At 34.7% G+C, this 72089-nt stretch overlaps 3 protein-coding genes and 1 pseudogene across 12 annotated transcripts; 1 reads left to right on the top strand and 3 right to left on the bottom strand.

Moving 5' to 3' along the window:
- Nucleotides 1–36434: 36434 nt before the first annotated feature.
- Nucleotides 36435–39703, top strand: LOC120071139 (annotated as a pseudogene).
- A 206-nt stretch (nt 39704–39909) lies between these two features.
- LOC120071138 (beta-glucosidase BoGH3B-like) lies at nt 39910–45208 on the bottom strand. Of its 2 annotated transcripts, XM_039023221.1 has the most exons (10): nt 45086–45208; nt 44678–44931; nt 44303–44507; nt 43949–44039; nt 43690–43835; nt 41582–41825; nt 41366–41470; nt 41002–41184; nt 40703–40907; nt 40014–40495 (listed from the first exon to the last, which is right to left on the bottom strand). In XM_039023221.1, exons 2-10 carry the CDS (start codon nt 44898–44900, stop codon nt 40014–40016), a joined length of 1884 nt encoding a protein of 627 aa, XP_038879149.1. In that variant the 5' UTR covers nt 44901–44931; nt 45086–45208. The 2 variants fall into 2 exon arrangements, with proteins under 2 accessions (XP_038879150.1, XP_038879149.1); XM_039023222.1 differs by lacking the exon at nt 45086–45208 and having other exon boundaries at nt 39910–40495; nt 44678–44900.
- A 4034-nt stretch (nt 45209–49242) lies between these two features.
- On the bottom strand, nt 49243–59586 carry LOC120071231 (serine/threonine-protein kinase TOUSLED). 5 transcript variants are annotated; one of them, XM_039023364.1, is made up of 16 exons: nt 58621–59581; nt 57860–57949; nt 57298–57513; nt 55116–55166; nt 54647–54754; nt 54377–54421; nt 53688–53800; nt 53302–53368; nt 52659–52725; nt 52428–52525; nt 52014–52193; nt 51644–51857; nt 51141–51405; nt 50722–50776; nt 50068–50229; nt 49243–49870 (listed from the first exon to the last, which is right to left on the bottom strand). In XM_039023364.1, exons 1-16 carry the CDS (start codon nt 58846–58848, stop codon nt 49775–49777), a joined length of 2055 nt encoding a protein of 684 aa, XP_038879292.1. In that variant the 5' UTR covers nt 58849–59581; the 3' UTR covers nt 49243–49774. The 5 variants fall into 5 exon arrangements, with proteins under 5 accessions (XP_038879292.1, XP_038879294.1, XP_038879293.1 ...); XM_039023366.1 differs by having other exon boundaries at nt 57298–57504; nt 58621–59580; XM_039023365.1 differs by having other exon boundaries at nt 51644–51854; nt 58621–59579.
- A 3338-nt stretch (nt 59587–62924) lies between these two features.
- On the bottom strand, nt 62925–67367 carry LOC120072267 (zinc finger CCHC domain-containing protein 7-like). Of its 5 annotated transcripts, XM_039024704.1 has the most exons (11): nt 66797–67367; nt 66283–66396; nt 66029–66184; nt 65328–65489; nt 65103–65216; nt 64493–64600; nt 64278–64394; nt 64026–64142; nt 63786–63893; nt 63484–63658; nt 62925–63309 (listed from the first exon to the last, which is right to left on the bottom strand). In XM_039024704.1, exons 1-11 carry the CDS (start codon nt 67217–67219, stop codon nt 63161–63163), a joined length of 1743 nt encoding a protein of 580 aa, XP_038880632.1. In that variant the 5' UTR covers nt 67220–67367; the 3' UTR covers nt 62925–63160. The 5 variants fall into 5 exon arrangements, with proteins under 5 accessions (XP_038880632.1, XP_038880628.1, XP_038880630.1 ...); XM_039024700.1 differs by having other exon boundaries at nt 62925–63658; nt 66797–67363; XM_039024702.1 differs by having other exon boundaries at nt 62925–63658; nt 64278–64385; nt 66797–67362.
- Between the last annotated feature and the right edge of the window lie 4722 nt (nt 67368–72089).

The raw sequence follows: 72089 nt of genomic DNA, 5'->3' as shown, positions 1-72089 counted from the left end.
TGAGGCAACTGTAAAGTTTGAAAAGGCTTTTGATAGATTAAAAGATGAAGATGCTTCTTATAGACACGATTTGTCACCAAATAAGAAAGATTGGACAAATGCTAAGATGTTGATTAGGTTTTTAAAGGTCTTTTATGATGTGACATTGAAAGTTTCAAGGTCTTTGTACACCACTTCGAATATGGTTTTTCATCAGATTACAGTGGTTCAGAATTGTATACGTTTGAATGCTGGTAGTGCAAATGCAATGCTAGTTGGAATAGCCAATAGCATGAAGGCCAAATTTGAGAATTATTGGGGGAACAATGAAAAAAATAATTTGTTGTTGTATGTTGCTATTGTGCTAGATCCTCAAAACATGCTAAGGTTTGTATCTTTTTGTCTTAAATTTTTTTTTTTTTTGGCCAGATGTTGCCAAATCTATGGGAAATATAGTGGAACAATGTTGTAGACATCTCTTTCATGAGTAGAGTATTACTCATACTCAGAGTGGGAGTAGGAGTGGTAATACTGCTACTAATACACCAATTGTCCCAGCCTCGGAGACCATGATTGATTGTGATCCAATTGAAAAGATGGGTGAAGACTTTGTTTATGATACAATTGATCTTGATTTTGAAGGAGATGAGACTACACCTTTCGAACAGGGATCAGAGATTGATATTTATAGCGAATGTTAAGAATGAAGGTGATTTTGACATACTTCAATGGTGGAAGAGAAACAGTCATCGGTTTGAGGTTCTTAGTCGTATGGCTAGAGATATTTTGGCAATTCCAGTATCTACTGTAGCGTTTGAGTCGGTTTTTAATACAGGAGGACGTGTTTTTGATTCATTACGTTGTTCATTGGCTCCAAAAACAGTGGTGACTCTCATTTGTACTCAAAATTGGCTAAATTCTGGTCTAATAGATCTTGAAGTTCAGCATGACATGGAAGAAGCTTCATTATTTGAAGAAGGTATTTGTTCATCATTTGTATTTTGTAGTTGTAACTTGTTAGATTAAAATCTTAATGAGGTTGTTTTTCTCTTCTTAATCTTAATTATATAGGATTCAAAGCGGTTATGGACAATGAAAAAGACATTCAAGACCTTCCAGATTTTGCAAAGTTGTCCGTTAACGATTAAGCATTTATCATTTGATTTTATTGTAATTGGGTTGTATTTGACAATTGACTTTATGTTATAATTTCTAGTTTGATTGTATTGTATGTGAGTGTGACTATGTGTTATGTGACATTTCTATTTGTGACGTACACTCTCGACTCTCATATTAGTTTTGTTTTCAATTATATATGTAATATGTATTGAAGGTTCTTTAAGCAATTAAGCAAAGCGAGCAGTAACACAATCCCAAACAATGTACATGTTAATTGTTAAATATTAAGGGTTGTCAAATCAAATCATATCAATATCTTATTTTTAATACCTCTAGGCTAGCTCTATTCCATAAGTATTAAAATAATAAAATGTGAAATAGTATCTTGAATTTTGATTCATAATCACAAATTAAAAGAGAAAACTAAACATGATTGATAAGGAAGTTAATAAATAGTTGATTTTTTTTTATGATTAAAAATTGCTATTTATAACAACTTCTACCTAATAGCCAAAAAAGTTTATAACGATTTATAATTTATAATTGCAATTTTTCTTAGAACTTTAATAAATAAATAGAATTTCTTTTAAAGGAAGAAAAAAGGCAAAAAAAAAATAATAAAAAAAAGTATAACTCTAACCCGACAAAACCGACCAACCGACCGACCGATCGGCCGGTCATTTTTTCGTTCATTTGTCGGGCCAGACAGGTTTGGATATATTCTTATATCCAAACCAATCCTGGTCGATTCGGTCGGTCTGGTCGGAAAACTGACTTCGACCGGTCGATGATCACTCCTAGTGTATGGGGAACCACCCCACAACACCCATTTTAAAAAACGATAGCCAAATTTTAAATCTTGAGTCGAAAAATATCTTTTTTAGAAAAATCATTTGAAAAGAAAATATGTCTTATTTTAGCACTCATTACTCCAATATTCGAAATAATGATCCCTAAAATAAGTGGATAAATTCTATTGATTAAGCTATATTAAAATTGAGGAAAAATTTTTCAACTGGAGAATGTGAGAAATTACTACAATTTCTAAAAGTTTGCCATAGTAATAGACTTTAAATAAAGAATTTTTAAAAAAAATATTAATTAAATTCATTTTTTTTAGATCAAATCTCAAACTCCAAAAGATGTGTCCCTCATCTCAAGAATCTATGAAATCAGACTTCTAAATTTTCTAGATACCATTTTAGGATTTTTAGGGAAAAGACGTGTTCTTAAAGAAAACAAATTATTAGAAAAACCTTTTTGACCTAATATATTAATTTTTAAAGGTTAAAAAACGCACAATTAATGTAATTTAAAGAAAATTTGATGACTTAAAAAGGGTTTTAGAAAATATTTTAAAAAAACTTAGATAAATTTAAATTAGAAATCAAATAGAATTTAATATGAACATTACACAAGTAAAAACATAACTTAGTTAAGTAAACATAAAATAACATATTAAGATTTTAATAAAAAAATATTGGAGATCGATCTTGAACTTTCAAATAATCGATTCCTCACTTCAAGAATTCTAAAAAAAATGAGACTCCCAAATTTTCTAGATTTTGTTCGCTAATTCTTTTGTAAAAGTATTTTAAATAAAAAAAATTAACAAGAAGATAACTTCCAATTTATCAAACACGATAATAAATTAATTAAGGTAACAAATCAGAAAAATATTATAATATTAGAAAGTGTAAAAATCAAATAAAATAAATCAGAGAAATAGACAAACACATTAAAAAAATATATTAAAACAAACAACACAAACAAAAAAAAAAAACAAAAAAACTGATTGAAAAAAAAAACCCAAGTTTAAAGGTATATATATAAAAAAGAATATATATATATATACACACATCACATTATCACTACAAGACAAAAACAAAATAAACTAAAAAAAAAAGAAAAAGAAAAAGGTCTTGTAAGTTGTAATAGACTGACGCAGGCACACCGAAGGAAAGAGAACTGAAAAAAAATAATAATAAAAGAGAAATAATAATAAAGTAAAAAATGAAAATTTGAAAGATGGGATTGGTAGCAGACCTATCCCATCTCCAATAATAATAATAATAATAATAAACTGATATATTATTTTTTTTTTTAAAAAAAAGGGAAATTTTGGGGGTTGATCACCCTTTCACACACAGACCATTTTTCCTTAAACAACTAAATAAAATTAATAACAATAAAAAAAAGTTCACATCAATCAACTTGTCTAATTTTTCCTTTTTCTTTCTTTTTTAAAAAAAAATAATAAAAGGACAATAACAATTGATCTTTTATTATAATATCGTAGTTCTGCAAACTTATTAAGAAAATATGGTGGTTTTGAAACTAATTAGAGAAATGATATTGTTTTGTCTGTTCAAGACTAGAAGTCGAGGGTTGAGAATTCGACGAATATGGAAGTCGAAGTTAGAACTCGATAAGCAAAGAAAAAGTGGGGGACTAGTTTTGCATGGAGGGTTGTCGAAGGTTGAACTTTCGACCTACATAAGTCGAAAGTTCAACCCTTGACAAGCCATGATAAGTCACATTCCCTACTGCTGTGCCTAACCATTTCTGCCGCGGTTGACCAAGATTCCTGCAGCATGCATGCCTGCCCTCCACAACTTTAAACATGCATGCCTACCCTCAACCACCACTTTAAATTTTCCAACCCGTGGGTCGAGTGTTGAACACTCGACCTATGTTCTTTTAAACCCCCATTTTCCATTCATTTGCTCACTGCCTCATTTCCCTTGCTCACTACCTTCAAAAATCAGCTCACTGCCTACCTTCGAAATCATCGAGCTCACTCTTTGAAATCATCTGCTTCTTCCTCTACTAATTGCTCACTACCCTTCGAAATCATCTCCCTCTCCCTCCATTTGCTTTCCATTTCCATTTCTTTCTTCTTAATATCTCTCTCCTCCCATTTTTTACCTCACTGCTTTCCATTTCCATTTCTCTTCTTGTATTTTGTTTAATACAAATTGTTCTCACGCAACCCTTGATCACAAACTATACTGGTTCGTTACTCTACTAATTTTTTATTTTTTAAGAATAATTATAAATTTTATTTTTGTTCTTATATTATTATTTTTTTATAGATTCTAATTTTTTTAAAATTTTTTGTAGTTGTTGTCAGATAACAAATAACAGGAAAAAATGGTGAACGTTGTCACTTTGAAGGAAAAAGAAGAACTACCGTCGAATTTGTGAGTTGAACTTATGATATTTGAAAAGTTTAGTTTATTCTTATGATATTTGATTTCTTTAGTATTAACTTTGATGTTTATAGTGTTAAAATGTTTAAGTTTATTATTATATTTAAAAAGTTGATATTTATAGTAATAATACAAAAATTATTGTGATAGTTAAACAAGTTTAGTATAGTTTCAAAAGCTTAGTATAGTTTATTCATATGATATTTGATTTCTTTAGTATAACTTTGATGTTTATAGTGTTAAAATGTTTAGTTTATTGTTATGTTTAAAGTAAGATATTTATAGTTTAATACAAAACTAATGTGATAGTTAACAAGTTTAGTATAGTTTAAAAAGTTTAGTATAGTTGAAAAGTTTAGTTTATTCATACGATATTTGATTTATTTAGTATTAACTTTGATGTTTATAGTGTTAAAATGTTTAGTTATTTGTTATGTTTAAAAAGTTGATATTTATAGTTTAATACAAAATTATTGTGATAGTTATGTGATTTTTTTAAAATATATTTCTTATGATATTTGATTTTCTAGTATTAACTTTGAAATATAGTTTAAAATAGTTTGAAAAAGTTTAATTTTTATTTTATTTTTTATTTTGTATTAAATTTTAAAAATAGTTTTAAAAAGTTTACCTCATTGTAATTTGAAAAGTTTAATTTGTTGTTATGTTTAAAAATAGTTATAAAAAGTTTAATTTATTGTTATGTTCATAAAACTTAAAAAGTTTATGTTTATAAATTAAAAAATTTAATATTTTTAGTTTAATACAAAATTATTGTGATTTTTTAATATACTTCTTATAAAAAGTATAATACAAAAAGTTGACTTTGTTTTTTTTTTTTTTTTAGAAAATGGCAGTCAAATGCTTGAGATTTTTGTTGTTTACAAATGGTAATATGATTGATGGTATTGATGGAGTTGACTATGACCAACCACCAAGTGGGAGTTTTAGCATAGTGGAATTGTATTTGAACAATTCATTGAAATGGTTGGGATGTTACTTAGTGTAGATATGGGAACAAATCAGATAGAAATAATATATAGACATCCTAATCTAGAACATCATCAATAAGGTTTATGTCATTCCCTATTTCGAATGCACAAGCTATTAACTTGATGTTCTCAATGGCAATGTCACTGCCAAATTTAGTGCATTTGTATGTAAATGTAAATAGGATATGGGTGGATCCTAATAGATCATTTAACCCGTTTGAAGATTCTACTCAATGTATTGATTTTGATCCGAAGTCAGTTGCATCGCCATGTGATAATGAAGATATGGCGGCTAACAACCTGTACAGAGACTTTAAAACTGAAACGGATGATGAATTTGAAGAGTTGGATTTCGATGGTTATGAACACGAGATGCTTTCAGATACATTCAATGATTTGGATATGAATGTACTGGATAGCATTCGAGAACATGACAATTGTAACCTCTATGGACGTTGATAATATTCAATTATATAAAGGGATGATTTGTCAAGTCAAGGAAATGCTACAACACGAGGTCAAATGTTTTACAATAAAATGTCATGCACTATATGAGGTGGTTGAATCTACACCGACGATTTGGAAAATTCGGTGTAAGAAGTGGGAGAAAAGTTGCAAGTGGAGACTTCGTGCAATAAAGAAAAAATTGCATGGCTTGTTTGAGATCACTAAGTACGATGAGCAGCATACATGTTTTTATTCAGAACGAAGTCAAAATCATGTGCAATTGGATTCATCAATGATTGCACTAGAGTTCTGTGATACCGTAAGTGAAAAACCATCTATGTATGAAATAACTGTAGTCTGACATCAAATCAAAGTTTGGATATCATGTTTCTTACCATAGGGTATGGGAGGGCAAAAGAAAAGTGTTGACTAAAGTGTTCGGTGATTGGGATGAGTCTTACAAATTATTACCCAAGTGGTTATATATGGTTAAGCAGACCAATCCCGGAACACGTGTAGAGTGGAGAGTTAAAAAAACATTTACTGAAGGTCATGTTATCCTAACTTCTGTATTTTGGGCATTTGGTCCTTGTATAGAAGCTTTTAATAAATGTCGGACCGATAATTCAGATAGATGGTACACACTTGTACGGCAAATATAGAGAAAAATTGTTGATTGCTACATCAGTTGACTCGAACGGCCATCTTCTTCCACTTATATTTTTCGTTGCTAATAAAGAGTCTGCAGACTCATGGGGATGATTCCTGAAACACCTGAGAGAAATTATAACATACGAAGAGGTGTGTTTAATTTCAAATCGACATGCTGATATAATCGCAGCAGTGAACAATCCAGCAAATGGTTGGACGGGACCGAAATGTCACTATCGTTTCTGCTTACGACATATCGTCAGCAACTTCAATAAAAAGTATAAATTTAATTCATTGAAAAATTATGTTTATCGTGTCGGGTGTCAGTTTCAAATTCGAAAGTACAATAAAGCAATTGAAGATATCAAAGGAATAAATCGGAGTTGTCTGAGTTTTTTTGACAACATTAGTTTAGAGCAATAGACTCAAGTACATGATGGAGGATTCAGATATGGGTGGATGACGACAAATCTATCAAGGTGCATAAATGGAGTCCTCAAAGGAGCTCGAATGTTGCTTATAAATGCTCTTGCTCAAATAACATTCTTCAAATGCGTGAACTATTTCGAGAAAAGAAGAAAAGAAATAAGGGATGCATTTGAGCGTCAAGATAAATACACCTGGTGATATTATTATTATTATTATTATTATTACTACTACTACTACTACTACTATTATTATTATTATTAACAATTTATTTCAAACATATTTTATAATACTAAGTGGAGTAGAAATCCAGGTACGCACACGAGAAAATAAATAAATGGGTTGCAAGATCTAGTAAACATGAAGTACAATCATACGATCAGTATGAAGGTGTGTTTCATGTGAAGACTGGACGTCATAGTCTCAATGCCAAAGGAGGAAACGTTCAAATATTGAAGCTAAACAGGTCCGAGCGGTACTGTTCATGTAACAAGTGGTAAGCATTCAGCATTCCATGCTTGCATTTTATGGCCTTTTGTTCACATTTTAACATGAACTATGAAGATTTTATTGAGGACTACTATAAATTGTCAACGTATGCTAAATATTGCTCTCCTCAATTTCAACCTGTACCGCATGAAAATTACTGGATTACGCATCCTAATATGCTCGTTTTACATCCTTATCCATCGTTATTGAGAAAACCTGGTAGACTGAAAAGTTCACGTTATCACAACGAGATGGATTGGACAGAACCAACCACTCGACAACGATGTGGATTTTGTAATCAGTTAGGCCATAATTGAAGGAAGTGTCCTTCGTTACTAATACGGGCTCCAGATAGTTAGGGATTGAAAAATAAATCATTTTTTTATTATATATTCATTTTATTGTATATTCAATTTTTTTATTATAATTTATTGTATATTCAATTTTTTTTATAATAATTTATTGTATATTCAATTTTTTTATTGTAATCAATAAAGTTATAAATTATTATTTTAATTGAGAAATAAATACTTATTTTATCATGTTTATTTAATTAAGTGTAGATACTTTTATTGTATATTCAATTTTTTTAATTATAAAGTTGTACATTATTCTTTTAATTAAGTTGTACATTATTCTTCTAATTAAGAAACAAATATTTTTTTTCTTTCAAATCATGGCTTTAAACCCAGGATCTGTTGATCCCGATGTTTTGTACAACCAGTCCATTCATCGATCATCTATTGTATGGCAAGATCGTACTACTGGAGAAATATCTTGCAGGCGTCGAGATGTAGTTCTCCAGCGCAATATCCCACTCCACCCTCGAATACTACACTATTGCGCACATCTGGATTTTATGAGGTTGCCAGATTGGGATTTATTCAGTTGAACTGGCATCTGATTACAGCCTTGGTCGAGAGATGGAGGCCCGAGATGCATACATTTCATATATCTGTTGGAGAGTGCACTATCACTCTACAAAACATAGAAGTGTTGTTGGGGTTACCTGTGACGGTGAGCCAATCACTGGAGTGATGTACGATGACTGGTCACAAGTTTGTCAACTGTACCTCGGTGTGACCTCACCTGCCGACAAGATTAAAGGATCAAAGTTAAGTTTGATATGGTTAAGAATACAATTCCATGAGCTCATAGATGATGCAGACGAAGAAACCGTCATAAGATATGTGTGGGTATATATACTACAAATAATGGGTGGAAGTCTGTTTTCAGATAAATCAAGTCATTTTGTTCACTTGATGTTCCTGCCACTTTTAGCTAACCTCCATGATGCGGGGCGGTATTCGGGGGGTGGAGCATGTTTGGCATGGTTGTATAGACAACTATGCAAAGCAACAAGAACTGAGGTTCGAGAGATAGTTGGGTCTCTTATACTTTTGCAACTATGGGCTTGGAAGTGATTTCCAACAATGGCTCCACAGCTACAACATGTTAATGACGTTCAGTTAGTTGGACGAGCCTACGGTTCTCGGTATGTTGTTTTAATTCAATTTAATTTTTATTTCACTAATCTAGTTAATTTAGATTCTAAATTAATTTAAAATTTTAGATGGAGAGATAAATTTTGTGTGACTAGGACAGTCACACATGTAGTCAGCCAGTATAGATACATGTTTGATCTGTTTCAACCTGATCAGGTACATTACATCGACCTAATTGATTATTTTATACACATTTTTATTATATTTGTCTTTAATGTTCTCTAATATAATATTTTGTGTTTCAGGTTATTTGGGAGTCGTACAAAATTATTATGTATACTTCCTAATTTTTGTACGAATGGTCAAAACATATGGCGGACGATGAGTCCTCTTATATGTTTTCACATTGGTGAGTGGCATCTTCCAACCATAGTGATGAGATAATTCGGTTTTCAGCAGGATGTCCCATCGCCTTGTAATACTGAACCTATACTGCATGATATTGACTTAAGAACTGGAGATTGGTCCAAAAAAGTTGCACATTATGTAGTGCGATGGCACTATCGTGCAAGGTTTATTGTAGTGGGAGTTTCTCTTGAACAATTTGACAAGGATGTCACTCAAAAATATACTCATTAGTATAAAAATATCACAAGGCGCTACGTCACTCGTCCAGGAGCAGCTGTGGGTCATCTGGTAAATGAATGAATATTATCTAATTATTTTTAATTTAAATTTATTTTAAATATTATCTAATTGTTTTATAATTCACAGAGATCGAACAACAGTAGACTCCGTGAGGTTGCGAATGATCCAAACCAGGTTCTTGCTATATGTAGTGACAACCAAAGCTATATGGAAGAAATACATTATATGTACGATATACCTATTATTCCTCTACCAGCTCCTAGACGTAAAGGACCTGTTTGGGAAGAGGATGAGTTTGATGAGGTTACCCATAATGTGGAAGAGTTGCCCCCTATGATGCAGACGCAGAGTCTGATTATGTTAGTCCAATGATGATGATGCCAGCATTTGGTTTAGGACATTATGACTCAGAGGCTGGTCCTTCGTCTTCATATGTGCATAGACATGGTCGGGGTTGTGGAGAGCATAATGAATATTTATATTATGAAACGCCTACAGAGGTACCAGAGCAACATCAAGAAGAACCCGAGCAACCTCAAGTTCGAAGTCGACGATGACAACCAGCTCGAAATCGACGACGTCCGTCTTGTGGGACACATTGATTTTTGTAATTATTTTTATATAAATGAGATGTTTTCATTTACACTTTTTTATTTTTATGGGATATTATTTTTTTTAATTTATTCTTTTTAGAGTTTAAATAAAATAATAAAATAATAAAATATTTTTAGAAATTGTTTTTATAAAATGAAAAATGTATTAAACAAAGAAAAAGAAAGTAGAAGATCGAATGTGTAATAATTAAAAAGAAAAAAAAATAAGGCAAGGTCGAGGGTTCAAAATTTGATCTAGGTAGGTCAAATTTTAAACCCTCGACCTATTAAAAAAATAACAATAATATTTTTCTAAATAATTTGAAAAGTACCATATTTTCCTAATTTGTTTTTAAAAGTACAATATCTTTTTAATTTTCCCTAATAACAACAACATGATTTTTTTATTTAAAATAATAATAATTATTATTATAAAAAAACAAAAAAAAAAACTCCTCTCCTTTCAAGCACTCTAATTCCTCTTATCTTCCAACATTCTTTTTCAAAAAGAAGCTACTAAGTTTTTTATAGAAGAAGAACAACTCTTTCACTCTAAAACATGTTATGTTACAATGTTTCTTCTTTTTTCCCCCTCCTTAAACTCATCTATTTTCTACTATACCTAGTTATTTCTTTTTTCTAAAAAAAAAAAAAAAAAGATTCAAATGAACTTTAATTGACAACCTAAGGAAATAGATGAAAGAAAAATGTAAATGAATAAATAAATTGAAAATAAAATAAACAGTAACAATAGATCTATATAATATGTGTAAGGCTAGATAATAACTATATGATAAAGAAAAAATAACAATAGCAACAAAAAAATAGTTGTATAACAAAGAATCTACTATCTTTACTCTCTTTTTTTCGGGCATTGAGAAAGAAAAAACAATGAAATTTACGAGATGAAACGAAAAGAAAAAAAAAAAAAGACACAAAACCCACTAGTTATTTGCCGATCATTGGGACCAAGCCCTACCAAATGCAACCTCCTGGGTTTTTGTTTGTGCTCTAGATTTTGATTTTCGATGAAATATTCTTTTATAAGAAAGATGGGTATTTTGGGTACTAGAAGAGAAAAAATAAAATGGATGTTTTTGCTCTTTAGGTTTTTTTTAGAGGAGGAGGTTGAAGGAGGCTAAGGTAGGATTTTTTGGTTGAGAAAGCTGAGTTTATAAAACCTACAACATTACTATAATTGTATTTTTTTTTTCTTTTGATTGGATTTATTTTAAATTTCACATTTGAACAAAAATAGTTTGAACCAAAAATTGGTTGGAGCCTTAGGCTAACCAAATCCCAATTCAAAATTTTACTCTTTTGTCTCATTTTCCCCTAACTAAATTAGGTACTCTAATCAAACTAAAAAACTCCACAAATCAACATGTATATAAAATTTAGGCTTAGTTAAAATAATACAAAAAAATAAAATTACATGTTAATTCAAATTCATTTAAAAGAGGCCAGACAAAAATAGGTAGCTACAGCATGTCCCCCTTTGTACATCCTTGTCGAGCGTATTAACGGTGTCAAGGGCCAGGTATGAAACAAGCGCCTCATGACGAGATTAAAAAAAATGGAGGCCAAGGATAAATAAGCATCATCACAGCAAAAATAAAATGATGGGGTCATGGATAAACAAGCACCACCACAGCAAACGGTGTCAAGGGCCAAGGATAAATAAGTGCCTCATGACGAAAGAGGAAAAGAAAAGAGTTGGAGGCCAGGGATAAAAAAGCACCATCGCAGCAAAAAGTGTCAAGGGTCAGGGATAAATAAGCACCTCAAGACATAATTTCAAGTTACTCAATCGCAAAATACAAATAAATATAAGTTATGTATATATGCATGAGCTATATGTTTTTTCTTATATGTCATATAGAATTAAAACCTACCAAAGGTTATGTATTTAATTTCATGCATCGGGGTTCCTTTATGAACATGCTCACTATAGACTCACTAACCAAACCATTATTTTCTCCTCTTATAGTCTCAAAAAATTCAAAGTGTATGAAACAACACATATGAATTCATAAATATATCAGTTTGGGTTTTGAAAAGGTCCACCACAAGTCTCTTTTATACTGGAACCAATAATACAAGTCTAGGATCTCATAAAGAGATGAAAGTCTGGACAAATCAAGAACATGAGCTGAAGTTACTCCTTCTATGCATAATACTTCTTTACAAAATCTGCATTTATTGAGTTGGACAAATCATTCCGATCCATATTTGTCAGAATCAAAGCTACTCTAGAGAATGCCTTTTTCACCACATATAGTCCTTCATAATTGGAAGTCCACTTTCCTCTATGATGCTTTTGAAATGGAAGGATCCTTTTTAACACCAAATCCCCCTCTTGGAAGCAACGGTGTTGAACCCTTCTATCATATGCACGTGTCATTTTCTTCTGATATAGTTGTTCTCTACGCAACATAGTTATTCTTCTTTCTTCTATGAGATTTAACTATTCATATCTCAGTTGAGTACACTCTGCTTCTCCTAACTCTACTTCTTGAATTACTCTAAGGGATGGCACCTCGACCTCAATGGGCAAGAAAGCCTCCAAACCATACACCAAAGAAAATGGTGTTGTCCTAGTCGATGTACGAACTGATGTTCGGTAACCATGTAATACGAAGGGTAACATTTCATGCCAATCTTCATATGTGACGGTCATCTTTTCAATAATTCTCTTGATATTTTTATTTTTTGCATCTACTATCCCATTCATCTTAAAGTGGTAAGGAGTAGAATTAAAGTGTTCAATTTTGAACTGCGTACACAATTCCTTCATCAACTTGTTATTCAAATTCCTTCCATTGTCAGTGATGATACGCTTGGGTAGGTCGTACCGACATATGATGTTTTTCCTTTTGAACTTGACAACAACTTTTTTAGTGACGCTCTTGTACGACGTTGTCTCCACCCACTTAGTAAAATAGTCTATGGCTACCAAGATGAAATAGTGAACATTTGACACCTTTGGCTCAATGGGCCCAATTACATCCAAGCCCCACATAGAGAGGCCATGGGGTCGTTAGCACGTGTAGAGGAGAAGTTGGAGTATGTATTTTATCTGCATATATCTGGCATTTGTGGCATTTTCTTACCTATTTTATGCAATCTAATTCCATGGTCAACCAATAATAACCAATGCGTAAAACTAGTCTTGCCATCACGTGCCTATTTGTGTGTGTCCCACAAACTCCTTCGCGAACTTCTTCTAAAATTCTCTTGGCCTCCAAAGCATCAACACATCTCAAAGTGGTCATATCGTAATTTCTTTCGTACAACACTTCTCCATTCAGAAAGAAACTCATTGCCAACTTTCTAATGATGAGCTTACTATTTTGCTCTTGAGGGACATTCTCGAAATGTGATGTAGTGCTTAATGTCATCATACCAAGGTTTCCCATCGGTTCCTGCTCAATGCTCATGCAGTATGCCGGCGTTTCACACTTCTCAATACTTATAGGTTGAATTTCTTCATTATAAGCCACATTAAACATGACAGATAAAGTGGTCAATGCATCTGCAACCTGGTTATTTTTGCGTGGGACATGATCGAATGTGATTGACTCAAAATCTTGGGCCAATTCTCGGATATACTTATTATAAGGAATCAACTTAGAGTCTCTTGTCTCTCACTCCTCATTTAGTTGATGTACTACCAAAAGAGAGTCCCCATAAACTTGTAACTTTTTAATCTTCATGTCATAAGCCATTTGAATCCCTATACTGCATGCTTCATACTCAGCCATGTTGTTCATGCAATCAAAGTATAGGTTAGTAGTTAGAGGATACAAGTTCCTATCAGGAGATATCAAAATAGCCTCTATACCATGCCCTACTTCATTCATGGCTCCGTCAAACAATGTTGTCCATGTGTCAGGATCTTGTGTCGCATTCAATGTGGATACCGTCATGATGTCTTCATCTAGAAATTCAAATTTCATTTGCTCATAGTCTTCAGCTGGTAATTCAACTAGGCAATCAACGATTGCACTCCCTTTGATGGCCTTTCTAGAGACATAGACAATATCATACTCTAATAGCAATACTTGCCATTTGGCTATTTTCCCAGAAAAAGATGGCTTTTAAAAAATGTACTTTATAGGATTCATTTTTTAGATAAGCCATGTCGTGTAGTACAATAGATACTGTCTTAGTCTTTGAGCGGTTCATGCTAAGGCACAACATGTTTTTTCTAACAATGAGTACTTTGATTCTTAGCTTGTGAACTTCTTGCTCAAATAATAAATAACTTGCTCTTTCCTTCCTGTAGAGTCATGTTGCCCCATAACACATACCGTGGATTCTTCCTTTATTGTTAATGATGCCCTAAATCTCATGGGTCCTGTAGTTTGTAATTGTAGTGTACAAACATTTATTTATTTAATAAAATATGAGGTGTTTTATTCAACATTTATTAGCATTAACCCACAAACCAATAAACTAACATCCAAGGTTATCTTCTGTAGCTTAAACATGTATGTAGAGATATACAAGTGAATCATAAATGATAACCTAAATGGTTTGTAGTAGATGGATAAGGCTGGATACCTTATCTTGGTGATACTACAAATACGACCCATTTTGTAGATGTTACAATTGTTATAAAGTGCTAGAAATGATCTGATCTTGATCATTCATATGGAGACATATGAGTGGAGGTATTATATACAAAGGGGTTTGTATAAGACCGGACTACGAAATGACTAGTCTTATTATATAACACCATTCATAATAGAGACTTACATTTCATCAGGATGACCATAGGTAACATGACTTGAATCCTGAGTGAGTTGTAAACTTCTGCTTTTGAAGACGGTTCTTTGATTTGTATGGGTGAGAATGGCCAGATCACTGACTTAATAAGTCTACCATTTTGGGGATTCGTCTGATTGAGGAGCTAGGCACACAGCTACACAAGACGAAATTCACTCATTCCCTAACATCTGGGTAAGTTAATAAATTGCTCCTTTAAGAGCTGATTCCGAGGCTTGAACAATGTGGTACCACACCCTCTCTTGGTCCTAGAGGGGTTTGGTCATAGTTGAGCTATGACTTATTGTTCTTCAGAGGGATCAATAGCACTTAAAGAGTTAGATGTAACTATAGGCACAAAACGGTAATTTTGGTCCAACTATACTTACTAGCAATTTGTGAAGTGTACAGTTGTCGATCTTGAGTTGAATGATCAACCGTTAATGGATGTTAAGTAATTTAATTAAAGAAGTTTAATTAAATATTCTAGTACAATTGAAGCTTCAATCTACAGATCCATAAAGTCCCCTCTATAGTTCAACAGGGATTATTGAGAATCAATTTTGAATTAATTTGAATTGTACAATTAATTAAGGGAATTAATTATATGTCATATAATTAATTTAAAGTTACTATAATGTATTTGATACATTATAATAAAGTTTATTTTGAGATAAATTAAATATCTTAATATGATTCGAATACTAATTATATGGATGAGATTCATATAATTAAATTTAGTATAAATGAGATTTATATTAAATACCATGCATTAATGAGAGAATTAAAACTATAGGTTATATTATATTTAATACAATATTTAATTATAGGTTATATATTATATATGATATAACATATAGTTATATATATATATATATATTAAAATGAAAATTAATTAAATTTAAATTTAAATTTAAATTTAAAGGGAGGGAAGTAACTTCATTCCCTTTAATTCTCTCTTAAAATCACATAGTGAGTGGGGAACAGTTAAAGGGGTGACCATCATCTTCTTCACATAAGTTTTACATAACTTTTTTTTGGTACGCTCTTTTTGGATTTCCACAAATGATCACAAGAAACCCATCCTCTCCAATATTTTTCCCTCACCCAAAACCTAGAGCCCACACACTCTTGAGAATTCTCTACCCAAAAGAGAATACAGAAGGCTTTGCTTGGTGGTGTCTTTATTCGGCATTCGTGATTCCTTTTGTTCATGACAAAATCGAGGAGAGATTTCGTGAAGAAATTAGTTTTTTCATACATAAGTCTTTTCATAATATCTTTTCCTTCTCCTTTTGCATGTTGTAAGATTTTTCATTAATGCATGATTGTACGTACTATAATTTATTTCCTATGAAAATAAGATTTAGGATGATCCCCGCTTCCGCTATGGAACTTTACAGTCCCTTTAATTGATATCAGAGTGGTGGTTTTTTGTCCCAAATTTTATTGTTCCAGAATTGATTTTACAGATCTATTGGTGGGTTACATTCTGTATTTTTTAATATGATGAATGTATGTCAATGGTTTCAATGTTTGGATGTTTCGGGATTGGACACTTTTAGATTTATCGCTTTAATTTTACAAAATTGTTTGTAAGGGCCCTTTTTTTTTGGCATTAATTGCTATAGAATCTATAATTCTTTGGTCTTGAGTCGTTCGCTAGTTTTCCGGTGGATTTATGGAGAAAATGAGGCCAAAATTGGAGAAAAATTGAAGGAATTCGCAACTGTATAGTGGCTACTGTACAGTAGCGTTGCAATGCTCCGAGATAGAAAAAAAATTTCAATTCGCACGCGGTTCAGTTCAAGCTGTAGTTGGTTCACATCTGGTTCGCTTGGTTCGAGCGATTCGAGGTCAATTTGGGTGCTGGGTAGTCCGATTCGTGTAGTTCAAGGTCCAGTTCACTTGTTTCGAACCGATTAAGCTATTAATTTATAATAGTTAGCTGTTTTTAATTATTAAATTAATATGATTGTTATATTAATTTAATTAATTGTTTAAGAGTCCAATCATGGTCCAATAATTATTTTAAATTATGCATATGATGTATGATTTAATTTATTTATTTATATGTTAAAATGTATGTCATATAGTAAAATTCCACCATAGTTATGTATTGTTCGTGCATCATTTTTATTATAAATGTTATAATATATAGTTGCATGATTTAATTTTTATTAGGTTACTAATTCTTGGAAATCTTTATTCCAAAACAGGTTCAATCTTCCCGGAAAAAGAACTAAACGATGAACAACTCTTTTATTAAACGATAAGAGTCAACAAGATTAAATGGTCGCTTACAATTGATACTCAGTCTTTTGTCAAATACTAAACGATCGTTTACAAGTTCTACACGATCGCTCAATGTAACTAAACGATCGCTTACTAATTCCTCCACGATCGCTCACAAACTCTTACACGATCGCTTACCAATTACTATTACACGATCGCTTATCAGCTTCTATACGATTGCCTATGTTTTGCTATACGATCGTCTACCAAAGGCTACGTGATCGCTGAGCTTTACTACACGATCGTCTAGTGGAAGTAGACGATGGGTGGCACACTGCGATGACTTCTCCACGACAACATCTTCTGAACTCTCACTCTCAAGAGCTTTTCTTCCTCACTTCTGATATTCAGACTTTGCTACCTTCTCTTTTTCGTTTCCTTCTTCTTTTAAACCTCCACTTCTCCCAACGGAATATGAAGTCATCCTTAACCGATTCAACCATCTCTCTTCTATTCTTTCTTTCTTGATATTTTCATATAATTGGGGTCCTATCATTACCTCTGCCCACCACTTTTACCTTGTCCTCAAGGTAAAGCTCTGGTTGTCCACCCTATTTCTTTAGCTGCGTCACATGAAATACTGAACAAATCGACACTGCTGTCTGAAGCCTCAGCTTGTAAGCTACTGATCTGACTCTATCCACTGCCTGATGTGCTTCATAATACTTGTGGGATAATTTCACATTCTGCTTTTACGGAATTGAAATCTGGCAATAGGGCCGCAATTTCAGCCATTTCCAATCATTAACATCATGTCGCTTCTTGTCAGCAAAATTCTTCATTTTCTCTTGAGCTAGTCTCAAATGCTCCTTAAACTCGCACAATGCAACATCTGTAGTGTTACTACAATAGTTCGCTCAATGCCACCAATTCATCCATTCTTTATGTCGCTCACCACAGCAGCACCTCCAATTCATTTCCACGTTGCGATTCACCACCTCTGTCTGACCATCCGACTGAGATTGAGAAACTGAGTTATGATAGAGTTTGGTACCCAATAGTCGGAACAACTCATGCCAAAAGCGATTCACAACCTCCTTGTCTTGGTTCGTGACAAAGGACTTCGGCACTCTGTTCAGTTTCATCATTTCTCTACAAAATGCATCTACTTCAATACCAGCATTTAAAATGTGTTTCAACGGCAAGAAATGCACATACTCCACAGATCGATATGCTTCCACAGTCGTTTCTTGTTAAGTAGTCAAGAATCTCCCACAGATCAATCCTTGTCTTAAAGATTGGAATCAGGCTATCATCCTTTTCTTCAAGTCTTCCCAATCTTCAAAAGGTTCTCTGTCTATCTCCGACCGGTACCAGTCTAATGCGATGTCGTCGAAATTCACAACCGCCACCATCATCTTCTTAGATTCAGCCAACTTGTGAACTTGAAAATAGCGGTCTACTCTGTATAGCCTCGCGTCTGATCGCTTCCACTAAACACCGGCATTTCGACTTTCTTGAATTCATTCTGGTCGCACGTCGCTTCTTCACCGACAGCCTTCACCGTACTATTTGCTTCACACACATTATGGGTATGCGATCTTGCTACCTCTTCCGTCACCTTTGTCTTTCCCTTGGCCATTTCCGTAACATAAGAAACGAACATTTCTTGATGTTTCTCTGCCTGCAATTCCAATCTCTCGATACTCTTCGCTATCAATGCCAACTTCTCCTCTACGATTGACACCTTCTGTATTTCGACTTTGAATCCCAAGATCTCTTGTTCTAGTCATTCCAATTTCTCTTCAAAATCTTTCTGAACCAGCTTGCCCAGGTGATTGCTCTGATACCAATTTGTTAGGATACTGATTCTGGGAAATCTTTATTCTGAAACGGGTTGGTTCAATCTTCCCGAAAAAATAACTAAACGATGAACAACTCTTTTATAAAACGATAAAAGTCAACAAGATTAAATGGTCGCTTACAATTGATACTCGATCATTTATCAAATACTAAACGATCATTTACAAATTCTATACGGTAGCTCAATGTTACTAAACGATCGCTTACTAAATCCTCCGCGATTGCTCACAAACTCCTACACGATCGCTTACCAATTACTATTACACAATCACTTACCAGCTTCTATACGATCGCCTACCTGTGTTATACGATCGTCTATCAAAGGCTACATGATCGCTGAGCTTTACTATACGATTGCCTAGTGGAAGTAGACGATGGGCGGCACACTGCGATGGCTTCTCCACGACAGTGTCTTCCGAACTTTCACTCTTGAGAGCTCTCCTTCCTCACTTCTGATATTCAGACTTTGCTGCCTTCTCTTTTCCATTTACTTCTTCTTTTAAATCTCCACGTCTCCCAATGGAATTGGAAGTCATCCTTAAGCGATTCAACCACCTCTCCTCTATTATTTCTTTCTTGATATAGCCATATAATTGGGGTTCTATCAATTTTATAGCATACTTATGTATCATATAATATAAATGTTATAATATATGTTTGCATGTATTAATAACATAGTCATGCATCATTTATATTATAAGTGTTATAATATATAGTTGAATGTATGAATGTGTGTATGTTATTAATTATTTCATTATTTTAGTATATAATTGTTATGTATGTTAAGTAATGAAATGGAAATTGCATAAAGCATGTCACTACTTTAGGTTATTTTATAGTCGTTATAATTTACCTAAGTATGCTTTAAAATGTAATAATTAGTTTTAATTTATTTTATAAAGTTACAATTAAATAAAATTATAAATTAAAATCAATAATTCAGCATTGCATACAAACCTTAAGTTAAAATCATTTTTTCAAATAGTTTTCAAACATGATTCATTAGATCACATTTCTAATGAGATTAGAAATAATTTTAATCTTTTAATCAGTTTAATAGAATTAAATTGATTTTAATTAAAAGATTAAATTTGTAGCAAATGTATCTATAAGGGAACTTTTGTTTAAGGCTAGTTCTATCTAGGCTAGGGTATTTAAGCGGATGAAAACGAAACACCTCTACCTGGAAACTGACCTTGAAAAGTGGAGATAGATTTGCTACAAGCATGCAATTATTGATTAAGGTTTATTAAAGTATTTAATGAACATTAATCAAAGTTGTTTAACTATCCAAAGTAAGTGTTACTTTTGGATAAATTTTAAACAATCACTTAGTAAAATAATTAGCCATATTTTCAAAGTTAAATTAACCATAAGTAAAACACCCAGTTGGAGGAAAATGGGGTATATGATACTTCATTTTTCCTTTTTCACTTATCTCCCTATAAGTTCACATCGTGAGATCTATACATGGCCTCGAGGCACCTTGTGTCCTCCTACAGGTGGTGTTTGTATAGGTCAATACCAAGGTGAGTGGAGACAGTGTTTATAGTAAGTGGGAGCGTGATGTGTGTCAGCACATCCATCGGTCTCTCTCATTAGTTTGTAATAAATTTTCATGCTCGGTCTCGAGGCACCTTTGTTTGTGTCCCCCTACAGATGGCATTTCCATGACTTTTTACTCAAATTCCAAAAATTGATAGGATTGCTATAGTTTTTGCCCCAATCGGTTTTTCCCTACATTGGCTCATTGAGCCAGAACTCTAGAATCTAAAATGAGGGGTTACACTTACAAGAAAATGTTAAGCAAGTTAACAGTTTCTAGACTGAACAATGTTGACTGATATAACAAGGAGTTGTTTAGTATATTTGTTGAGATGGTCTCATTTCAGTGAAAGGGTATCTGGTCACTCTATGGTAGCTCTTACCCTGCCTCACTAAAACATTATTGCAAGATAGATGTCACATAGGGTGTATTATATTATTTTGCTAAATTTGATTAGTTTTTCAAATGGGTAATGCTTAAATACTAATATAAATAATTTGTATGTTTTAGAAATTTTTTATTATGACTTCCTCGACGCTAAATTTATTCGCCGTCAACAAACTTGCCAACGAAAATTACACAACATTGAAAAACACAACCAACACAATATTAATCATCGATGACCTGAGATTTGTTCTTATAGAGGATTGTCCTCCTGTTGCTACTCAAAATATTCCTCGAAACGTTCAGGAGGCATATAAGTGTTGGATACGGGTAAATTAGAAGGCTCGAGTGTATATTTTGGCAAGCCTTTCTGAAGTCTTGGCCAAGAAGCATGAGCTCATGATCATTGCCCGTGAGATCATGGAGTCCCTGAAGGGGATGTTCGGACAACCGTTCGCACAATTCAGGCATAATGCTCTAAAAAACATCTTCAATGCCCGTATGCAAAAAAAGGAATCTATTAGAGAACACGTTCTCAACATGATGGTCCACTTCAACGTGGTAGAGATGAATGGGTCTGTCATCGATGAAGCCATTCAGGCTAGCTTCATAATGGAATCTTTACCTGAAAGTTTCCTATAATTCTATAGCAATGTTGTTATGAACAGGATTGACTACAACCTGACCACTTTGCTCAATAAACTAGAGACTTTCCAAACCTTGATGAAAACCAAGAAATAGAAGGGTGTTTCATCTTGTAAGAAGTTCTACAAAGGTTCGACCTCTGGAACTAAGTCTATGCCTTCTTCTTTTGGCACCAAAAAGTGGAAGAAGAAGAAAGGTGAAAAGGGGAAAGCTAACCCACCAGGTGCTGCCTAGAAAGGCAAGAAGGCCAAGGATACAAAGGAAATCTATTTCCATTACAATCGTGAGGGACACTGGAAAGAATTTGTCCCAAATACTCGGCAGAAAAGAAGAAGGCCAAGCAAGGTAAATATGATTTACTTGTTTTAGAGACTTGTTTAGTGAAGAACGATGATTCAGCCTGGATAATAGATTCAGGCATTACTAACCATGTTTGTTCTTCATTTCGAGGAATTAGTTCTTGATGGCAACTAGAGGCTGAAGAGATGACAATTCGAGTTGGAACTGGGCACATTCTCTCAACTGTGGCAGTGGGAGGACTCTAGCTTACTTTACAGAATAGATATATTTTATTAGAAAATATATTTGTTGTTCCTGATTTAAAGAGGAACTTAATTTCTGTAAAGTGTTTGATTGAACAATAATATTTTGTACATTTTTCTGTGAATAAAGCTTTTATTTATATGAATGGTATAGAACTTTGTTCTACTAAGCTGGAAGATAATCTTTATGTACTAAGACTATTGGCAACTAAAGCCCTCATAAATACTGAACTATTTAAAACTGTGGTCACTCAGAATAAATGAATTAAAATTTCTCATAAGGAAAATGCCCATCTTTGGCACCTAAGATTAGGACACATAAATATCAAAGGAATTGAGAGACTGGTCAAAAATTAACTTCTAAGCGAGTTAGAAGAAAATTCTTTACCTGTGTATGAGTCATGCCTTGAAGATAAAATGACAAAAAGATCTTTTACTAGAAAGTGTCACAGGGCCAAAAAACCCTTAGAACATATACATTCAGACCTTTGTGGTCCAATGGATGTTAAGGCAAGAGGAGGGTTTGAATATCTCATCACATTCACTGATGATTATTCTAGGAATGGGTATGTTTATTTAATGCAACATAAGTCTGAAGCCCTTGAAATGTTCAAGGAGTACAAGGCTGAAGTTAAAAACATATTAAATAAAACTATTATAACATTTCGATCTGATCGAGATGGAGAGTATTTGGGTCTAAAATTTCAAGACTATTTAATAGAACATGGAATTGTATCCCAACTCTTGACACCTGGTACACCTCAGCAGAATGGTGTATTAGAAAGAAGAAATTGAGCCTTGTTGGATATGGTTCGATCTATGATGAGTTATGCTTCCCTACCGGACTCATTTTGAGGTTATGCAGTATAGATTGTAGCTTACATTTTGAATTTTGTTCCGTCCAAAAGTGTTACTGGAACACCTTGAAATTATGAAATGGTCGTAAAGGTAGTCTACACCATTTTAGGATTTGGGGTTGCCTAGCACATGTACTTGAGGAAAATCCTAAGAAATTGGAACTTCGTTCAAAATTATGCCCATTTGTAGGTTACTCTAAAGGAACGAGAGGTGGTTACTTCTACGATCCTAAAGATAATAAGGTATTTGTGTCGACAAATGCTACCTTTTTAGAAGAATACCACATAAGGGAGCATAAGCCCCGCATAAGATTGTGTTGAGTGAACTTTCCAATGAAACTACTGAACTTTCAACAAGAGTTGTTGAAGAACCCAATACCTCAACAAGAGTTGTTGAAGTTGGATTATCTAGTAGGTCAAATCTACCTCAAGTGTTGAGGGAGCTTTGAAGTAATGGGAGGGTTGCAATCTCAACTGTTCGTTATATGGGTGATAGAAACCTTGGCACTGTAGCTGACAAAGATGTTGAGAATCCATTGTTTTACAAGAAGGCAATAGAGGATGTTGCCAAAGATGTGTGTACCAAAGCTATGGATCTCGAAATCTAGTCTATGCACTTCAATTCGATTTGGGATCTTGTAGATCAACCAGATAGGGTTAAACCTATAGGTTGCAAATGGATCTACAAGAGAAAATGGGGTGCTGATGTGAAGGTGCAAACCTTTAAGGTTAGGCTTGTGGCAAAGGGTTATACCTAAGTTGAGGGAGTTGACTATACGGAGACTTCCTCACCTGTTACCATGTTAAATCTATTTAGATTCTCCTATTCATTACCTCATATTATGACTATGAGATTTGGCAAATGAACGTCAAGACTGCTTTTTTGAATGGCTCTTGAGGAGACCATTTATATGGAGCAGCCTGAGGGATTCATAACCCAAGGTCAAGAGCAAAATGTTTACAAGCTTAATCAGTCCATTTATGGATTGAAGTAAGCTTCTCGATCTTGGAATTTAAGATTTGATACTACGATTAATTCTTATGGCTTTGATCAGAATGTTGATAAGCCTTGTGTTTACAAGAGAATCATCAATACTTTAGTAGTTTTTCTAGTATTGTATGCAGGCAATATCCTACTCATTAGGAATGATGTAGGTTTACTGACTAAAATTAAGAATTGGCTAGTGACCCAATTCTAAATGAAAGTTTAGGTGAGGCGCAATTTGTTCTAGGCATCAGATCTTTAAAGATCGAAAGAACAAAATGCTAGCTCTATCTTAGGCATCATACATTGACAAGATGCTTGACAAATTTTTGATGCAAAACTCCAAGAGAGGTTTACTCCCTTTCAGGCATGGAGTTATATTATCTAAGAAACAGTGTCCTAAGACATGTAAAAAAGTTAAGGAAATGAGACGGATCCCCTATGCGTCTGCTGTTGGTAGCCTGTATGCAATGTTATGTACTAGACCTGACATCTGCTATGTAGTGGGGATAGTCCGTAGATATTAATCTAATCCAGGATTTGATCATTGGACCACCGTAAAAAAACATCCTTAAGTAGCTAGGGAGAACAAGGGACTACATGTTCGTATATGGTTCTAAAGATTTGATCCTTACAAAATACACGGACTCTGATTTCCAGACTGATAAAGATTCTAGGAAATCCACATCAAGATTAGTGTTCACTCTTAATGGAGGAGCACCAAGCAGGGGTGCATTGCTGACTCCACTATAGAGGCTGAGTACATAGCGGCTTGTGAAACTGCTAAGGAAGCTGTGTGGCTCAGGAAATTTCTAACTAATCTAGAAGTGGTTCCAAACATGTCAAACACAACACTCTTTATTGTGATAATAGTGGTGTTGTGGCTAATTTCCGAGAGCCTAGGAGTCATAAGCATAGGAAACACATAGAATGGAAGTATCATCTCATCCGAGAGATTGTGCGTCGAGGGGAAGTGATCGTCATGCAGATAGATTCAAAGCACAACATTGCTGATCCATTTACAAAGGCCCACACGGCTAAGGTGTTTGAGGGTCACATGCAGGGTCTACGGGACAGACCACATCTAGTTTAGGGCCAGTTAGAGATTTGGGCACGTATTATGCCTTAGTTTATTAATTTTAAAAGCATATCTTCTTGTATGTTTACTGTAAACTCTGTATTCAATAATTAATGGAATTTGGTCGATCCGCTTCTCTCAAGATTCTCCTTATACGAGTTTCTTCATTTGTCACTTTCATTAACCTTGAAACCTTTAGATAGGATTAGGTTATCAAACCTTTTATGTAATTACTTAGGAGCTTTTTCATACCATAGAGAGATTTATCTAGCTTACAAACCTTATTTTCTTGACCATGGACTATAAAGCCCTCAGGTTGTTCCATATAAATCTCTTCTTCAAGTTCACCATTTAGGAAGGCGGTCTTTACATCCATCTGATGTATCTTAATGTTATAAAGGACGGTAAGAGAAAACATAACACAGATTGAGGTAATTCTAGTGATAGGGGAGAAGGTGTCAGAAAAATCTATGTTTTATCTTTGTTTAAAGCCCTTTGCCACTAACGTGGGTTTAAAGTTGTCAATTGTTCCATCATGTCTAAGCTTCTTCCTTAGGATCCATTTGCACCCTATTTCCTTGCAACCTGGGGGAAGGTCTGTTAAGTGCCAAGTCCTATTTGACTCAAGAGAGTTCATCTCAACATTTGTAGCTTTTTGCCAAAAATTGGCATCTACAAAGGACAGGGCAACTTTTAGGTCTTTCGGATCTTCTTTTACATTATAAGTCTATAAGTCATCCCCAAAAACCTTGGCGATTCTAATTCTTTTGCTTCTTCTAAATTTTGGGTCTGCTTCCTCTGTAGAGATAGAATTTCTAATTAGGGTTAGACTACTAGATCCCGAGCCCCCACTATCTCTCGATTTAAAAGGAAATCTATCTTAAAAAAAGTCAACATCATTTAACTTAATGATCAGTTGGTTTACTAAGTCATAGAACCTATAGGCTTTATTATTTATGGCATAACCTATAAAGACACACTCATAGGCTCTACTAGCAAGCTTTCTTCTTTTAGGGTCTGGAATTCTTACTAAAGCTAGACATCCCCAGGTTCTAAAGTATGACAAGTTTGGTTTCTTATTCTTAAGGACTTCGTAAGGTGAAGTTGGATTTTTAGACTTTGGTATTCTATTTAGGACATAACACACGGTAAGGATGATTTCACCCCACCAATAAGACGCGACTCTTGAACTAAGTAAAATAGCACTACTAGCTCAACTGAAGTTCTATTTTTGCTTTCGATTTTTCCGTTCATTTCAAGAGAGTAAGATGTAGTCTTTTTGTGTATTATTCCATGTGAATTAAAGAACTCAATAAAGTTGTTTGAGCCGTACTCAATTTCCCTATCACTATGAAGTCTTTTAACCTTTATGTTAAATTAATTTTCTACTTTAGTTACAAACAATTTGAAAGCATCAAACATATCACTTTTGTTTTCGACAAATATACAAAAGTGAAATTAGAGTAATCATCAATAAAAGTAATAAAATATCTCTTATTGTTCTTATTCAAGATGCCATCAAATTCACATAAGTCAAAATGAATTAAATCTAGAGGCTCAGATACCCTAAGTACTGATTTATACAGAGTTTTAGTTATTTTAATCTGACTACAATACTCGCATTTATTAAAATCGTTCATGGATAACTTAGGTATCATTTCCAAACTAATCATGTTACTAATTAATTTCTTATTAACATGACAACGTTTAGCATGCCAAACATTCAAAGAACACAGCATATACAAAGAAACATTTAATCTGAACATTCCTTCAGTTGCATAACCCTTTCCTATGAATATATTATTCCTAGTAAGGGTATATAAATCTACCCCTATAGTTTGAGTAAATTCGACCTTATTGAGGAGATAGCCCGAGACCAAGTTCTTTCTTATCTCCAGAGTGTGCAAAATATCCTTCAACGTGAGGGTCTTCCTAGAGGTAAACTTTAGCTCCACGTCGCCGGTTCTAATAACTTTTGTTGAGTGGTGATCCCCCAACAGAATATTCTTATCCTTAGTTTTAATATAAGTTTTAAAGAGACCAAGGTCGTGACAAACATGGTGCGCAGTGCTAGTGTCTATCCACCACTCCTTAGAACCACCAATCACATTTACTTTTATGACCATGGCAACTAACAGTTCTTCTATCAGGTTTACCTGACAAGCAAGATGACGCCTATTCCTATAGTTTATAGCCATGTGTCCAGGTTTATTACAGTTAAAACAAAGGAATTGTACCATTTCTCCTGGGGGGTTTCTGCTTCTTCTGGTTGTTCTGGTTATTGGAACTACAGTTCTAACCTTTCCTCTTGGTTCCTTAGGACTTCTGGTCAATTTTTATCAGAAGAGGCGAATCTCCCAGGAACGATGTTCACCTCCTCACTCTAGTCCTGTTTTCAGCCTTTCTGCTCAATCCTTAGTCGAGTGATAAAACTCTTTAAGGAAAACCCCTTGGTTCTATGCCTCAAGGTGTTTTTGAAATCCTTTCACAAGAGGGACAGTTTGTCAATAATAACGACAATTTGGAATTGTTCGTCTAGGGGCATACCTTCAGTTATTATTTCATGGGCTATCTTCAGCAATTCATGGGGTTGAGCTTTTGCTCATGGAGCTAAATTTGCCATTCGTCATTTGGAACTTAAGGTAATAACTGACGACATAATTTTTGGATCCGGCCTCCTCGATATTGTACTTCTTTTGCAGAGCGTCCCAAAACATAAAATCTTTTTCTTCCCCATTAGCAGCGTCTTTTATTTGTTGTCTAGTCAAATCTTTTTTTGAGACGGTTGGCTTCTCCTTGGTACAAACATCAGCCACCTTATGGACTGTAATAAAAAAAAATAGCATCTTTTACTTCCACCATTTAAAGTTCACTCCTTTGAATCAGAACGGATGGTTGAGGTTGGAGGTCATTATGTCGTTCTGACTTGAAAGAGCCATGACAGAATCGGCAGATGAAACGTCTTAAAATTGTTGGTTCCAGCTACCCTCGGACGGTCAAATTTGATAGTAGAGAATAGTCACAAACGGCAGTCGTCAGAAATATGGGACCTGCAAAATAGAAACTTGTTATAGGCTGAGTTGCGACTCTCGCTTGCAATTCTTCAGATGTGCCACGTTGTCCTCAGGATAAAATAGCCTAGAAAACTGTCTCAATCGAAAATGCACAATACTCGACCGGAAAACTATCCAATTGACTTGCAAAAAATGATCTCCTCACTCCCTCTAAAATATGGATACCCTTAGGGTCCAAACCCAAGGTTCAAGATGGGAGTATAAGAAGGAGACTCCTTTTTCAAAAATAATCAATGTGGGATTCCCAACCAAAAGTTTTTTCCTTTTCTTTTAAAACTTGAATTTTCACCTAACATAATACAATTGGTTATTCATGCTATAATCACTAATAACCAAAGTGCCTTTATCCCCAAATTATCCCCTATAATCCCCTATAATCACTAATATTCATGCTACAATTGATTTTTTAAGTTTGTATTTATCTATTCTGTATATAAAGTTTCAAAATGAAAAATATTTAAGTGCATTTCGGGCTGTACAGATTTTCGTGCATCCCACCAAATGGCCCAATCACAATTTGTCATGTGGCAAAGTATTCTTTTTTTAAAATATTTTATTTATTTATTTTTGTATGTTGGTGAAGAAAGAAGATGCATAAAGATGAATGTATCCTAAGTGTCAAAAGTTCAGAAAAATGGATCTATATAGTCCATAAACTCCTTTGTTGATTACTCATCCATTTCAAGAGCATTAACACTAGCTTTATATACTGCAAATAAAATCTATTCCAGCTAAACAAGAAATTGAGGCTAACAATTAATTATTATAAAAAGTATGATGTCAACGATTAATTAATATATATTAAATATGGAGTTTATTTTAGTAATAATATGTAGTTAATTAAAGAGTACTAGTAGCTTCGATTTAGCTCATTTTCCCTAGGGTTTTCCACCGTGGGCCGCCGCTTTCAGTCAACGCGGGCGTCCTCGCAGGGGTGGGCTTCCGCCGATCATTTTCTTTGGTGTTTGCAACTAGTTTCTTGGGTTCTTCTCCGATCTTCTTGTGGGTTCGTTCGAATGGGTCTAGATTTGGTCCGTTTTGTTGGCAGATGATGAGGAGTTATCAGCCGAGTCATTCGAGGTATGGACGGTGTTGGGTTGGCAGATGGTGAGTTATCTGGGTTTTTGGCAGACAGTTTTCAGTCAGTGACGGTGAGGGTTTGTTTGTCTACGGTGATTGTCTGATGAAATTTGGCAGCCAATTTTAGATCTTAGGTTCGGGCATTGATAGTTTTGAGGTTTTAGTGGGTGATGATGGTGTGGAAGTGGTCGCCTTTAAGACTGAAGGAGAAGAATGGAGGTCGAGTTGTTCGTCAACCCTTTCGTCTACTTAGACTAGAGATCGATTTGGGATTAGGTTCTCGTTCTTCAGAGGTAAAGGATTTTGGGTTGTCTGATGGTCGTTCTGAGGAAGGTGAAGGGTTCGGTATGAGGAGTGTTGGGTTGCAGAAGCCTCTATCATCTGACCTAGAACCAGAAGAAATTCAGGTTGTGAGGGATAAGCCGAGCGAGCTGGGTATTGGGTCAGCTGGTGTGCAAGAAGATTTGGGCTCGTGTAAAGTGGGGGCCCAAGAAGTAAAAGGTGTGTCTGAGAGCCTAGAGGGTGTTGGGGGTTCGGATGAAAATCGGGTTGTGACGGGGGTTGGTTTGGGCCTTGAGGGAGATGGGGTGAGCGAGTCTGTTGGGAGTGGGTTGAGGCTGAGTGAAGGGAGTGGACTGGTGCAAAGGGATCTGGGGAAAGGGTCGAAAGGCATGAGGGCATCAGTGGGTGGGTCGCGTGGTGCTGGGCCAGAGTTGGAAGGCACAGCGTGCAGAAGTCAGGCAGTGAAGAGGTTTCTCGAGCTGGGCTTTGTGGAAGTGAGGGTCGTTCGGAGGACACACGGGGTTTTCTGTGCGGGAGGAGGAGGGGTGTGGTTCTAGTGGTTTGAGTTCCAGCGCGAAAGAGGAAAAATTCATGGGCCGCCCTATGTGGGTCTATGTTGAGGGGTAATTTAGAGTTCATTCCCCCATTGGTTGAAATGATAAAGTTATTGTTAAACCTTGTGAGAAGATTATTGATGAGGGTTTTTGTTTGTGGGAGAAATATTTGGTTGGTCAGTTTGTGGATGCCAAACTCCCGTAATCTGTTATTTGTCGACTTATTCAGAGAATTTGGGGACGTGTAAAGATGCCAACTATTACTTTGTTGGAGAACGGTTTGATTATCTTTAAATTTAAGAAGGTGGAGTCACAGGATTGAGTGTTGAAGAATGGTCCGTGGCACTTGGGTGGCAAGCCCATCTTATTACGACAGTGGTCCCCAGGTATTGTTCCTAAAACCTTTATTTTTTATTCTATTCCTATCTGGATTAAACTTGAGCGTGTTCCCCTGGAGTTGTGGACGGATAGGGGTTAGCAGTGGTAGCTAGTGTCGTGGGTAAACCTGTCTCTTTTGATGTTGCAACAAGAGAGCGGCAACGGTTATCGTATGCGAGGGTTTGTGTTCAGGTGGATGGTGATTCGTTAATGCCCCCTTCAGTCACTTTTAGAATGCAGGGCTAGGAGTTTATTGGATGGGAATAAGGGCACGGGGTGTGCTGACGAGTTTACTATGGTTAGTCGTCGTAGGCGTGACAGAGGAGGTGTGGGGCATAGGAGTGGAAGTGGATGACCGGGTTCGGTGCTCTTGAGGAGTAGAGTAGTTTATGGGTCCCCTGGAATTACGGGGTTTGTAAAGCATGTTGATGATCATAATGAGTTTGATGTTTTGTATGATAAGGGGGAGACTTGTTGGCTTTGGCCCTAGTGCTGGCAGATTCTGATCCATTGTCTATTATGGATGGGATGTTCGGGAGTTCGGGTAAAGGCCTAGTAGAAGGTGGTAGGTGCGATTTCTTGCAAGGTTCATGATTTATTGTTCCTAGAATGTTAGGGGGTTAAATGACCCTGTCAAGTGTAGGGTGATGGCAGACTTTCTGGTTTCCTCTTCTATTACTTTCTACTGTTTGCTTGAGACGAGGGTTCGTTGCGAGAATTTTGATATGGTGATGGGTAGGTTTGGTGATGCTTGGAGTTGTGTGTGTAGCTTCAGTGTGCGGGGAGTTGGGAGGATCTGAGTGATGTGGCGGAAAAGTGTCTATGATTTTTCTACTGATGTCAGTAGGGAACAATTTATTTCTAAAACCTTAGTGGATATTGTATCTAGTGCTTGGGTACATATTGGTGCTGTGTATGCGTCTAATCATGCGAGCGAGAGGAGGAACTTGTGGTCTCAATCGAGTGATGTGTGTGTCACATGGCAGCTTCCTGAAGTTGCTTTGGGGGATTTTAATGCTATTTATAGTAGTTCGGAAGATTTTGGTGGTTGCCCTGGCTTGAGGGAGATGGAGGAGTTTGATGAGGCATTATTGGAGGCAGATCTGATTGAGTTGGGTATGACAGGTAACTGGTTTACTTTGACTAGTAGACTTCAGGGGAATGGTAACTTGCACCGGTTGGATCGATGCTTGTATAATGAGGCGTGGAAGGTAACTTTTCCATATTTGGAGGTTAAGGTTAGTCAGTGGGGGATTTCTGATCATAGCCCTCTCCTGGTTTCTACAGGGGAGACAAAGAGTAGGCCGCCTCCTACGTTTCGTTATTTTTCTCATCGGGCGGAGGCTGAGGGTTTTACTGATACTATCAGGTCAGTGTGGAGAAGGTCTAAGGTTGTGTCTCCTATGGTTAGCTTTATGCGAAATTTGAAGGCAGTGAAGCAGGTTTTTCGTGCACCATTTGTTAGGTGTATCTCTGTGTTAGCTAATGAGGTGCGGGTGGCTAGGCAGGATATGAAGGCTACTCAGGCTGAGGTAGAAAGGGACCCTACTTCAGAGTCGGTGTGTGCGAAGGCGGCTTGGGCCACTGAGGTGTTCTGGTTAGTGGCGAGATTAGAGGAGGCGTCGCTCCGGCAGAAGGCCAGGGTGAGGTGGTTGGAGTTAAGTGATATGAACACAACTTTTTTTCATTGTTGTGTTCATTCTCGTCGCATTTGTAGTGGTTTGTTTACGGTCGTGGATGCTGGGAGGACTCGCCAGACGATGCATGACAAGGTGGCCGTAGATTTCTTTCAGGGTTGTTTAGGGTCTTAGCCTATGGGGTATAGGGATCTTACTGCCCGAATTATGGATATTGTGTAGTTCAGCTGGTCCGAGGAGGGGGTAGAGGCGCTTGGTCGGCCATTAATTCGGGTGGAGATTCAGAAGGATTTATTCTCGATGAAGTCTGAGAAGGCTCTTGGGCCTAATAGGTATTCAGTGGATTTTTACAGAGCTGCTTGGAGTGTGGTTGGGGATGATTTCTGTGACGTTGTGCTGAATTTTTTTAGACCTGTTACCTGCTTGGTGGAGTTAATTCTACTGCTATTACTCTTATCCCAAAGAGGCGAGGAGCTAAATGTATGGAGAAGTTTCATCCTATTTCTTATTGCAATGTTGTGTATGAGTGTATCTCGAGGATCTTGGCTAAAAGATTGCAATTGTGGTTGCCTGCTTTCATCAGTGGCAACCAGTCTGCGTTTGTTCTGGGTAGGTCAATTTTCGACAACATTTTATTGTGCATTGTCTGCGTTTGTTCTAGGTAGGAGGGAATTCGCATTGTATGTTGAAGGTAGATCTTCAGAAGGCGTACGATTCGATAAATTGGGATTTTCTATTTGGTATGTTGTTGGCTATAGGTACGCCCCTTCAGTTTGTTAGTTGGGTGAGAGCTTGTGTTATTTCGCCTAAGTTCTCTGTAATGATTAATGGTTCCCTTGAAGGGTTTTTTCCTAGTAGGAAGGGGTTGAGGCAGATGGATCCGTTGTCTTCTTTTTTGTTTGTGATGGTGATGGAGGTTTTGTCTAGGTTGTTGAATAAACCTCCTGTGTGGTTTAGGTTCCATGATCGGTGTGAGCGTATGGGCCTGATATTAGAAGTTGGGCAGCACGGTCCCTCTCCTATGTTGGGAGGTTGCAGCTTGTTAGGTCTATTTTACAGTCCTTTTAGGTTTTTTGGTGTAGAATCTTCGTATTGCTTGCGTGTGTAACTCATGAGATTGATCGTCTATTACGTAGTTATTTATGGAAGGGTAGTGTGATGAGTCGGGGTGGTGCACGGGTGGCGTGGGATTAGGTGTGCTTGCCATTGGAAGAAGGGGGGTTGGGTGTGAAGCATGTTGCCTCTTGGAACCAGGCTGCTATTATGAAGTTGCTCTGGCTTCTCTTAATTAAATCAGGATCATTATGGATGGAATGGGTGGAGGCGTATGTTTTGCGTGGGCAGTTTTTATGGGCTGTTCGGAGTGAGGTTGGGTGGTCTTGGTGCTTGAGGACTATCTTGCATAGTAGAGATAGATTCAAGCATATGGTTCATTTGATAGTCAGCGATGGTTAGTCTTGTTTTGTTTTGTGGGATCCTTGGCTGCCGGGGGTACAATTTTGGATTCATACGGGTCTATGGTGGTTTATAAAGTAGGGAGTAGTTTAGAGGCACGGTTGTTGGAGTTCATGGATGGTGAGGGAGGTTGGAGGTGAACCACAATGTCTTAGGAGCTGCTTGAGATTTGGGATCTTATTCAAGCAGTGGGCCTAGGGTAAAGGGGGAGGATTATTGGGTTTGGGTGTCGGATACTAGTGGTCGGTTTTCTATCGCTAGTGCGTGGGAGAATTTGCGTCCTCGTCGTCCTAGGGTGTCTTGGGCTAGTATTTTGTGGGCGGGGGTTGTATTCAGCGTCACTCCTTCTACGCGTGGTTAGTTGTGAGGGACAGATTGGGTACGCGGGATNGGGGTTGTATTCAGCGTCACTCCTTCTACGCGTGGTTAGTTGTGAGGGACAGATTGGGTACGCGGGATTGGTTGAGGAGTTAGGAAGTGTTGTCAAAGGGGGGGTGTCTTCTGTGTGGGGGAGGTGTGGAGTCGCGGGATCATTTATTTTTTAAGTGTGGGTTTGGGAGAGAGGTGTGGGCTGGGATATTGCGTCAGTTGGGTTCGTCGCATCGGGTGGCAGGTTGGGATGTAGAGTTGAGTTAGTTGTGCTGAGTGGGGTCAGGTAAGAGGGTACGTAATAAGTTGTTCCGTGTTTTCTGGTGTGCTTCCATATACTACATCTGGCAAAAGCGTAATTGGCGACTGCATGGAGGTCGACCGAGGTCGGTGTTAGCTCTGGTTCACCTTATGATTTCTATGGTTTGTGCTCGTGCTGCTTCCTGGCGGGTTGACCTTCTTGGTCTTTTCTAGTGTGTTTACAGATGTTTTTTTCTTTTTGATCTTTACGTTGTTCTTTGTTTTGTTGTTGTCCCTAGTGTCTTTATTTTTATGTGTTGGTTTTGTTCTAGTCTTATTTTGTAGGCTTTATTTTGATTTGTTTGCCCTATCTTTGCTTGTGCTTTATTACTTTGATGCCTTGATCCCGGGCTATGGGATCTCGTTGTTGTTGTATAATAATATCACCTATTCTACAAAATATGTAGTTAATTAGATTATTTTCTTTTTACTAACAATTAAATTATTATAGCTAATATTATTTCAAACAATTTGATTGTACATGTAAATGCTATTTGGGTTAAGCTTGCTTTTTTTTTTTTTTTTAATATCTTATTGCTTCATCTCTGAAATTGAGTAATCAATTTAGCTTTCAACAAAGTAATAAATGCTTGTATGTCTTTTTACCTAATTATTTCTACTTTTAAAATTTTAATATTTTAACGTTTATCTTTTCTAAAATGTAAAGTCTTCAAGAATTGTAATCTTAAAAAGTGATTTAAAGAAAAGAAATCCCATATTTGACATCTACATTTATTTTTTACAATCTAATAATATTTATAAATATTCTTATAATTTCAAACGAGAAATTGAGAGCAACCCAAAATTTTCATTCCAATAATTGTAATTTAATTTATAATCTAGCCACACATACACACTAGGGATGTTCACGGGATGGGACCGGGATGCCATTCCCCATCCTCGCTTCCCAGGGATCAGGGCCGGGATTTCCCGCGGGAAATTCGGGGGATCGAGTCTCCCGTTATTTTATTTTATTTTTTTTGTAAAAACTAATTAATATAAATTGAGCAAATTTTAATTAAATAATTAACTTTATCACTAAATTGTTTATTATTGTTAGTTTTATATAACAATTTGAATTTAAAGATAAGTTACTCAAATTTTGGCCTAAAAAAGCTAATTAATTTTTTTAGTAGAAAGAAATAAATATAAATCAAATTATTCACATATATAATCTAAATTTAAACATTCAATTTAAACATATTTATTATGTTTTCCAATAAATAATCAAATTTAAATATAATATTTATATAATAATAATAATAACATAACATTAGATAACTATACTAAATAAATATATAAAAGCTAATCAGGCGGGGACGGGGAATGCATTCCTTGTACCCGTCCTCATTTAGCTCACGGGGAATTTTTTTTCTCCACTTCCTCCCCCATTCTCCATCCAATCGGGGAATCCCCGCCCCGTTCGGGGTGAGGCCCCCATCCCCTTAGAAAAATTGGACATCTTTAATACACATATGTACATATTATACATATAGGTTAAAATACCATTTTGATATCTACATTATGAAGTTTGTTCAATTATAGTTCACATAATTTTAATTTTTCTAATTTTAGTCCTTTAATATCAATATATCTTAAATTTAGTCTATCAAACTTAATTTTTATCAAAATTGATTCAATAATAATAATAATTTTTATAAGAATATACAATACATGAATATAAAAATTTATATTTTAAATCCTAATAGGACAACCCTTTAAACAAAATGTTGTATAAGAAATCAAACAAACTTTAATATGGAAGGATGTTTTCAAATATAGACAAACAAACCAAAATATTTTCAAATATAGCAAAATTTCATTATCTATCTACGATAAACAACAATAATATACTATCTATGTCATGATAAATGAACTGCGATATTTTACTAATGCTTATAAATATTTGAAGGATGTTTTCAAATATAGAAAAACAAACAAAAATATTTTTAAATATAGCAAAATTTCATTATCTATCTACGATAAACTGCAATAATCTACTCATGAACTGCGATATTTTACTAATACCTATAAATATTTTTAGCATTTTTTTATTTAAAATAAGAGTAATGATTATTTTTAACACTTTTGTCATTTAAAATAAGAGTAATTATTAGATGCAGTCTAATTCTTATGCTCTCCACATCTCTACAAAAAAAATATAGTTTTTAAGAAATAAAAATGATGCGTGATAGTATTTTATTAGATTATATTTGGAATGCATCAAGATAAGTAAAGCACCAAGTTTTTCTTAAAAAATAATTTCTCAAAATTAAACAAACGAATTAAAGTAATATTTCCGGGTTAAAACTAGGGTAAAAGATTTGCAAAAAGTTAAGATTAAGATATAGTATAAATATGGAGGTTGAAATCCCAATGAAAAATCCCATTCCTATTCTGTTTTGGTTTCATGTGGGCTCGAAAGCAATAAATACAAGCTTTTCCATGGAGGATTCTCCATTGCCATAATCAAACCTTCTATCCACTATCAACCACCTCAGAATCTACCAACGACTTTTCAACTTCACAATCCTTCTCCAATCTCCATTATCTCCTCCAACGACATTTTTCAGCCACTCTCCCCGGCAATGGGGCACCCAAATGAGAACACTGGCTCTTCCGTCTCGTTCGGTGCTGTCGTCGCCGGCCTTTTCTTCTTACTGGCTCTGTATGCGCAACCGATCCCTTCAAGCACAGTGTGATCGTGACTTCCCTGACTTTGAGACCTACTATGTCGAATTGCCGTTCGTGTCTCAAATTCCGACGGACAGAGATAGCATAACTTGTTGCAGAAGTCGACGATTATGTTTAAGGATCAAGTTCAGGGACCTGAGAGTGTGGCTTTCGATCCTCTAGGGCGTGGACCTTACACTGGTGTCGCTGATGGTAGAGTATTGTTCTGGAATGGCGAATCCTGGACTGATTTTGCTTATACTTCGCCGAATAGGTAATGTTCTTCTCTTCTTCTTTTTGCTGAATCTGTCTGTGTTAATTGCTTAGACGTTCTTGTTTGTGGATTCTCCTAGGGTTTCGTGTCGATGTAGGATGGAGGAAGTTTGATAGTGTATAAGCGGATGTTTATCTTTTTTTAATTCTAATTCAAGAGCCTGACGATATCTTAACCTCCTCCAAATTTGGGACCGACCAAGTTCAAAAAAATAATATTAAAACCTGTGCCTTCAAATTCAAAAATTGATTTTGAAGTTTTCATCTATAGAACAAGAAATATATGAATATTTTTAAAATCTTGTGTTTGGATGATAAAAAAAGTGTAATTCATCTTTAAATCCTATGAAATTTGGCAAAAATCTGACTGTTTCAGTGAAAATCTTCCTCTCTTTCTAATTATTTAAATTGTCATCCAATTCTTTTTTTCTTTTTGTAGAGTAAGAATTCAAATGATTAAACTATAGTTGGTTGCTTCATATGTACTGATTATTTTATATAGCCTACAAGTGGAGTCATGCTGTAAAGTTCGATAGTATTAACTTTATTATATATAGAAACAATCTTTCAGTTAATAATATTTAATTGGGACAACTTTGTGTGAACATTGTATGTACACAAGCACACATATGTTTATATTGCTTTGTTCAAACTCTTGTAGGAGGATTTGGTGCAAGAAGAGACAAAACACAAAAGTTAATCTGCATCCTTTTTGGAGACTTTTAGTAGGTGGAATGGTTAGAAATATCCCTCAAATGTTTTTATCTTTCACAATTAGTATCCTGTTGGTTGGTCTAGTTTTTCTCGATCCTTCCCGGCCGAGATCAATCCCTGAGGATTACTTCAAACAATTTTCCCTTTAATAGTATCATCGAAATGTGATAAATAGATCTGTTATGTTATATGCCAAAATTTGTTCACAGCATGTCTGATTTTGATGTTTTATAATTACTTATCTATCATTTCCTTGTTCTAGGCATTTGTTTTTAAATGTTGCCGATACATTCTAATTTGTTTCCATATGGTTTCAGGTCGGAGATATGTGATCCTAAGCCATCAATTTTAAGTTATTAGAAGAATGAACATATATGTGGCCGCCCTTTGGGTCTCCGATTTGACAAGAAGACAGGCGATTTATATATTGCAGATGCATACTTCGGGCTGATGAAAGTCGGACCGGAAGGAGGTCTGGCAACATCTCTTTCAACTGAAGCAGAAGGAGTGCCATTCAAGTTCACCAATGATCTAGACCTTGATGAAGAAGGGAATGTGTACTTCACAGATAGCAGCACCAAATACCACCGAAGGTAAGCTATTGTGATTTTCTCTTGCTAATTATCAAAAGACCATAGATGCTTCCTAATAATATTATGGTGATTTTCTTGTTGCTCACCACTTTATAGATGAGGGTTATGTGAAAATCATAAGTAAAACTTGTTGATCGACAAGGAGCAGGGGAATGGAAGATCTCCTTTATGTTCATCTGTAAAACTTGTTGATGTTATTCTTGTTCAAGATAACATTGTATTCTATTCTTATAAACCAAAATATCAAGTTGTTATGACATTCAGTAATTTGGTTTAAAATCTAGATTAACTAGACTAATTCCAAGAATATTCAAAGGACTCTTTGGTCTTTGGGATTTTTTTCAGTTTTCTTGCTGCTTGTCTCTTAAGTCTGATTTCTAAGGCCAAAGCGTAGAAACCTTCTAAGAGTTCTTATACCTATATTTCTTGTGTAGGAACTTCTTGCAGGTAGTTTTTTCTACTGAGAACTCTGGGAGAGTTTTGAAGTATAATGCTGCTACAGGAGAAACCACTGTTCTTGTGAGAGATGTTTATTTTCCAAACGGCGTGTCTCTAAGCAAGGACGGTTCGTTCTTCGTCTTCTCCGAAGGGGGCAAAGGAAGGTGAAACTCTTTACAACTTGAAATGCCTCTTTTAAGTTTTTCATCAACATTTATTACTTCAGTCCCACTCTCATTATTAACACCTCTTAGTCCATGCATTTATGTTCACAAAATGGAAAGAACACCAATGATCTGTTTATTTATTTCAACTCATTCACTACTTTAGCAACATTTCCATGATCTAGATTATGCAAGTATTGGTTAAAGGGTGAGAAAGCAGGAACAGAGGTCTTCGCCATACTTCCCGGATTTCCCGACAACATCCGAACGAACGACAAGGGCGAATTCTGGGTGGCAATCCACAGTCGACGTTCGACATTAGCCCGTTTGGAAGCTAAATATCCAAAACTGAGGAAATTTCTTCTCAAGCTTCCAATATCAGTAAAATTCCAGACCATCTTGCTTGGGGGGAGGCCTCATGCAGTGGTTGTGAAGTACAGCCCAGAGGGAAAGCTTTTGCAGATATTAGAAGACAACCAAGGGAAGGTTGTGAGAGCAGCAAGTGAAGTTGAGGAAAAAGATGGAAAATTGTGGATTGGAAGTGTTTTAATGTCTTTTCTTGCAGTTTATGATTTGCATTAAGTTTGGTGAATAGGAATAGGCCTTTTTAGTTTTATTTCTTTGGTAGTTTTAGAGTATTAGTTAGCTATTATGTTCATTCTGAACTTGCCTGTTGTGTTTTTTTTTCTCTCTTATTCCCTTCTTCCTTGTCCATGGACAAAGTACATTTATATACTCTAGTATTTATGATCCAAAAACTCCCTACTTCTGTGTAACAAAGTTTGAAACAATGACAAATGTGTACTTTTCTAACTCTTTACTTCAAATTTTGTTACCATTTATCTTAAATAAAATAAATACCAAAACATCGACTTTTGAGATGATAATTGGTGACTTACACACAACTATACTTGATAAAAATTCCTATTTTTTTATTATTAATTGAGATATTTAATACCCGTGTTCATCCTGGATTAAAATTATTTTTCAATACGAGGATTAAAAGATGGTATTAAAAATGCTTCTAAAACAAGACTAAGAGGGCTTTGTATTGTAAACAGCCTCATCTCACATGAAAGATGAAAAATATCCTTCAAAGTTTTCTAAAATGTTAACTTCTCTATTACTCATTTGGTTTAGTTGTCAAACCAAATCCAAATGGAAAAAGTGGATCATAATGTGAATCCCCAACGTTCATTGGGAGTTGATCGACAGTCTTGAACCAAGTGCGAGCAAGTTTCCCGGTGAATCCGTAGTCACCGAACAGAAGGTCAGCTACACCTTGGCCTTCTGTTCCTGGAAGCCAAGCAGCCACAAGGGCATTGGCTATTCCAACATAAGGCTGCATCACAACAGGGCGACCGGAGACGACGACAACGACACATTTGATATTGTTGCACACATTCCTTATGGTGCTTGGACCAGGTTCAGAAATGGAGAGATTCGTGCTGTCACCAAACATTTCAGCATATGGAGGCTCCCCTACAATGACAATGGCATATGAGAACCCGTTCGACTTGACAAATCCCGCATCTGGATTTTCATTGTACACGACCTGTGTCGCAGGATCGACCGTATTCTTCACAGCATTGAGGATGGTAGTACCTGTTTACAAATTTACCACGTCCTAAGAAACTGCACAACTATCATGCTACTGAGGTGTTTACGGTTTTCATACATTGTTACAGAAGAAGAAACGATGAAATTTGTATATGCGTTTCAATTAGTAATGATTAGTTTCATGTCATAAAAGAGCAGTGAGAATTTTCTTCTTGGTTTCTTCTCTTTCAAGAAATAACAGTGAAAACTTACCAACAGTGAGATCATTGCCGCTCTGACCCTGCCATGTGATCGTCCAGCCTCCACATTGATAGCCCAAGTTGTCGGCGTGAGTCCCTGCAACTAGTATCTTTCCAGCTTTTTTAGGAAGAGGAAGCAATGGCTTATTGGCAGAGGGACCGTTCTTCAATAGAACAAGCGATTTTCTTACCGCTTCCCTGGCCAGTTCTCTATGTTCCTGTTGAAGGCCAACATTTTAGTTTCAGTTACACCAAAGCCAAAACTTTAGCTAAATCATTTTCCAACTAGAATCAAAACAACGGGTGACAGACCTTGCTCCCAAGTTGGTTGGCTAGGCTGTTATCCGCCAATGGGTTTTCAAAGAGACCCATAAGGAATTTAATTCTTAATATCCTCTGAACAGCATCATTGATCCTGCTCATTGGAATGATATTATTCTTCACCTGGCGAGTGAGTTCGTCAATGAACTCCGTGTAGTTTTCTGGAACCATAACCTGCCATGCATCATATACACAATGGAATATTGTAACCGTCTTAAATTAGACATCAAGAACAAAATCAAATGGCTCAGGTTGAGGCAGACTGAAATTAAGTTCAACCACTAATCTTCCATAGACAAGGAAGTGTATGATGGTTGTGTTACATGTTCCAAATCAGAGCTGACATTTGACTTACCATGTCAATTCCAGCACTAACTCCAGCTTGAACTGAATATGAATAATTAGCATGTGGAGGAGAGGTGATCCTGTCAATCCCTTGCCAATCAGAAATGACAAAACCCTACAGACAACCAACAAAAAACATTCATTCCGAGCTTGTACAATTGTCTACGATCTATTTTAGTATACTAATATAAGAATCTCACTTAAGTTATCTAATTTCTTTGAATACCTTGAACCTCAGCTTGTCCTTGAGGTAGCCAGTGACAAGGTCATGGTTGGCGTGCATTCTCACTCCATTCCAGCTCGAGTATGATACCATTACTGTTGCAACTCCCTTTTTTATCGAGTTATAATATGCAGGCATGTGAATGTTAAGCAAACCATTATAGTTAACCACAGTGTTATTTTCATCGATACCCCTGGTTGTGCCACCATCTCCTACGAAGTGCTTAGCACAGGCCGCAACTTTTTGTCTGAAGTTAAATAAGTTGAAATAGAAAAGTGGTAAATGGAATATATCCAAATAAATTCATTTGAATCACTAGATTTTGACCAACTCTTGCATAGTCCAGTTAAATCATGAGCGCATTTGAAAAGACAACATATATGAGCAAAACAATACAGAGAAACAGAGATGGATGTTATGGGTGAGATTAGGTTTGGTTCATTTCTATCACCAAAAGACTCAGACGGAAGGATCTCTTAGCTACTTATATTTCATTTTTCTTTACTTCAAGTAAAAATGTTTCTACTAGCATATATATTATAATACATCATCAATCAATAAACCCTATTTTTTTTTTTTTCATTTTCATAATTACTTCAAGTAAAAAGAATCAATATGATCTTCCCTTCATTTCACTGGTTCTTTGAAGAAAACTAGTACGGAGAAATTTAATATGGGGCAAGTGAAAAGAGAGAGAGAGAGAGAGAGAAGACGGTCTTCATTACAATTGAGCATGTGTTCTCTGATATTATTATAGATCCGCATTGATACATTGGTTTACCAAGTAAGGAAATTTAACTTTAACTTCCAATGCCTATAAGATTTGGATTTTGTTTAATAATCTTTTACATGCGTTCACAAAACCTCATCTGATAAGACTGAAGAATGCCAAAAATAGGGAAGGGTCATCATGTTAGACAGCTAGATTAAGCAGGAGAGGAGAATAGAAATGAATGAGCATTTTGCTAGAGAAATCCATATGTATAATCACTAAGAAGGAACTACTGAATGAGGAACCAACTTATTTCATAACCATTTATAAACAATGATTTTACCAGGAACCACATGGTCCACATAAAGATATTTTATCAATCAATTCAGTAACATTAAAAACAGTGTTATTGAAGAGAGAGAGAGGGTATGCATTGGTTAAAAGAAGACAGAAGTTAAATGCTTGTCTAGCCTCACAACTTTAGGCTTTTTGACCATAGATTTAAAAAATAAAAAACAAAATTAACAAATAAAAAATAAAAAATAAAACAAAAAGCTGTTAGAATTATTAGCATTATTATTTTGGGTGGGCATCTGGGTAAATGATAATTAACCCCAGTATAATCATTCAAAGCACTGTACAAGGATATTTGCTGGTAAGCATGCAGGGGAAAATACCAAATCTAATTACAATATTTAAATTTGAAAATTATAGATACTATATATAACCTTTTAAACATTAAAATGAAAATCATATTATGTTATTAATTGACTCCTGTTAGACAAAATGACAACCAAAGAAAGTTAAAACTTTGCAAATAGATCTTACTTTCCGCAACAAAAGGAATCCTTTTCGCGAATTAGAAGGAATTGCTCCTTGCAATCCAGGTATGATCTCAGTCATTTGTTGAACAATCTTATGGTCTTCGCTATAGCTCTCATAGCAAAGACATAAGATATTTTATTAATCAATTCAGTAACATTAAAAACAGTGTTATTGAAGAGAGAGAGGCTATGCATTGGTTAAAAGAAGACAGAAGTTAAATGCTTGTCTAGCCTCGACTTTAGACTTTTTACCATAGATTTAAAAAATAAAAAACAAAATTAACAAATAAAAAATAAAACAAAAAGCTGTTAGAATTATTAGCATTATTTTGGTAGGCATCTGGGTAAATGATAATTAACCCCAGTATAATCATTCAAAGCACTGTACAAGGATATTTGCTGGTAAGCATGCAGGGGAAAATACCAATCTAATACAATATTTAAATTTGAAAATATAGATACTATATATAATCTTTTAAACATTAAAATGAAAAATCATATTATGTTATTAATTTACTCCTGTTAGACACAAAATGACAACCAAAGAAAGTTAAATTTATGCAAATAGATCTTACTTTCCCGCAACAAAAGGAATCCCTTTTCGCGAATTAAAAGGAATTGCTCCTTGCAATCCAGGTATAATCTCAGTCATTTGTTGAACAATCTTATGGTCTTCACTATAGCTCTCATAGCATCGACCCCATCTAGGATCTCTGCACACCTGCACAACACCCAACAACCAGAACGAAAAAACCCTAACTAAACAAAATTTCCTGAAAATGTAAGAATCTTTCATTTTCTCCTCGAAGAAACTGATTCAAAATGTTACGTTACCGCAATACATGGAGCAAAAACGTAAGGAATTCCAGTTGCTCTGACTTCAAGTGCTGTAGCATCTCCTATCCGCCTAAGAAGTTCCGGATCCCTGATGTGAAAAGTAAACTCATAAGCAAACCAGGTCATGAATCTGCATACCGTCCACTAACAAAATTTTGGATTATAAGTTCAAATTCAAAAAATATGTTCAGGGATTTTTCGTTTTTCTTACTAAACGGGTGTATCAGTTCAAAGATCAACACATAAAAACCTTCCTAAATCTTAATCGTCCATTAGTATAATGTAAGATAATCAAATCATATACATACAAAAGACTAAGGAAATCCACTACTTATTGACTGCTTTTCTTACCTAGTAACTCCAAGACCAACATTATGAGGAAAGATAGTGGCATTGTACACATTATTGTGACCATGAACAGCATCAATCCCATAAATCATAGGGATCCCAAGACGGGTGGCTAAAGATCCCTTTTGGATCTCATTCACCATATTGACCCAAGTCTCCGCCGTCGCTTTCTCCGCCGGTACACTTCCTCCTCCGCTCAGTACACTCCCTGTCCAAACCCACCATCATTCTTCATTTTCCATTAGCACAATACAGTATAATACAGTATATAACACATACATCCATGACAATAATCCTTACTGAAAAGTAGACATTAAACTCACACAATCTAATTTAACCAAATAATGGAACCAATATCAAAGAGTTATGATATAATACCAATGAAGTAGTTCTTCATGACGTCCGGGGTTGCAACTTTCCGTTCAATCTGAACCATTTGGCCAATTTTTTCTTCCAAAGTCATCCGACCCATAAGATCTTTGATTCTAGCACCCAATGGCTGTTTAGGGTCTTTGTATTTCAGGTAAGTTGCATCTGTAGCAACAGCCAGGCAACATAGCAACAGCCAAAACCCCATCAAGGGCTTTAAGAACCGCATCATTTTGAGCTCTGGAACTCGAGCAGATCAAAACCTGATGATAAAACAGAGTATTGATTGGGGTTTTAAGCAAGTGAAAACTGGATTTAAGAAAATGTGGTGACACAGATAGCATTTGAGGAATTACAAAAGCAAAAAGAAAACGATGAAATGAGAGAAAAAGAAGAGAAAAGGAAAATGATTCTTACAGAAGAAAGTGAAAATGGTAGTGATGATACTGCCAGTGAGAAAATGGGAATCCACAGGACACGAAGAATGAGTACGTGGGGACCTTTATACAAACCTTTAACTATTATTTTATTCACTTTCTTATCCATTAACTCAGATTTCAAAGAAAACGGCTTTTCTTTATTTATTATTACTCCCTCCAAAATCTAAATTAAAATTTTTTTTAAAAAATTATAGTACGAGTATTATTATTATTTTTTATTTTTTTATGGATCATGAAATAAATGTCTGTAGCTCTTATGTTATTTTTAAAAATAACATGTTAACGAGACACACAAATTAAATACAAAAATAACGAAATTGGATCATTTTTGTGTTCTTTTAAGAATGTAACACTAACACGAACAAAACGGATGAAAACTTTAAATTATAGTTTGAAATGTTTACTAGAAAATTATTTTAAATGACAATAGCAAAATATTAATCTATCAATAATAGACTACTATTTGTGTCTATCATGACACAAATAGACAATTATAGTAGTCTATCGTAGATAAACAGTGAAATCTTACTATATTTATAAATATTTTAATTCATTATTCTATATTTAAAAATAACATATATTTACTTTAGTTACATAAATATTAAAGATTTGCCAAAAAAAAATTAAAAAAAAGATGGTATTATTACAAATCAAATCCAAATATAATATAAAACACACCCAATGAATTCTCAAACTCACAGTAGACTTCACGACTAAAAAAATATCAATTTCGTAACTAAATAACTTTTTGAACTCTTCAGCTCTCTCACCTAAGCAACTCTTCACTATTTGTTTCAAATGTTCTCTAAAGAAAAGTCAAATAAAAAATTATGACTTTTACATGAAGAGAAAGTTATTTAGTAAAGCGTTTCACTCTTAAAGTTTTAGAGGAAAAAAGTTTCTTTGTACAAATCACTTTTAGCTAAATGATTATATAAACATGAAACAAAGAGTTCATTTTACATGATGTAACAGAAAGATGAGCAAAATGAAATAGATAGTTAAATAGAATAGAATGGACGTACGTATAAAATTATAGTTTTGGGAAGGAGAGAGTATGTGGCACGTGTTACTAAATAAATTTTAAAAAAATAATAAAATAGGGAATGTAAATTTGTTTTTGATAAATTAAAATTGGAAAGATAATAAAGTATGTTAGAAATTAGAAAGCAGAAATGAACACTTTTCAAAAAAAGAAAAAAAAAAAAGCAAATGAACACAAAAAAGTGAACGTAAGAATTTGCATTGGGGATTGGTGAGACAGTGAATTTTGAGTTTTAGTGAAGTTAAATAATTGAGGCATTCGTTGAACGAAGAAAAGTGGCACGCATAACACCGCCAATTGCCTAAACGTTGCGATTTCATTTGACCAATACCATCTTTCCACGTGCAAAATCAAACCTCACTACATTACCGTTGGGATTAAATAAATCTTATAATATTTATATAACAAAACAACATTCTATTTATGCTAATTATAAAATTTGGTTTTACTTTAAATCGTGTTTTTGTTTTGGTCCCTAAACTTTAAAAAATATTCAAAATTTTAGTCCATAAACTTTTAAAAATATTTATTTTAATTCCTACTATTGAAATTATGTTAACTCTTCAACAAAAATGTAAGAGAACTTGTATATTTTGATCACTAGACTCTATTTGTTTTTCTTGCCTGTTGGGTTAACAACTTAGGCCCCATTTAGTAACCATTTGATTTTTTTCTCCCGAAAGTTTAGTTTATTCCATCCACATTTCTTACAGTAATTTGCATACAATGGTTAAATTCTTAACCAAATTCCAAAAACACAAACAACTTTTTGAAAAGTTGCTTTTTTTAATTCTCAAAATTTGGCTTAATTTTTCAAACTATTGGTGAAAAGTAGATAACAAATGAAGAAATTTGGAGGTGAAAGTAGTGTTTATAGCTTTAATTTTAAAAAACAAAATGATTATCAAACGGGACCGTAATATTAAACTAAGTTGCACATTTGGTTTTAGAATTTTGTGAAATTAATGTTAAATAGATGTTAAACTTCAAAAGAAATTTAACAGCTCTTTAGATTTTTAAGTAGTACTTTCTATTTTGTATCTAAAATATGCTTAACCTTTTATCTTTATGTCTATTATGTCTTTGATTTATTCGACATTTTAAAATTTTACCCACCAATCAGACAAAAATTGACCGTTTAATAATTTATTTATATATATATATATTGATTTAAAAAATTGTTAATATGTTGAGGGCCTAATTAATTTTTAAAATTTAGAAACTTATTAGACACAAAAATAAAAGTATAGTACCTACTGGATAACTTTTAAAGCTAAATAACCTATTAAATACAAATATGAAAATTTATATACTAAATTTGTAAACTTCGCTTTCGGAGTTATTTTGGCTTTATCTATTTTATCTCTTGGATTTAAGCATTTCTTTTCCATATGTGATTTTGTAATTGTATTTTTACTATCAGGTTGGTGTGAACATTTGTGTGATACAATTTTGGATGTTGATTGTGCGTCACTTTATTTATTAGAAAGTTTCAACTTACTTGTAACAAAATCAATAGTAGCCAACAAGAGCGTAGCTCAATTAGCATAATGTTTATACTATCAACCTCGTGGTTTGAGGTTCGATTCCCCTATCAATATAACTTAGTTGTTTAAGTTCAACAAAATTATGAGATGCTCAATTGGCATAACTTTGGATTGTAAGGATTTAATATCTCAAGTTTCAATTCTGTTACATAATAAAGTTTTAAGAACTAAATTGTTACAAAGTTGAAATTATAGAAAATAAATCATTACAAATCAAAATTAAGAGACTAAATTGTTATTTTTACAAAAAGATTTTAGGAATCGAAAACATAAGAAAATGATCCACGTGGCCAAGACATTCAAATTTTATAGCCGTTGGGAGACAAGCTGCGTGGCCGACAAGCTGTACGTATAGTAACGTAATGTCCTTTTCCATTGGGAAACCCATTTTTCATACTATGGTTTGCGTGGTAGCATACTTTCATATTCTTCATTAAATATTTTATTTCTTCGTTGCTTTGGTATTTTCATTAATTCAAACTAATGCTCGTTAGATATTTAATTTGTTCACTGCTTTTGTGTTTTTATTGATTCTTTTCTTCTTTTAAAATAGTGGTAGAAAAATCAAACTCAGCTTCAGGATCGATAATATAAGTTTAGGTTAGTTAACATATGATTGTGTTGGTTTATTTTTATTAGTTTAAATGAAAATGGTTTCAATTTTATGTTTGTTATCAATTCAAACACAATTCAATGGACAAAATATTAAATATGACATTGGATGATTTTTTACACAACTATTTAAGTAAGAGTTCAATTAACCTTGATCCTTACTAATCATGTGTGAATGTCACCCTCCATGGAAGGAGATAAATCTTCAAGCTTAGAGATATAAGTAACTAGAGTCCCACCATGTGAGCATCTCATAAATGTCGTTCATTTATTTTGTATATATTTGATAATAATAAAGAAAGATGATAGGTCAATAAAAGTTTAACTCAACTGCCATCCTTATGAACTAAAGACTAAAAGATCCATGGTTCAAATCCCCCACCTCCAATTTGTACTAAAGAAACACAGTAAATAAAATGAATTTTACAGTCTAATCTTAAATATTATATTCTATAATATTTAAAAGGAAAAGTGTAATCTACCTTCCCAAGTTGAGTCATAATATCATGATTTAAAAGGAAAAAAGTACCAACTCGAGCAATTAGGCTATAGATATGAGTAGCAAATTTTTGTTCATGTAATTTATATATAAAATAAACAAAAAAAAATGAACTTTCTGTTTTTCTTTCTTTTTCTTTTTTTAATTTTTATTTTTAGAATACAAAGACTGATTACAAAATCACTTTAATCGCATTAAGAAACACGAGAAGATAAGAAGTTTGCTCTTCCAACGTCTTGCAACAAGAGAATGGGCCAGAACATTATTAAAGCATCAAACGTGATTGAAGAAAACATTTGTCCAACTCATCTGCTGAGACTTTAGCCTCAAGGATGAAAAAAGAGACCCAAGTAAAGTCTAAAGAGACCCCGTTCAGCATATAAACAGCCTCTAGGTAGTCCAACTTCACAATACCAGGGCAAACATTGAGATTCAACAATACTAAGAAGACCTTCATAATAGTCATTACTTCAAGAAAAATATGAACTTTTCATTCTTGAGAGTTGCACATCTACATGAAACCTTGGTGGAAATGCGGTTTATCTAACGATTGGCAAAAAGAGACTGCCAATACCATATAAACTGAAGAAAATATTTAATACAACAAAATCAATCATTTTCCGAAAGGGAAAAATAATATATGGGCAAACAAAAGAAAAGCAAAACTTCCCTCATTTTCCCCCATTTTAGGGGCCTCTAGCCCATTTTCAGAACACTAAACCACAAGGATTGTAGGACACTGTGCCTTCCACCCAAAGGGCAACTTTCCAAACCACAAACTTTGCGAACCTCCAATTATTTGAAGATAGGACAACTGAAGTCACTCAAAAGGATGGCAGACCAGCTCTTTTTTTGTGTATACAGTTTCAATGAGTTACTATACTTTCTTTGCTTGCTGTAGAAAGATAGAACCTGTTAAATTTCTGTAATGTGGATCTCCAGAACCATACTTCTGTCACGTGATTACTTCTTCAAATATGTTAGGTATGAATCTTGAGCAATCGTCAAAACATCGGGTCTCTCTGCTTGGTTATATGTCAAACAACGACGTATAAAATCCTGCATTACGTTAATATAAAAACCATTGTTTGACTGCTGTGAATCTCTACATTATAACATAGGAAATTATATGTAGGAAACCTTGACATATCAAAATATGGATGGCCAAAATATATTATGAATGTGTTATTAAGCACAAAAATAGTTTATATTATGTTGAAGGGAATTGAGCAAATGCAAATCAGACTACAGCTCACCTTCGCCTCGTTTGAGACAGCAGGTCGAGTAGGGAAATCAACTTTACGAGCTTTTATAATGGTGTCTTCACGAAGTATTCTTTCTTGTGTCTGATCATGTCCAAATGGACGTCTGCCAAAGAGCATTTGATATAGTAGTACACCCGCTGACCAGACATCAACCTGTTTTCAGAAGATGGTAGGTTATAGAAAACCCGAGCTTAGGAAAAGCAAGGCAGTAAAGTACATACTACACTTTTCTGCACAAATCACAATTGGGAGACTCACTTGCAAGAAACTTGATGTTTTTTTTTAGAAAAACAAATGTGGTGTTAGCCTTACTGCCTTGTTCTTTTTCCTAGTTTTTGGATCAGAGTTCTTTGTATAGATTCTTTGGTAAATACAAACCATTCTTAATTCAAGCCAACTAGAGATATATCTAACACTGAAAGATTGGTGGCGACCAGTGGGGAATACTTATCGTATCTTCCCTCACCCCATTTTCTATGTCTTTAAGCATTTTGAGTGAAACCAAAAGCAAAGTCATGAAGGTTTATGTCTAAAGTAAACAATATCGTACCATTATGGAGATATCTAAAATTCAGTTGTCCACGACTATAATAACATAAACAAGAATGCAGCAGAAAAGAGAAAATAAACTATAGAACAACCAACCTTGGATGATATTAAAGGAGTCTTGCTGAGTTCAAAGCATTCGGGAGGTAAATACCTGCAGATGCCAAAACAAATCAACGACTGACACTACACAGAGTAGGAATGCATGCATGGGGGCGTTATAAGAAGAAAACTTGTACAAACAATATCAAGGACTTAAAATCCAAAAAAGAACCATTCGTTCACCATAATTTCTCCATAAAACGCATTACCTCCTTGAAAAAGGTCAACAATGGTTTACACATTTAGACACAGAAATGGACTAAAGAGGAGAGGGGAAAGGAAAGCAAACTTGATATAACTAGCAAAGAAACTATTCTACTCAACTCAAAAAGTCACAGCCTATTCAATACTCTTAGCAGGATATAAATGTCAAAACATATAAAAAGCCAAAAGTATACACTAAAATAGACATTTACCAATATGTTCCAGCACCCTGTGATGTTAGTTCCATACCCTGTGATCCAACATCATCCTCAACTATTTTACTCAGACCGAAATCCGTCACTTTTGCAACACCTAGTTCATCAAATAAAACGTTACCAGGTTTCAGGTCATAATGGATAATTTTTTGTGTCCTTCTGTTCAAGTAAACGAGGCCATGAAATATCTGAACTATGATAATCCTGGCTTCTTTCTCAGGTAATATTGGTGTTGACTTGAGAACAGCATCAAGATCCTTCCCTGGAGAAAAAAAATGTGCAACTGATAAAGCAAGACGAAAAAAAAATACCACTTTTCATATGAAGATAAGAAGAAAAATAGACAGTGTTATGCATAGTCTGATAAAATCATGCGTTTCAGATTGTTCCAGAAAACAAGTGTCAATTTTGTTTATGTTCAAAGCAGAATATTTCAACTGGCTTCCTCGCACAACATGAAAAGCACATCAGAAATATACAATGGTAAAACAGAGATATACCGCTACAATATTCTAAGACTGTACAGAATGTATTTTGATCAATCTCGAAAATGTCCCATAGCCGAACAATGTGAGTATGCACCAATGTTTTGTGGATATTGTACTCCCTAATTGCATGCCTTATATAACTTTGCTTCTTCTCTTCACTCCACTGAGCATTCAACCCATGCAGCTTACACGCAACATATCTATGCTCTACCAAGTCATAAGCCTGCTGGAAATTTCTTACTTCAAAATCACTGCAAAAAGGTATATCTTTACAGTTGCCAAATGTAGGCAGAGACGGTCTTGTTTTTTTCCCATCAATTTAAATCTCGAACAGTTTTTTTGAGAGAATGTTAAGAATAATTATACAGCACAAATTTCTGACCTTGTAAACCTCACTGAATCCTCCTTTCCCAAGAAGGTTTAAAAGGGCATATCTGCAATTTAGAATCTGAAAATTGTTGAAACGAGAACCATCCTCATCTCGTATCCGCTTCATTTCACGTATAAGCCTTCCTTTATCAATTTCATATCGGTCCCTTTCACGTAGAATAGTTTCCTCTTCCTACAAAGAGTTCATAAATTATTTATTTTATTTTATTTTATTTATTTATTTATTTTAGTATTATTATTATTATTTTGATAAGAACATCGAAGAAATATATTATCACAAAAGAAACAAAAAGGCATAAGAGTTTATAAATTATGATAAGATAGATATGTCATCTAAGCAAACCAATAAATAAAATTGCAAATGTTTTCAATTAAAGAGACAACAAGACATGACAAAGGAACTAACACGCTTAATGCTTGCCAGACGGGATTTATAGATTTCATCCTGAATGAAACTGTCCTCTTCTTGGGCTCCTGGCTCTACATCGGTCCCATCACCTTTGTCTATAAAATAGAAAGTTCAGTCACTTCTAGATGGTTGAATTTAGAATTTTAGGCACAAAGCATATATTCTTATCTTAAATTTCAAAAAATCTTGCAGCAAGATCACATGTACTAGTGCATGAGAAAAACTTACCCGGCTGTCTTTTCTTCAAGGACTTGCGCTGTCGTTCAATAGCCTCCTTGGTTTCTAGTAATTGTTTCTGAAAAGTGAGAAACTTATTTGTCACAATGAACAAATGACTAAATGTACAACTCACAAGAACTCCATGTTGGAAAAACTAAAACAAAGATACATGATCTAGTAGGTGACAAAAAAAACTTTTTGTTCAGATAGTAAAAATATACTATTCGCCAAATGCTGAGGCTATGATATGTTCATCCTATTTTCTTTGCTCGTGAGAATATTTTATCCACAACAAAAGATCTAAAAAGTACAACATGCTCTACTATAATTTGCAAATAATAATTTAAAAAAAGAAAAACAAAACAAACAAACAAACAAAAAACCTACTATTAAATTGGAAACAAATTCAAATTTGTTTTGGATATGGTTATGTTGGATTTTCTTTATACTTCTGTAATATTATCTGAGTATTAGGTGACTGGGTGTTTATACCGATTATTCATATTTGGAATAAAAAACTTATTTATTGGTCGATGGTTTTTCTTCTATATAAAAAGTCCTTGTTTATTTGATCCGATAAAGAAGAAAAATTTAATAAGTTTAGTTTCTTCCTAAAATTTAAGTCGTTAACAAAAGCATAAAGATGACGTACAAGATGAGCATTTAGATCTTTCAATGCTTGTCCATCCTCCCACGTTTCAGATATGACTGTCCCAGCTCTGACATCCATACAAAAATGCAATCAGTTTTTTCCTTGAATAAAACTTGAAAGTGAATGTGATTGCAAGAAGCCAATAATTTGATTGACAAATCCAAATCCAAATCCAAAACCCAGAATAGTCAAAGTTTCAGACAAAATTTCAAACCCATAGCTTAAGTCTCACAAATCTCGTCCATTAGCACGGCTATCTAGAGGCCAGGAATTGGAACATAATTGTTAAAGTAGGGTAAAGAAGACGGGATATAAATCCCTCACTAAGCAAGGGCAAGATATAACGTGGCAATGGCATATAACAACTAGATTATGAAAAAACTAACCTGATTACACCCACATTGCCAAGTCTCAAGGAGTCTTGTCGGACTTTCATCCTCGCTTCCTGCCTCTCAGCCTTTGAAACAGATATCAGCAAATCCGATAGTACTTTTGTTCTCTGTAATGTCAATAAAATCCACAAGAAGGATGAAATAGTTAATGACAAATCTGTGTCTACAAAAAATCAAATTCTTGATGATGAAAGCACGTTCTATTTGCCTCTTCATAATAGGAGAACAAATAACATTATAAAGAAGCAATCAGCTAGATTTCATGGTAAATAACCTCCCTTTGGAGTAAACAACCTTGATGGTCAGAAAAATGGCTACCATAAAGTAAGATAAGGTTGTGGGCCATATATAAATTGGGCAAGAAAGGCAAGCAGTGACTGGTGCGAGTAGGGTGGAATATAGTTAGTAGTGGCAGAGATAATAGAATTGTTAATGCTAGTGAAAAACAAAGTCATCTTCCAGACACATATTGACCGAAGATAGTTCAGGGACTTCTAGGTATTGGAAAATCCCCAGGAAGAGTATAGATGTAGATGAATTCTTAGACTTCATGACCTAGCTCCTAGATGGAATGTTTTCACTAAGGAACTTGTAGCTTCTTAAACTGGATATTATACACGGTTAAATTTTTATAAATTTTTTCAGCTCACAGGTAAGAGATTAATTCCTTGAGACAAACAAACCTTAGGCTTCATTTGCTGTTCGTACTCTTTGAGCTCCTTCAATTCCTGCGTAAATCAGGATCAAAGAGAAAAGATAAAATCATAAAATTAATAAACAGAAAAGACAATTCGAAGATGTCTTGCAAATGAACAAACTTATGAATGAAACATTCTAGAATACTCCAAAAAAGAAAAACATTTTCGAATGCCACCATATGCATGGACAAAGTCCATAAGGAAAATGTATTCTAGCAAATAGGTTTTCAACTATCTTGGGTGTTATCTATGTACCTTTTCTAATTCATGGTAAAGATTTTGATATTCAGAAGACTCTTGACGTGATTTTCGCAAATCCTCCTCCAATGAAGCAACTTTTGCCCGTAAAGAAACCAACTCTTCCTATTAAATACAACCAACAAAAAGAAAAAATTTGAGATGTCAATAAGTTGTGGCACCAAGGCAAGATATTCCACATAATGAAAACTTTTTCCATGCACCAAACAGGAGATACTATTCATTACAAACAAAACAACACTTCACAAGTCAACAATTGTATGTTGACAAAACACATTTAATCTTATTTCAAAGGTTGCAAACCGGCGAATTACATGGGCATAAAAATTCTTTTTTGCACTCATTCAGATGCATGCTTCATAGGGATTTGACATAAGGATATATCTCTATCCAAAAAAGAAAAAGAAAAAAGGTACGTTTGCCTGTATTGGAGAATGCTTCCATGCACATATGAAAAACGCCATACCTCCATTGGAGATCGATTATCTACCCGAAGATGCTCTTTACACATACCATCCTGCAAAACCAGAGATTGATTACTAATCAACCAAAATGTTTTTTTTCTTAATAGAAAACAGGACTTTAAATTCGGACAATGAATTAATAGAATTGCATTGCAATAGCTTGATCAATGGCTCAGGTATCTCATTCTTCCAGGTAGAAAATGAGGGTACTATGCGAAGGCCCATGCTTAGTCTTACGGCCTTCCTTCCCAAGAAATTTTGTAGCTGCTAATTGAATATTTCATACTTTCTAGAAGCCATCGTGATGGGGCAACTTCTTTTAAAAATAGAAAACATTGGTCAATTTTGATTGGTTTTGCCTGTTTCAGACAATCAATTTTAATTAAAAAGTCTGTTATTTAAGTTGGCTTTTTAGTATACCTTAAACTAACAAGAATAATTGATGTTGAACCAACCAACCCAAATATATCCCAACACTGTGCCATATAGGAAAAGACTATCAATCAGTGCCTTCTTCCTTTTTTTTTTTTTTTTTAAAACATCCGTGAGTGTCTAGGTCAACTTACACGCACCTCGACTAGTCTCACAGGAGAACCCGCCTGACCCTACAATATTTAGGTGTCAAAGAAACTCATAAGATATTGAATCCTAAGTAGGTGGCCACCATAGATTGAACTTATGACCTCTTAGCCCTTTACCAAGAAGATGTTCCTTTATTTACCACTAGGCCAACCCATTATGGTTCAATTGATACGTTTTGTGATAGAAACAAACTGCTTTCATTGAGAAAAAATGAAAGAAGACCTTTTCAAAAAGAAAATGGAACAGCTCATTTATATAGGCCTGATCCGCTTCTCCAACCCATGCAATCTTGCATGGGTAACAAAGGATAATGGATCATGGGTCGACTTGAAAGTTTCACTGAGGAAAGATAAAATATATTCTCTGTCTTTTAAAAGAATTGAAAAAAATTTAACTTTCATTGAGAAAAAATGAAGGCATAGTCAGACATATAAAAAAGGAAAACCCCACAAAAAGAAAAGTCAGACTACAAAAGAGGCTCCAGTCGAGAAATAAGACCAAGTAAATACAAAAGAGTCTGGTAGAGACCAAACATCGTCATAGGAACTCTCAAGCCCTCTAAAGATTATGTTGTTTCTCTCTCCCTAAAGCCTCCTGCCACAAAAAGCACCCTTTATCACGAAACGGTGGATGGAGGAAAAGCTACTCAATCGACTCCTTGCAACTCTTAGAGATGGAACATATTCTCTCTACCACCACCTCTAAAATCATTTCATCAACCATATCATTCTTGCTGCAACAAGTCCTGAATATTGAGTGCTGTTGAGAAGGTCATTTCAATTTTTGCATGAGTAAGAGTTGATGAAATGTAAGACAAATGCTCCCCTTCATCCCCTTCAACATAGCACCCATGGCTTCCTCGTCATCTTTCTGAGTTAGTGCATTTTCCTCCTCCAATTCCTGCTGCACTACCTCTATGTGATTGCTTGTAGCAACCATCTGATAAGTGTCCCATTTGATTACACTGGACGACAACTGAGTTTTAGTGGAACACATTAAAGATGACTTCCTCACCCATGATAGGGATATCTCTTGTCTGATCACACTATCCTTGTCTATTCTCCACTTTAAAGGAATCTATGCAACTTTGGAGAAGGTGTCTAACTTCCTAAGATCACTTACTTAAACTAGACAAATTGAAAGAAGGATGACAGAACCTTTGTGCTCCCAGTAGGACACCTAAAAATTTGTGGAAAAGCAGGATGACAGTTTCACAAATATCATCTATTACCAAAGCCTGAATGAGAGTCTCCAGCACAATTAAACAAAGTGTGGCATTTTCATCGAAAAAGGAAACATACAAAAAGAGCCAAGATGCCCAAAAAGACAAGGATTTATAGAAGAAGCTCTCCAATTCTAAAAACGAGGAAATTAAATAAGATATAAATAAACAAAAAAATATATATATACCTATAAAAAGATGTCTGAAATAGATTTTGGAGACTATCTTTCAATCAAATAAATAACTTCAACTAAATGGTCAATCCATCATAAAGAACTAAATAATGGTCAATCCATCATAAAGAACTAAATAACACAAAATTGTTCAATTAAAGCACAAACAACATTACAGATTTGACTAACTGATCAGTCAGATCTTACCTTAAGGTATAAACTGTCGTGTTGACCATTGGTAGGTGGAATTGTTGAGAGAGAAATTTGTGATTTTATCTGATCATTAACTCTTGACCCACGACCTCGATTTGAGAGGGATTGTCCCCTTCCTCTGGCTTGTTTTTTCCTATTTACATCCACATTCTTTTTGGTCTCTGTGGCTTCCACCAGATTTTGCCTTCCATCTTCCACTGCCTGAAATGCCTTGTAATTTTATTTTATATATATATATATTGGTCATTAAAGGTAAAATTCCAAGGAGTATAATAGGTGCCAAAAAACAACTTGCAGGTCAATAGACTCAGAAAATCAAAAGAAAAGGGAGAAAAAAAATTAACAAGACGGAGAAGGCACAGACAGTCAAGTGCTCGATAAAGAAGACAACAAGGTTTGATGCAGTAACTAGAAAATGAAAAACTTATACAAGAAACACGAACATTTCATTGGATAAAAACATTTATGATCAATGAACCAGGGTTTAGGAATTGTCTATCATATTTAAACTACAGCAATTGTTACTCCAAACCATAACCAAAATAATAAGAACTACCTCAGCACGTTCAGGAAGGACTGGGTCATTGGCCTCTTGAAGTTTTTGACGCTTTTGGGTGTTAGCTTGGATGAGGAATCCATCTCCAGTCTAATATACAATATATTACATACAATATCATCAAATCCAGAATAAGCCAATGCGAGCATAGCTCAACGAGCATATAATAGATATTAGTAACCAAGAAATTTATAGTTTGAATCCCCCCACCCTCTATTGTACTAAAAGAAATCATCAAGTCCATAATAGATAATCTCTCAACTTTAAGTTATCATACTTACAAAGCAAAAATAAGTTTTGGTTATCAACGAAAACAAATAAATGGATATGGATCCTAAATAAGAACGTTCAAGTTCATTTTTTCTGTCAAAGGACGTTAAAGTTCATAGGTCAGCCAAAAGCACCAAAATTATATTCTAACACGAATAAATCTCGCTTACTTTTTCCAAAGTTATCGATGTCAACCTTTCAATAACAGAGTATCACAAGAAAATAAAAAATCCACTCTAGACACTATTTAAGACAAGAAAATCAAAGATTGTCCACACAAAAGTAATACGGGTGATAGTACATTATCCTAGTTGTGGGTTGGTGCATTCTCATTTCCCACGCCTAACTCCAGTCAGTTCCAATGGGAAAAATTAGAATGGCAGGTTGTTTAATCAGTCACAATCTCAATAACCAACTAAAACTCAATTCTCGAGATACAGAAACGAAGAGGAATGAATACAAGTTGCACATGAATGGTAAATGGAACTTACAGCATCATCAGAATCACTCGAAGTGGAGGGCTCGATCAAATTTTCAGTGGCGACAAATTTCACAGCAGATGAGACAGAAGTCCTGGTTGACTGCGACTGAGCAGGCGGCTGGATGGACGAGGTCTTACCGACCATACGAGCTTCGAGCTTGGCCATTTTGGTCGGCAAAGACTGGTCCGATTGATTGGATGAATTGGAAGAGAAATGAAGAAGCATATCATCCGACATTGCGTAAACAGCAATGCAGCGAGCAACTTACGATTAAAAACAGTATACTCAAAACCATTCAAGAAATCATCTAATCATCTTTATTCCCTAATTGACTCAATTTGAATTTGAGGTAAACCCTACAGAAATGCAGGGTTCCATAGCGTGCAAAAACAATCTGTGTACACCCTTTAGTTACGAAAACACAGCCATAATCAAGCTGTGTAGGAAAAAGTAAGCTCTAACAAAACTGGGTTCAGAGAGAAACTGCAAGAATCAATCAAAGATATCGAAAAGAAGTTCAAAGAGTAATCCCAGTACAAAACCCAACTCAGAAAGATCAAAATTGAGACAGAAAAGGCGGAAAGGAAAATTAGGGTTTTCACAATTATGGTAGAAACTAGTGAATGGAAGGGAATTGAATAGAGGGGATAATTGAGATGAGAACAATAAGATCAGCAAAAACAAGGCTATGGTGTTAGTACTAACTTGAATGTTTATGAGTCATGAGGAAACTTTTGGATGAAGGAATATACTGAGTATGACTTCAAGACCATGGAAGAAAAGACTATGGAGGAGAGAGAAAGAAGAACAAGAGAGAGATTGAGATTGTGAGGGAAATGAAAAACTTTTATGAGAAAAACAGAGGATTTAACCTTTAGACTTCATCTTTTGCAAATTGCAAGGCTTGTGGAGAGAGATTTACCATCTATCAAAGAGCATTTAGTGCCCAAATGCATCAAATATTCCCCCCAAAAACAACCCTAATGAAAAATGGACCTTGATTGAGAGTGAAGAAAAAATAAATGTATAATAAACATTAACCAAATACCAAAATGAAATGAGAGGTAATATTGAAGAAAGAAATTCTCATGTGGTTTTTTTTTTTTTTTTCGCCTAACAATTTGACCTCTTCCAATCAAGTTGACACACAAAAAATGGAAGCAAAACAACCGTTACAAGTATGGTTGATGGTCCATGATGGAATGGGATTGTAATATGATGTAATAGAAAATTCATGTTTGGATTGAGCGTTTTGGTTCCGATTTATAATACAAAACTCATTCCGTTCCGACAATTTTCAATCTAACCCTTTTTCTCATTGTTTTCATGCTTCATTATCTCATTTTCATTCCGTCTTCGATTACTCATGTTTTTCAACATTTTTCTGATTTTTAATAATCTTTATTACATTCAAGCTCCCCAAACACACCATAAAATATTTTATAACACCAAGACATGGGCCAAATATAAATCTAGAAGAAGAGGTTTCTTTATTAAAATGAAACATGATGATGAGTATAAAATGTACCAAAGCTTTTTGTTCAATAAATTACTTTAATATAATAAGTTATGTTTTGTCCTTGCCCAATAGCTATTGAAAGGAGAAACAATATTAAATATGGACATAGGAGTTCTTCAAAATTTTCCTAAGTGTTCTCTTGTTATTCATTGTTAAGGGAAAAAAAACATTTTCAAGTAACCATCTTTTTACTTTAAGGTGAAATAAAAGTAATACAAGATTTTTTAGGACAAAAATTTGTTGGTTGTTGGTTCTATGTTATATAAGTTCCTGTAGTAAATTACATGTGAATTAATATAAAAAAAAAAAATAGTGGATCCATATATTAATAAATAATAGTCAATCATTAAAGGCATGATAACTTAGCTAACATATGGTATGTGTTAGTAATCAAGAAGTTTGTGATTCTAATCCCTCCGTCCTCTATTGTACTTGATAAATAGTCAATTTAGATATAGCTGAAATAATTAAGGCTTACACCTTCAATCATATAGTTAAATTCTTTACTACTTGCAGACTTATCACATGTTAATTGACGTAGTAATAAACCGTCGATGAATACTATAATAAAATTTCTAAAATTGTTAATACACTTAATACACTTTTTCTAACTCATATAACAAGTTAAAAGTAAAATAGAGATAAATGGGTGGATATTTTATAAAATTAAAAGGTTGTTTGTAATATATTTTCAAGTGTCTAATTTAAAAAAATAAGTCATTTTAGAAAAGAAAAAATAAATAAAGTGTTTGACAACCGTTTCAAAATAATTTTTGAAGTGTAATTTATACCGTTTTGATTTAAAATGTTTAAATTAAAAAAAAAACATTTTTTTTAAAAAAACAATCCAAACCACCTTAAATCAATAATCAAATTAGAGCTAATTTAAGAATGAAACATTAAGCTTAATTGCATATTTGACCTTTTCCTCCTCCCCCATGCGGAATAATAAATTGTGGCAAGAGAAGAAAGAACGAAGAATGGTAATAATTATGGCAAGGTATATCTATAAGCAAAATTTTTGTAATAAACGAAGCTTTCCTCGTTACTACTACGAATTTCTTTATTTTTTCTCAGTTTAATATGTAATGTGGAATATGCTTGATTAGGGGGTGTTCGTGAGTTAGATTGAAGGATTTTTTAAATCCAATTCAATTGTTTTTATGATTAATTTCTTCGATCTAAATAATTTTTATTAAAAAATGAACTCAACTCAATCCAACTATAGGATATTTAGGTTGGTTTGGATGCATCGAGTTACTTATTTAAATTTGTGTTCTAAAAAGAAGTAAGATGTTAATACGTAAAATTTTAATTCAATTATTTTCATATATTAAATTAAGATTAACAACTAATTTATATAATAAATTTTTTCTCTCCACTGTGCTAAAAAACTATTTTTAGGAGTTGTTGAGAAATAAATTATCTAAAAAAGATAAAACTTAAATAAATTATGTATATGTAATTGTATTATAAGCTAATATATATATACATTTTAAAGTTAAAAATAAGTTCGGATTATTTTAGATCAATATATTAACCAACTCAAATCATACTAGTTGGATTGGACCGATCGATTTCACTCTAATGTCAATCTTTAACCTCTTAGATGAAATGTGTGACACAAAAGTTAAAATAGCATAATTTAAGAGGCATAATACTTGTAATATCAACTTTGATATAAGAGATTTGATTCTTTCACACTCCACGTGTTATAAAGAAAAAAATATCAATTTAACTAAACTTTAAGAGTTATATCAATTTAAAACATTAGATTTGGAAAAACATCGTGTGAGACATATAATGATCATAATGAATAAATTGATGATTTTACAAAATAATCATAATACGTGTGAAAAAATTTATACGTGAACAAATTGAGACATTGATGATTTTACAAAATAATCATAATGAATGGTCTTAATTTGCTTATAAAAATTTAGGAGTTTTGATACAAATTATAAATTTCACACGATATTTGTCGAACAAGACTGTAAGACACGTTTAAATTGATACAACTACTAATTTATAATTTTAATGGATACGACCCCAAATTTAGTGGTATAAAAATTCCATTTCAGGTTACTTTAGATTCATTTAATTTAAATCCACTTATTCTTTCTATTAAAAACAAGAGGTAACTGCAACATGATCTGCAAAGACTTGACTGAAAAAGCTAAAAATACAATGACCATTTCCATTAAAGAAAATTTATCATAATTCCAAACCCTTTTTTTCATTCTCTTCCTTTTCTTTTTTCTTTTTTCTTTTTTTTTTTTCAAAAAAAAACAAAAAAAAAAAAAAGAACAAAAAACAAAAAAACAAAAAAACAAAACAAAACAAAACAAAACAAACAAACAAATAGACAGAAAAAGACTAAAGTTGAGGTTAAAATGGAGAGACGAGCATAGAGTTAAAACATTGACTACTTCATTTGCTTGTCTTAGAACATGCTCGATAGGAAGAGTATACGAGAAACATCTATACTATTAGTTTCCTACTTTGTAATTTTGCAGAGATAGATATCTAATACACTAGTACTCATATTATTAGTTTCCTACTCCAGTAGAAGGAAAAAAAAACTATGGATCGACTTTTCAAGCGCTTAAAAAAGTATTTTCAAATGAAAAAGTGTTTTTAACCCAAATCTTCAAATGAAAAAGTGTTTTTAACCCAAATCCGAGCCATGGGCTTTCAGATCTTCAACAAATGTTGACCAATCAAGTCCAAACTAATATTTTGCCAGATAACTGTTTTAATTTTCAATTTGCTGTTGTACAGTTTGGACCGATGATGCAGAGAAACTAATAAATGTGTAAATTTATAAACTGCAGAAAAAGAAACCTGACAAGCAACTCTAACGAGCAATAGGGTAACATGTAAACTACGCTAAAAAAAAGTAAATTTGGTACTGTTACAAATGAAGCAATATAACTTACAATGATCTCAGATTCTGCTTTGAAGAGAACAAATCTTCGAGCAGTATTTTTTTCCCAACAGCTACCAATCATTCAAATCAAATAACACTTTCTACCACCATCCGTAGCTTTTCCTCCTTCCTTCATTGCTAAAGCCTCCAAATCTTGACGCCGAGTATCCATTCTGAGGAGTTCTAGTGGTTCCTAATGACATCGGAGTCCCTGGATGTAATGTGTGCCTCTTAGAGAAAGATTGAGAGCCTGCATAGTGGCCGGAAGATTGAGGGCTTGCATAATGATCGGAAAATTGAGGGTTTGCGTATTGACCGGTATATTCTGTATAATAATTATGACCCCACCGAGATGATGGTGTAACAGGAGAATTCCAGTCATTTCTCATAAATGTGCCATTGAAGAAGTTACCAGAACCACTACCTTCCAGTATCCAGCGACCCGTTTGTCCCGACTTACTAGGCAGGTTGGAGTATTGTTCTTCATGGTTTATCTTTTTCTTCTTATCATGAGGTGCAGATTTTGACACCATATGGTTAGTTTCTTCTACTTGTGACTTCGATCTTGAATTTGATAACTCACGATTCCTCTTGCCACCCTGAGCCAAGCTAGTACAAGTTTCAGAATCACATTTTGACAGGAAATATAACAGTATAACAAATGAGCAGTTTTTCATCCGAATTTTTCCCCAATAAAAAGGCCAATATGTAAACTATTTTATATACCTTGGTGGAACTTGTGCACTCACGAGCAAAATGCCCTAGTTCACCACATCTATAGCATAAGCTAGGTGATGCAGCAACAGAAGTTTCCTCAATAATCCTCTTGCCGCCCTGAGCAAGCTCCATAAAGTACAAGTTTAGAATAACATTTCGACAGGAAATATAAATATATAACAAATTAACGTTTTCTACTCCTAATTCTTTTCTAATAAAACAGGCAAATATGTAAGCTATTTTATATACCTTAGTGGAACTTGTGCACTCCCGAGCAAAATGCCCTTGTTCACCACATTTATAGCATGAGCTAGGTGATGCAGCACCAGAGGTTTCCTCAAGAATCCTCTTGCCAGCCTGAGCAAGCTCCATATAGTATCAGTTTAGATTTTTAGAATGACATTTCGACAGAAAATATAAGAAAATGAATGTCCTCTCTTAGATTTTTCCACAATAAAGCAGGCCGAGGCCGATATGTAGCTCTTTAACTCTTTTATCTACCTTAGTGGAATTTGTGCACTCACGGGCAAAGTGCCCTTCTTCACCACATCTATAGCATGGGCTAGGTGATGCGGCACCAGAGGCTTCCTCACGACTCCTCTTGCCACTCTGAGCAAGCTCCATAGAGTACAAGTTTATAATCAGATTACAACAAGAAATATAAGTAAATGCATAACAAAATTAGTATTTTCACCTCCTAATGTTTCCCTAACTACCTTGGTTGAACTTGTGCACTCACGGGCAAAATGCCCTTCTTCACCACATCTATAGCATTGACTAGGTGATACAGCACCAAAGGCATCCCCACGTAATCTCGAGCATGACTGTAAATTCACATACACACAGGACAAAAAATTAATCATCCACATGCAATACATTTAGAAGCAAGGAACATTAATCAACAAATTCCTGTACTTAAATATTCCATCCTCCGTGTACAGAGGCATCAAGTCAAAATAAGTGAAAGCAACACTATTGACCCTCACCTACTTTCTCAAAAGTTTGACACACTAAACAGTAAACATTGAACTCTATAATTACAAGTAAATATTAGCATCTCATCAATCCCAATTATTTGATCTGCATAAGAAAATACACTCACTACACAAGTCCAGGAATTCAATGCTGAAGAATCAGCAAAATTCAGAACTGGAATCAATTTTCCGATGGCTACTGTCAACTGGGGTGAAAGTGAAACACGAGGACAGTTGCATATAAAAATAAAACATAAAAAAACCCAGAGAGCATCTCAAATGAAAATGAAGAGTGATATAAGTATATCATGTGAACATCTTATAGAGTCAGATGTAAGCAAAGAGAACTTACCAGACCAGTATGTCCAGTCTGTCCACATTTATAGCAGGAAACTACTGAAGTACCGCTGATGGAATTCACGCAACATAAATGACCAAATTTCTTACAAATGTAGCATTGTATGTTCTGAAAAGAAAAAAAAAGTTTCTAGAAGTCAAGTTGAGAAAAATGATACACCATGCAAAACAATTTCTGGAAAAGAGCCAAGAAAGTACACTACAATACAAAGTAGAAGACCTTAAGATCATCATCTGGATAAAGATTCTGACAAGAAAACATATCATGCCCAGAATCTCCACATTTTAAACATATTTTTAAGCTTGAAGAGACATCCCTGTGCTTCTCTGGACAGTCATTTGCACGATGCCCACCTTTCTTACAAATAAAACAGTCTCGTGCCTGAGAATAGTAAGGAGCAGGTTTTCAGTTTTCGATAAATCCAAATGAGCAAGAAACAGGAGAATTTTAAGAAGACAATACTCCAGCACGTGAGACACTCAGGCTGCTTGTGAATAGATTGTGTCTCTAGATTAGAAGTAGGAATTTCAAACTTGAAGACAATTTATTTTTCTAAAAAATTACCTCAGACACAAAAGATGTTTGATGAAGTGGATAATTATTAATGATCATTAAAAAAATGCAGAGATATGAGTAGACCACATTCAGACCACATTCAGACCACTACGTCTCCGTGTCAGAGAACTCTTGCACTAAACTCGCTATATCTACATTCTGAGGCTTGAATGTGACAAAGGAATCCTCATGTTTATTGCCACCAACAGGACCTGACCCGTGACCTCAACATTCGATATTTATACTAGTTAGACCAACTATGGACACCCCCCCGAATGAGAAGTGAGAACCATCTAGGATAGCTGTAACAAAAGAAAAGCAAAGGGAAGTAAGAGTAGATCAATTTTGCATGTTTTATTCCTGACCTTTGAGCAACTCTTTGCATTGTGCTCCAAACTTCCACAGACAAAACATGGTCTCTTCCGTTTAGCTGATGTGCAATTCACAGCATTATGACCTTCCTCACCACAATTATAGCATGTTCCCCAACTATCTGGAGGATCAAAATATCTTGGTCCACGCTGGTAGAATAATATATGAGAGATACAAAACTAAGCATCCACAAGCACAAACATTAACTTTTCCTTAATGGCAGTTCAGAGCAGTTAAAGGGACTCACAAGAAGCTTCCTGAACACATTATTATCAGTTGTCTCGGTAGAGTTTGGTTCCACTGAATCCACATGATCTATCATTCCAGTTGTCTTGATCTTCGCACCTTCTGTGACAACCATCTAAAATGAAAGGAAGCAGCAAGTCAATTATGAAATACGAACCTCTAGTAGACATACCCCACGATTGTCTTATCAGATTATAGGAAAATAAATACAATCTCTGGTTCAAAATTTAGGACAGTTCATACTTTGAAACTAGTGCTATGTTATCAGATATTTTGTTTTCCATAAACCACATAAGCAGGTGAAAATTCCATCAATACACTGGTTATGGTTCAATGAGCATTGGCCTAAGTTTAGGACTTCTTTCTTGCCACTGTCATCGAGTCGTCAACAAAACCCGAATGGGGAGGTCTCTTAGGCTGTGGCAATGCGCTAAAAGATAAACAATCCTTCTATAACTCACTCCCTCCACTAGATTCTTCCAAAAAGACTAAAGCGATAGTAGTAAAATACTCACATCGCGGTCTTCGGTTCCCAGCTTCTTAACTTTCTTCTTCCTCTTCTTCACTGTCTTCTTACTCCCTAGTTCTCGCCCCTCAGAAGCAGCAGCAATGCCATCAGCGCTGGCTCTGTCAGTTCCGTCGTCGGCGTCGGCACCCTCCAATGTCGATGAAAGCAGTCGAATGGCTCCAACGCCAACAATATCACCTTTACCACTTTGTTCACACTTAACATCCTTATTAACGCCGGCATCGGTAACCAACTTTCCGGAGCGCAATTGCATAGCCTTCTCGACAATTTTGAGGCTAAGATCTTCATTGGCCTCGTCGTCGTCACTGCTCAGCGAATTTGCAGACTTCGAAGCCGCACTATTCACAACCTGAAGTTCGTCATCGTCGTCCTCGAATTTGAACTTCTTCTGCTTGACTCTTCTCCCCATCTTCCAAATACAAAACTGAATCAAACTGCAATCTTGGTAGCCCTAATTGAATGGTTGGGAGAATAACTGAGCAAACTTGGCAAATTTTCGCCCTTGGGTGGCTAGGGTTTCCGCAATTTTTTGTATATAATTTCCCTCTCGAATAAATTCGACGACATGTCGTTCCGTAAAGGCTTAGGAGCCGTCGTATCCTGGCCTTTGTCGGAACCCCGGTTATGGGGTGGTATATCCCGCGTGTTCGCAAGTTTAATTTTTCACCTCGCAAGTCTACGCAGCGTTTTGTCTCGGCTCGTGTAAAAATTAAAAATAATAAATCAAGTAAAACCTCTTGTAAAATTGATGAGCACAACGAGACTACAGATATAAAAAATATAATATAATAATATTTTTATATACTAATAATAAATAAATAAAAACTAGAATTATAAAAGAACTAGAATTATAAAATTAGACAATGAAAATTTTAGTGGAATTTGGTGTGGATTTCTCACCAATGGGTATACGTATATTATTTTAAGATCTACCAAATGTCACTATTTATAGGAAAAATGACAAGTATTATGTGGACTTACATGGACACCAAGCATAATTACTATAAGGCACATGGACAACGTGAATGGTGACACATGGCTTTTGGACATTAAACAATGGACATCTATTTCTTATTATAATATTCATAATACTCCCCTTTAGATGCCCATATATATATAATATGTCTCATTAAAACCTTACTAAGGAAACTCAATGGAAAAAAACCCTAGTGAAGGAAAAAGAGTATATATTTCATATAATACATATTCCTAAAAGAATACAATATATTTACTCTTCCTCATGAAAACATCACTTAAGATCTATGAGTCGCCGCATTCCAATGTTGTGCACCAATTTTTCAAAAGTTGTGGTTGGTAATGCATTTGTAAATAAATCTGTCAGGTTATCCTTCGAACAGATTTGTTGTATAGCAATGTCATCATTTTCTTCAAGATCATGAGTGTAGAAAAGCTTCGATGAAATACGTTTTGTTCTATCTCCTTTAATATATCCCCTTTGATTTGGGCTATGCAAGTTGTGTTGTCTTCGTATAATATTGTTGGAATATTTTTATTAGAAGATAAGTCACACGTTTCACGAATGTGTTGAGTCTTAACCTTAGCCATACACATTCTCGACTAGCCTCGTGAATTGCAATAATTCCATCATGATTTGAGAAAGTGGCCGTTATAATCTGTTTCACCGATCGTCATGATATAGTAGCTCATCCACATGTGAACAGATAACATGTATGAGATCTAGCTTTGTGTGGATCAGATAAATATCCAAAATCTGCATAACCAACTAGATCAAATTTTGATTCACTTGAATAAAGCAAACCCATATCGATTGTTCCTCGGAGATAACAGAGTATATGCTTAATTTCGTTTCAATGTCTTTTTGTGAGAGAATAACTATATCTAGCTAATAAATTTACTGAAAATGCAATATCTGGACTTGTATTATTAGCAAGATACATAAGTGCACCAATTGCACTAAAATATGATACTTCGGGACCAAGAAGTTCTTCATTATCTTCTCGAGGTCGAAATATATCTTTCTTTATATCCAATGAATGGACTTCCATTGGAATATATAATGGATGTGCTTTGTCCATATAAAATATTTTCAAAATTTTTCCTGTATAAGTTGACCGACGAATAAATATTTTATCTCAATTTGCAAACCAAGGCAAAAATTTGTTTTTCGAGATCTTTCATCTCAAATTATTTCTTAAGATATTATATTGCCTTCGAAAGCTCTTCAGGAGTTCTAGTTATATTCAAGTCATCCACATATATAGTTATAATAGCAAATCCTGATTGTGATTTATTTATTAAAACATATGGACATATTGGATTGTTTTGATATCATTCTTTCAATAAATATCCACTCAGACGATTGTACCACATCCGTCCTGATTGTCTCAATCCATATAGTAATCTCTATAACTTTATTGAATACCATTCCCGGGAATTTGATGTATATGTTTCAAGTAGTTTAAATCCTTATGGGATTCGCATGTAAATATAATTATCAAGAGATCAATATAAATATACCGTGACTACATCCATGATAACTTGTAGAAATACATGTTATTGTATCTCTTTCATTTAAAATAATAAGGCAGAGGCATGAAATTTAGATAATTTATACCAATATATCTATACAAAAAAAAAAAAAAAAACAAAGCATGCAATCACATACTTTTAACGTATAACATATTTAAATTTTGGACTAATTTCGCTACTTCTATGCAGAATATCCTTCAGCAATCTGATGAACGTGTGATCGTATGTTGCATACCCATTGATGCGATCAAGCAAGAATTGCCAGAGAAGAAACGGAAAGATGATCGCATAAGCTACAAGCATCGAGGCATGACATGACATGGGCAGTGGGTGCCACGTCACAAGTTACGTTTGTGGCTGACAGGAAAGCTTTATTGAAGATTCAATGAACCCCTAACATGTTGTAGACGGTGCGACAGGGTATGGAATTTAGTGCGCCCCATCAATGCAATCATGAGTTAGAGAAAAGAAGTGCTCACGAACGCTTATAAATACCCATGCAAATGCCATACAAAATATACATCATAGGAGATGAGAATAATACCTTGAGAAGAGATTCTGCTAGAAGGCCCTGCCAATTTTCTATAGAAATTCCTTAGTTAGAGCTTAAGATTCTAGGGAGAGAAGAGGATAATATTGTTCAATCGCTTAAGTGAAGCAGCTGTAAAACGAGTCAGAGAAAGCAAGACACTGCGAACCACGACTTGACTCTCTACCCCTTTCTCTTTGTTTTGTGTATTTGTATTGTATTTCTTGTATTGACAAATCCAGATCTGCAGTATGAATACATGTTTGTTATATATCTTATATGTCTTTTTTATCAACATAATCCGTAGCTAAATCGCCTCATAGGTTGAGAAGAATGTAGCTAACACGACTAAATAACTGAAGAACATGCGATTAACTTGTTTTATGCATGCTTATATTTGTTGCTTGAATCAATTGAGAAATTTTTCTAAGCAAAGTTAATATGAGTTTGAAAGAATTTAGATTAGGACCTCATAAAACAATAAAAAATGTTCCTTAGAAATAAGTACATTCTCTGCATATTACACCTATCGCATGCATCTTAGAGATAAGATAATGTGGTAAAGAACACTGAAAAGTGTTGGTCGTAACATTGAGTGTATAGCTTGATTGCATAATCCATCTAGTTGTTTAAAAAGAGATAGTAAAAATCCTTCTCAACTCTCTTATTGCATAACTGTTATCCAACTTACACTGCTTCATTTAAACATAATTCTCATCGCATATTTAGATTTAAGTTAGCTTATCCAATCACCCCCTTGAACATTTTAACTTACGCTAAGAACATATTTTTAGTTTCATCGTGCGCTTACTAACAATCCCTGCGTTCGACTCTGGACTCACCAGGAATTCTGGTTAAATTTGCACTTGGGTTTGACTAGATAAAACTGAGCATTAAATCTCATAAGCATTATAAGGCGTTGGTTTATCATGCGATGTAAGGATGTGTGGATGCGATGATCATGCAAGTTTTTCTAACAAAGCCCAAGTATAAGCCTTCTTAGGGTTCTAGTAAGTCCAGGGTCGAACACAGGGATTACTAAATAGATATGCGACGGACTCTCTGATCCTATTGCGATGGTGACAAAGAAGTAGATGGTGATTTAACTTAGATTTTCTAATGCGATGGAATTAAATGCGGAGCGATGAAAGGGGTGGTGTTGTAACAAGTATGTGATGAAGGGGTTGATAAGAGATTTAGCTAGCATTTCTTAAGATTTTATACAAGTCATGCGATCATGCTATACACAAATATTACGCACTACATTTCTCAATGCATAATGCCACATTTTCTATTTCTATGATGCATGCAATGTGTATGGAATGTAGCAGATAGAACTTATTTCTAAGTCTCTACTCTTGCTCATGCGATCTAATCCGACTCTCTTAAGTCTAGATTCTGTCTTCAGACTACTCTCTCAAGTACTCCAAATGATGAATGAAGCATACATAAGACAAAATGATTGTCTCTCTTTCTTGCTATTTCCGGCAGCCTCTCGACCTCCCCGAAAATTAATTTCTTCTTATTTATAAACTTATTAGGAAAAGCAATTCTTCTCACTAATGATTGCGTGGATGGGCAACATTAATTTCCATACCCTGTTGCGTCGTCTGATAATTACCGAAAGTTCAATATATTTGCAACTCCCATTGTTTTAATAATTTGAGCTTTAATAACTTGTATTTCTACCAGTTATGACATTATTATTTCATCGCAATCCATGTAAAAGTTGGAAATTAATAATTTGCAATCCATGACATTATCATTTGCAACTCCCATTGTTTTAATAATTTGAGAAGTAAAAGTTATCCCCATAAACCAACACGGGTCCTTTCAGCATATTTTGTCCTCACTCACATGCATCCTAGGAAAATTCCCAACCCCAACATAGGATTGCTCTATGATTGAGCCACCGAAAAGGAAGGTGCACCTTGTTGGTGTAGGTAGTAAATTTCAATTCTTTTAAGCCTTTTTTAACCATACTTTCATGTCTTCAGGATCTCTCTCATTCAGATGTGATATCTGATTAGAGTTCTTATGATTGAGCCACCGAAAAGGAAGGTGCACCTTGTTGGTATAGGTAGTAACTTTCAATTCTTTTAAGCCTTTCTTAACCATACTTTCATGTCCTCAGGATCCCTCTCATTCAGATGTGATATCCGTTCATTCATGTACCCCTTCTAAACTTGGGTCATTACAATCAATATCAAGTCTTTGTGGAAAACCTTGTACAACCAGT

Source organism: Benincasa hispida, chromosome 2 (genome assembly GCF_009727055.1).
Source record: "Benincasa hispida cultivar B227 chromosome 2, ASM972705v1, whole genome shotgun sequence".
NCBI lineage: Eukaryota > Viridiplantae > Streptophyta > Magnoliopsida > Cucurbitales > Cucurbitaceae > Benincasa > Benincasa hispida.
This window is presented reverse-complemented; position numbering and strand designations above follow the sequence as displayed.

Bases quoted from the DNA above. Each gene is read 5' to 3' on its own strand.
- LOC120071138 (XM_039023221.1), bottom strand. From the start codon at position 44,900: ATGATGCGGTTCTTAAAGCCCTTGATGGGGTTTTGGCTGTTGCTATGT. The intron at 44,508-44,677 runs GTATTATATCAT...GGGTTTGGACAG, and splicing joins CATGAAGAACTACTTCATTG to GGAGTGTACTGAGCGGAGGA. The intron at 40,496-40,702 runs GTAAGTTTTCAC...ATTTGTAAACAG, and splicing joins CGGCAATGATCTCACTGTTG to GTACTACCATCCTCAATGCT.
- LOC120071231 (XM_039023364.1), bottom strand. From the start codon at position 58,848: ATGTCGGATGATATGCTTCTTCATTTCTCTTCCAATTCATCCAATCAA. The intron at 57,950-58,620 runs GTAAGTTCCATT...ATTGTATATTAG, and splicing joins CGAGTGATTCTGATGATGCT to ACTGGAGATGGATTCCTCAT. The intron at 53,369-53,687 runs GTTAGTTTTTTC...TATGGATGTCAG, and splicing joins GGCAATGTGGGTGTAATCAG to AGCTGGGACAGTCATATCTG.
- LOC120072267 (XM_039024700.1), bottom strand. From the start codon at position 67,219: ATGGGGAGAAGAGTCAAGCAGAAGAAGTTCAAATTCGAGGACGACGAT. The intron at 64,601-65,102 runs GTAAGTTCTCTT...GTGAATTTACAG, and splicing joins AGACTGGACATACTGGTCTG to TCATGCTCGAGATTACGTGG. The intron at 63,894-64,025 runs GTATATAAAATA...GAGCTTGCTCAG, and splicing joins AGTGCACAAGTTCCACTAAG to GGCGGCAAGAGGATTATTGA.